The sequence below is a fragment of the Vicia villosa genome, linkage group LG1 (assembly GCF_029867415.1).
Source record: "Vicia villosa cultivar HV-30 ecotype Madison, WI linkage group LG1, Vvil1.0, whole genome shotgun sequence".
In the NCBI taxonomy this organism is placed as follows: domain Eukaryota; kingdom Viridiplantae; phylum Streptophyta; class Magnoliopsida; order Fabales; family Fabaceae; genus Vicia; species Vicia villosa.
The window spans coordinates 33956302-34028390 of NC_081180.1; the positions used below are offsets into that span (position 1 = coordinate 33956302).

Genomic DNA, 72089 nt, shown 5'->3' on the forward strand with positions numbered 1-72089 from the left:
TTTTTTTATGGAGATATCAAAAACAGAGATCGTGAGCAAACTTGTCTTTCATATTTTTCAAGTTTTCCTGCTACTTCTATTTCATTGCATTCAAGCCTAGGACATTAATCAACCTCTACTTTACTCCATTCAATAGAAAGTTGTTGACTTCTCACATTAGATAAGTTTTTTCGTTTTCTTTCTTTTTGTTTTTGATTTTTGATGCATTAGTTTGAAGTTGAATGCTATGGTACATTAGGATCAGGGACGGTCCTGACTTTTTAGAGGCCCTGGGCACACAAATAAATGGACCACTAACAAAAAATTAATGTTTTACTCTCCTCTAAACTAAAGAGAAGTCTCGAAGACAAAAAGAATTTCAATACAGATAAGTAGTCATCTGCAAATCATTAAAGCATTCAAAATTGAAATTTGACTAACTGGATTAAGAATGAGAATTTTTTAAGTGTCTTAATTGCTCCAATTTTTAGGCAACATCCACCATCTCAAAGAAATAGAAGTGGTGTTTTCTTTTGTTTTAATTGCGGCAAACTAAGTCGCTAAAAAATGTAGGAGTAGCCGTAAATCATGTTCTTGCCCAAATACTCGGGTTTATCGAATTGATAAGAAGTTTATTTCTATTATAAAAAAAAATAATAAATCAAAGCACAAGTAATAATAAATCTGATTTCATCATAAAAATTTGATAATAAATGAGATAATTGATGGTAAATTTTTAAATATTTGATTATAACATGTAAATAGTCTTTATAATTTACACTAAAACAAATTAAAATAAAATTATAAGGGTTACAATAAATAACCATTAAAAATAAAATTTAATTTAAAATTTAATTATAAATTTTAATTGATTATATATAAATTATTTTATAATTAAAATTTGAAAGATGTTAATCGTCACATAATAACTGTAGAGAGAGCTGAACAATTTATTTCTAAATGTATTATAATAAATTAAAAGATAAAAATACATTTAAATGAGAATTGACATTATCTAATTTGTGAAAAGATTTCACGTACAAGTTATGAAAGAGAGTGTTTCTGTGTAAAAAATTAATAATTAAAAATAATTTGTGAACCATTTAAGGATCAAACTGATTACACAAGCTTTCTAATGCACTTGCTAAGCCAATGGGCTACAAATAAGGTAATGTTAAACAATTTCGCTAACAGTTACCTAATTTATGCTTGCCCGGCCCTGATTAGGATGTATAATAGGTTGTTTATTGAGACATTGTATATTCTTTGAAGGTTAAAGTTAAGTTGCAAAACCCAGGATTTAAATCCAGGTTACTAAGGCAACATTACTATAAACTTACCAGCAAACCATGCATATTTAATTGTTTATAATTGTAAAGGAGTTCTATATATTATAAATTGATTACATTTTAAAAAGTTAATTAAAATAAAAACGTTGAGTATATTTTAGGTGTATTCCAAAATTATTGTATAAACTGTACAATATATCCAAAATTTTCAAAATTATACGTTTATATAAAACATAAATTATGTAAATTATTTAAAACATATATACTGTATAATTTATAACGTTGAGTATAAATTACTTTATAAAGCATATATACATATTAATTTATAATTTTGTTTGTTTTATGTAATACATATTAGAATCATTATAAAAAAATATATAAAAATGATTTATAACACAATTAATTTAATACAATTAACTTTTATTTATAACTGAATTTTTAAAAAAGATTTTTTTATTGTATATATTAACTAAATAAAATAAATATAGATAATGCAATAATTATAAAACTAATTATAACTTTCAATTATAAAACTGAGCAATAATTAATAATTAAAAAAATTGAACCATAATTATATATAGATAATGCAATAATTTAAAAAATTGAGCAATAATTATATATAGAAAATGCAATAATTAAAAAAAAGAGCAAATTCCTAACAAATATTAAAAAAGTTAATTAAAAAAATAAATAAATAACGTTAATTAAATGTTATATAAACGTTTTTTTAATAATTTTATTTAAATTTTTTATTTAATAAACGTTAATATTTATAAATATTAATATTTGTAAAATGTTAAAAAATTAATATTTATAAAATGTTAAAAATGTTAAAAAATTTATAAAACATTTTTTTAACGTTTTTATTTACGTTTTTATTAACGTTTTTATTTTATTAACATTTTTATAATTATTAACGTTTTTATTTTATTAATGTTTTTATTTTATTAACATTTTTATAAATTAATACATTTATAATTAATACATTTTATTAATGTTTTTATTTTATTAACGTTTTTATGTTAAAAATGTTAAAATCGTTTATTAAAATTATTAAAAAAATGTTTATATAATTATTAAAAAAACGTTAATTAAAAAAATTATTAAATAAAACATTTAAATAAAATTATTAAAAAAAAGGTTTATATAAATTATTAAAACTGAATAAAAAAGTTTATTAAAATTATTAAAAAAAATGTTTATATAAATTATTAAATAATACATTTATATAATTATTAAAAAAACGTTAATTAAAAAAACATGCATGGTTTAGTAATCACATAACATATTAAGAATTAATATTTATATAAATTATGTACAGCTTGTTTATAAAAATTATTCCCTAAACTTATTAATTTGAAATTATATACAACATTTTAGTAACTTATTAATATATAGAACTCCTTTGCAGATATATACAACAAAATATGAATGGTTTGGTTGTAAGCTTGCATCATTGTTGCCTTTTGACCTGTGTTCGAATCTTGGGTGTGACAATATTTTTAATTGTGTTTTGCTTAATAAAATAGTATATTGTGTTTTGCTTAATAAAATAGTATACAATAAGTCCAGTCAGCCAAACAAGGAAATCAAATGCCCAGTCAGCAAAATTCTCTACGCCCAGTCAGCCAAACATGGAATAGGGGGTGTCTGAAAACCGAATCTTATTTTCTAAGGGGCAAAGACTAAATTTTTTTTAATAGGGGGAAAATCAAATCTCGCTACTATTGCAGGGGGATGAAAGCCATTTAACCCTTTTTATTATTATGACAATGCATAGAGATTGAAGCACGATAGAGTGGTCCAATATGCCTTCGTTCAAAGAGAAAGAGCTAGACCCTTTCTTCCTGACGTTAGTGCCACTTCATTTGATGCTGAAACACCGTCTTCGAGAGTTCATGTGTCTCCCACATAGTCCTCCCAGAGACACGAGTCCCCTGCTACAGCCCCTGATGCCTTAGAAGTCCAACATGTTGTAGTTCCTGATGTTTATCCATGAGTCTCCTCAGGCACCTCATTATTTGTTTGTATGCATACTATGTTGCCATACACGTGTGGGATAGAGAGGTAAAATAAATATGTATTTATTCTTTTAAATATATGTGTTATAAGATTTGAAGTTTCTCATGTTGATGTATTTTTTGACAGTACAATGAGTCTTTGAAATGTATCAACCACAATAGGAAGATTGCGAAGCTGCCGCAGCCTGATGAATCATGGTTTCAGGATGTCATGCAACTATCTGCCCTGAAAGATTTATCCAAGACTAAGCATACATTTATTAACTATGGTTTATTATCTGCTTTCATCAAGAGATTGTAACACATTGAATAATATGTGTCTAGAATCATATTACTTGTCTGGTACTTAAACATAAACAATAGTATACGATATTACATGAGTATACATTTTTCTCATATTTATACATCCAGTACGCTAAAAATAAAACATGTAATAAATGTTGCCGATAAAAAATACACAACATACTACAAGACAAGAAAAGATAATCTTCTACCGCTTCTTTCATCATTCGATACCTCCTTATCTAAAAAATAAACAATGATAATGGGGTGAGATGCTACATCTTAATGAAGCTCCTACTAAAACCATAAGTCCACTCGGCTCTACATAATTTACTATTCTTATTCTCGTTTCACTAGCACTACTTTCACGTGTTATTTTCGCAAAACTAAGGAACAAATTTATACCAGCTGTTGCACCCCAAAATTTGCCCTCTTTATCCGTGCCATAAGTTATCAACGACGTTTATTTCATCGTTCAAAAATTGAGAAAAATAATAAAGAGTTTCTTATACAAGGTGCCTGCAATTGTTAATTCAACGGAGGTTCATTGGATTTCATTTCGAGATGTTTTTATGTGCTTTAGTTTCTATCTTCTTCGAAGATTCCTCAATGCGTTACCGTTATGTTGGATTGAAGCTCAAGTGTGAATCGTGGCGTAAAGAAATAAAATGGTGATCAAGGCAATTGTTTGCTCTCTCCGTCGCTTATGACTTGTTGCTTATAAATGCGAGTTGATTTGAGACTGAAGTTAGGAGTTCCTTAAGAATGCAAGTTGATTTTAGGTTTGAAGTTGATTAAGTGATTCCATAAGTTCAAATTTGTGTTCGAGATTAATTGATGGGATTCAAGTTCTTAAGCTCATGATTTATCGAAAATTAATTCAAGCTTGCTAAATTGGAAGATTTACTCATATGAATTTTATCATACAAGTCTCAAGATTCAAATTCATTCAAGTTGCTTGCAAGAGTCATTTATCAAAAAAGTCTAAATTTACATATTCAAACTCATTCAATTATCACAAAATCCTTTCCAAATTCACTACAAAAAATTCAAATGTCCAAAGGTTACAAAAATAGGCCAAGTCATTCAAAAGGCCCAAGTCATAATCCAAAGATCTATCTTCACATCACGTGCCACTTCTAGCTTCAAGTCTGTGTTCTACAATCTTCAAATTTTTGTTCACGATCCATATGAACTTCAGACTTCACTTCAAAATAAACAGGTTCAACAATTCCTCAAATGGAACCAAAACCGGGCCCTTCATAAAAGCGGCATATCAGAAACATACATGATAGAAATCGGGGGTGAGAGACTCAGATAACAGAAGAGAGAATTGTAACAAACTCACAAAAAACGTAACAAACTTTCTTGGCTCTCGAAACCTTGATTCATCACCTTCAACACTCTCGACACTTCAATCTCTCGCCAATCTTCACTCATCTCAACCTGCTTCTCATCACACGAAAATTCACAAGAAAAGATAACAGAAAAAAATCAGAAAATGGATGGATAACTGAACCTGTAACAAACTTTCTTGAAGAACGAGAGTCAATTTTCTTCTCGACTCCGTAACCGTTTTCTCCCAATCTTCAAATCTTCATCTCCTCTTCATTAAATCTTCATCCATTTTCTTCGTCATCGATTCAATCACCATAACCAGAACTTCAACACCTTCATCATCTTCCATCTCTAACCTCTCTTCATTGCTCTCCATTCAACTGACGCAAATCTGCCAAAAGAAAACCAGAAAATCAATAACAGAATAAAAACGCAAGAGAAAAGAGCCATAACAGAACGGAGCAAACTTCGTCACTTTCGAAAACCATTTCCAATAACGTCATAGCCGCATCAATTTCATCAATCTGCAGTTCCTCGGATCGTGACCAATTCAACGCGTATCAGTTCCGCTCTTCATTGCAACACGGCAACAAAACTCTGTCAACGCGTCTTCATCGCGCTGCACGCATCAACATCATCTTCGTGATGAAATCTCGACGCAACAATCAACCTTCGATCTTCACCGCAAATTTCCAATTGGCAGAAAATCTGAGTCGCAACCGGTCCAACATTCTCCAGTCTCCAATCCTCTCCACCTCTCTGAATCATTGAAGTACAAGAACACAGAATCATCATCTTGACCGAAGAAACCTTCAAGCAACAACAATCAATCACCGCTTCGTCACGCATCTACAATCATCGATCTAATCGACGACAACAATGCAACATCGAGAGAGATGAGAAGGAGAAACTGAGAGAGTAGAGGACAAGATCGAAAGAAGGTGTGATGCTGACTCACGGTGGCGTTTATAACGATCACCGGAGAAGACCATGTCCGCCGCAGGTTGAGAAGACGGAGAGCCACCGTTGACTGAGAGGGAGAAGACTTGCTCAGAAATCGGAATGGCCACAAGTAATTTCAACCCTAATCCCTTTTGTTAATCTTTTCTCTTAATTGACATTAATTGGATAATCTGAGTTTTTAATTGAATCTTAATGGAAATTGAAAAGGAATAATATGTATTATTGATTTTAATTGATAAGATTCATTTGAAATTGGTGATGGATCAAATACCCTTGGGCTCAACGCACAAATACTGCACTATACCCCCTTTTGCCCATGATTCTCCATTTTTTGTGGCCAGCAAAAAAAAACGTATAAACAAAAACCATCTGTTTGGGCTTAATCCCTGGGCCCTGCGCCCTCTTCCCTATCTACACCATGATTTTCACACTTAAACACCTCTGTTTCATTTTAATTCATGTTAGAATTAGTTGTTTTAACTAGTTTTGTTTCCTCTTTCTTTCATGTAATAAAAACATATAAAATCAATTGTTTTGTTAGCTTTTTGCTTGATAAAAGATAATATAAAAACATGTAATCTTTTGCTTGTTAGACTTTAATTATTTTCTTACATAGTTTTGTTCTTATTCTTAGATAAAAATGTCATAAAAAACAAATTAATCTTGTTAGGTTTTGTTTTAGAATTTAATCTTGTTAGACTTTTGTTTAGGATTTACTTAGAATTTAATTGCTAGTATTTTCTATGGTCGGTGCATGCTTCCTTGTTATTACTGATGCGTTTGCTGAGATGTGCGAGGTACTTCGAGAGAGCCTTCGATTGAGCTTTGACTTGCTTCGTGTTCCACTTTATTTGTGGGACACGAGTTCGCTTCCAGTGCGATTGATTTGAGTCGTGTTCCACTTTAGTTGTGGAACACGAACTTATTCCCGATGCGATTCACCTGATCTCTCATTCATTGAGATGTATATTCCTGTATTGTCTGGCTTATGTTTCTCTTGCAGGTTGCTTGTGTGGTGGTGTTTGATACGCACCACATAGCGGTTGTGATTTATTTTCACACCGCATCGCTTTGATGCTTATGCTGGACTTCTGGCTTTGATGGATGTTAGATTACGTGAAGTATCTTAGTTCTGCTTGCGTTGCTAGCTCACTGCGGATTTGCTATCCGCTCGGTATCATCTCCTTGTCTCTTTTACCGCTTTCCGCATCATCCTATAACATGAGAAGTAGGATTTAGGCATGCATCTGGCCAAGCCCTCGAAAGAGGCTCTGTTTTTGTTGGTGTGTTTACATTTGTGCTTTGCGGCAGGGAGTCACGGTGTAATAAGTCCTATATGGCACTCCGTTAAGTCCTCATGGAAGGCACGCGGAAAGGGTTAGCAATCAACCCCCGCCTAGTCTCATCGAGTCTGTTCATTATGCGCACGCCTCGCGTCGCTTGCTTTTGAACCTGCACAAGATCTTGTTATCGAGTATGTCAGGAAAAGGGTTCATGTAGCCGGACCCCCGCATTTCCTATAGCTCGCGTTGCTCGACGTTGATGCTCGGTGTACGCACGCACCGTTTTCCTTTACGATCCGTGACGGCTTGGTTGCTGAGAGGGGTTCGCCCTCTTGTCTATGGCCCGATCATTTTCGCGAGGTCTAATGCTTGGTTGACTTGGGTTGAGCTGCTCCCCTTGGCTATGGCGGGACCGCTTTTCTACCACTCGGTCAGTACCGTTGGTTTGTTTGCTTTACGAGCGGATGCTCGTTTGTGTGCTCATTGTTTGCTTCCCTTTTCCCCGTAGGTTGATAGGCTAGCTTAGACTTGTACCCTTTGTATGATAACATTAGGTAGCAAGCTTCCCCCCTTAGCTTAGGTTTTCCTCATGCATTCTTTAAAACACAAACCACACTCTTTGATTTTCTTTTCTTAAGAGCTTGTTATTTCCGCTCCATTCCCAGCATAAGTCTCCAAAGGTCGAGTAGCGGAGTGTGAATGTAACTCGTTCACCTAAAAAATACAAAACAAACAAAAATTAGTTAGCCGAGCTACGGTAGCTCTGATTCTGCAAAACAGATACGTAGGCAGCGGGGTAGGGCCCGTGCGAGCACAATCCTTTCTTTTCCCTACATTCTGCATTCATTTTAGTCCAGATTAGCGTAGTTTGCTTACACACCCATAGATTTAGACACTAGCGTGGATACCATCGAGTACGATGGGCGCGAGGGGTGCTAATACCTTCCCCTCGCGTAACCGACTCCCTTACCCTTTTTCTCTGGTCGTGAGACCGTTGTTTTGTTTTGTGGTTTGCTGGCATTCCCTTCCTTTTCAGGATAAATATGTTAGTGGCGACTCTGTTAATTTTCGCGGTAGCGACACCAGCTTCATACAATACGTGAAAGTTGATGTCCTAAATACACTTCACATATAGAACAATAGAAAGAGCTCGAATTTTCATGTCAAATTCTTTGACGAACCTATAACCCACCTAACGTTTCAAACCTCCTTGACGAACGACTAATCTGTTATCTACTAAGGTAAGGTTTTATAGATTAACTTGCCTCACCTCTGCATGGATGTTTCCATAAGGTAAGGTCTTATGAGTTTACATGTCTTCCTTATGCATGAATTACATCCATTAAGGTAAGATCTTCCGAGTTTACCTGTAACACCCTGGATTTCCGCTTACTCCGCGGGGCTGGTCAAGTGGTAGCAGGAATTGCTATGAATACGTACTTAACCCCTAGGTACGTGGTTCGATTCTTGCGGGAGGCAAAAACAATATTTCCTGGGCAGCCGATAAGCGGACCTAGGGGGATTATTGATTAAGTTGGTGACATGCTTGGTAGGCCGGAAGCCCCGCGGGGTAAGCGGAAATCCAGGGTGTTACATTAAAAAGGCGCCTTTTTATGTAACACCCCGATATCCGCTGCACGCATCAACCGTGTCGGCCAACCGAGCATGTTACCGGCTTAATCAATAATCCCCCCTAGGTCCGCTTATCGGCTGCCCAGGAAATATTGTTTTTGCCTCCCGCAGGAATCGAACCATGTACCTAGGGGTTAAGTACATATTCATAGCAATTCCTGCTACCAATTGAGCTAGCTCAATTGGTAGCAGGAATTGCTATGAATATGTACTTAACCCCTAGGTACATGGTTCGATTCCTGTGGGAGGCAAAAACAATATTTCCTGGGCAGCCGGTAAGCGGACCTAGGGGGATTATTGATTAAGCTGGTGACATGCTTGGTAGGCCGGAAGCCCTGCGGGGTAAGCGGAAATCCAGGGTGTTACATTACCTACCTCTCATCTACATGGACTATATCCATTAGGTAAGGTCATTTGGGTTTACCTGCATTCCTTCTCTTAGGGTTTTACCCTCCTACGCTTTGAACTACATTCCCGACAAGACATAGGAATAAAAAATTTGACATAAGATTCCCATTCTCTATGAATCATTATATTGATTCGTATCGAGGATAGAAGTTTTATACGACTTCCTAAGTTTTCTTTACTTTCGAATTCTATATTTGTTCCTAGGGTTTCCTTAATTAACAGATATTTTCCTTTAGATAAATATATACACATCATTAGGATTTCACATCTTTATCCTAAATGACTTATCTAAAGACTAGCTATATTACCATCGTCAATCGAATGATCGACTTTCCATACACCTAACTTAATGATCAATATCACTTATGCATATGAGTATCAAGAGTTTTTGGTGTGATGGCCACACTTAACCACACATATACTGTCACGGGGGTGACCATATTGACTAAACCAACTAGGGTTTCAATCTCGTACTTACAGTTGATGAGTTTACAAGTGGTTTTCTTGTTTCAAATTATTATACTACACTCATATAAATTTAAGTAAGACAAGTATTACAATTCAAATGCATAAAGTTCATTATCATAAGGTAGCTGATTGGACTAGATTTCCAACACAACTAATTGCGTCTCAATCCGAGTTACAGAACTCAAGATATGATGTGAACATTGATTTATACACAATCTGCCTCATGATTCAAATAACAAAACTTATGATTCGTACCATAGCAACCAAAACTAAATTTTTTGCCTAGTTTTATCCTATGATTCAAATCACATGTCTCTTTACTTGAATCACGCTAGAAATGGAATTGTGCTTATACTTTAGCATGTGTCTCGAATCATAGACCCCCTGTTTCGAATCAAATCTCACATACTTCATATTTTCACTTGTTTCCCATGATTTTCTCAATCCATACACATGGTAATCATATACTATCACACCCTAATGATGCTACGATGTTAGAAATAAGGTATAGATCAACATGCATAATCACAATCATATCATTCATGATTATCACATATCAAGCACGTGAACACACAAGATCATTTTCATGAATCAATTTCCAATCCCCATCATGCATTAGCTTAATTGGATCTAAATCTCAAATTGAAGCCTATAAAGGGAACCCCACCTTTGAATAAAACCTCAAACTTTCTGGATTTTGAGATGAAGATGTTGAAATGATGATGCTTGAGAATTCACTCTTTAACCTTGTTTCAGTTTCCTTCTTCTCATGATAATGAATCCTGAACATGGTAGAGTGAAGAAGAGATGATGATGATAATCCTACTACCTTGCTCTTATTAGTCATGAATCCTCTTAAAGTTCCAACTTTACACATGCTAAGATTTCTTACAAGACGAGTCCATCAAGAGCTTTTCCTTTCTCTAACCCTCCAAATCCTATGGTTAATGTTCATCATATCTTCTTTGAAGGATAGAAAAACACTTAGAAAGGGGGGGGGGTTGAATAAGTGTAGCTTTTAAAACTCGTAAGATAAAAACAATTTGCACAATGATTTTTATCCTGGTTCGTTGTTAACTAAACTACTCCAGTCCACCCCCTTGGAGTGATTTACCTCACCTGAGGATTTAATCCACTAATCACACAAGATTACAATGGTTTTCCACTTAGACAACTTCTAAGTCTTCTAGAGTATACTGATCACAACCTGATCACTCTAGGAACAAACTGCTTAGATACCCTCTAAGACTTTCTAGAGTATACAGATCAACAACCTGATCACTCTAGTTCTTAGAACTTAATGTAAAACAAATTCTTTTAAGAGTTACAATGTTTCTTATAAAGCTATTATCACAACTGTGATTTTCTCTTAAGTTTAAGCTTAATCTCACTAATATATTACAATAGCAATGTAGTGAGGTTGAAGATGAAGTTTGAGAGCTTTTTAAATTTGACAGCGTTTCTGTATATTTGCGCAAGTGTTCTTATTCAGCTTCTCATCAGAACTTCTATTTATAGGCGTTTGAGAAGATGACCGTTGGGAGCATTTAATGCTTTGCGTGATCCGTACAGCATTGCATTTAATGTTTCACTCTTTTGTCAACTACCTCGAGCCTTGCTTTCGCTGTGTCTACTGACGTTGCCTTTAATAGCTACTAACGTTCCTTTTGTCAGACAGCGTAGCCTGCCATCTTGTACTTGCTTCTGATCTGATGTTTGTGTAAACAACGTTTGAATATCATCAGAGTCAAACAGCTTGGTGCAGAGCATCTTCTTGTCTTCTGACCTTGAAGTGCTTCTTAGCGTGATACCATGAGAACTTCAGTGCTTCTGCTTCTGATCTCAAGTCCTTCTGATGCTTCCATAGACCATGTTCTGATTCTGCTTGACCATCTTCTGATGTCTTGCTAGACCATGTTCTAATGTTGCATGCTGAACCTTCTGAGTCAGTGCTTCTTGCGCTGATTTTGTGCATACTCTTTATATAATTCCTGAAATGGAAATTGCATAGTATTAGAGTACTACATTATCTCATACAAAATTCATATACATTGTTATCATCAAAACTAAGAATATTGATCAGAACAAATCTTGTTCTAACAATCTCCCCCTTTTTGATGATGACAAAAACATATATAAATGATATGAAATTGCATCAGAATATCAGACGGCTAAAGACAATTACACAGTTATAGCATAAGCATATAAACATAGTGTGTGAATATGTCTCCCCCTGAGATTAACAATCTCCCCCTGAGATAAATAATCTCCCCTGAAATAAATACTGGAAGAAATTTATAAATAAAGGACTTCCCTGAGTATTTTCCATTTCAGTTGAGATGATCACATATGCTTAGATCTTTCAGAACATTCATAGCTTCTGATTCTTGCTTCCATAGGACAGCTTCAGAACTTGAATTTCTTCTTGAATCATTGCATGCTAGATTGTACCAGAACATTGTTGAATGTACCAGAGCATCATCATAGCATCTCTACATCCTGAAATATTACATAACAAACTAAACGACAAAAGTCTGAGCATGAATGAATCAGAACATAATATATGTATCAGAACATATAATACGTATCAGAGCAAAAACAATAATGTTTCAGAGCATATTTAGAACTAAAACATGCATCAGAACATATAAGGAATAAGAATGAGTTAGAGCATATTCTATCATCAGAATATCATAACATTCTTCCTTCTTGCTTCTGATCTTGAAGCATCATAGCACTCAGCTTGCTTCAATTTCCATGAGCTTGATTCCATACAGAATTGCTTTTCCTCATGTCTTTGCTTCTCATGTTGAGCTTTTAAGAATATCTTCACTTCCTGCAAAACACTCAAAGACATAGAACTTGCACATTCTGTTAGAAATACGGAGACTTTCTCCCAGCGACTGATAAAATAAATCAGATCATTTATCACATTTTCTCCCCCTTTTTGTCATAACATCAAAAACACAAAAGATTCAGATGAAAAACAAAACAATATGAGAGAAAAGAAGATAATTTTCATTGATAGCAAAAGAGAATTATCAGAAGGTACAAGGAAGATGCATAGAAGATAGATGCAAGAAATAAAGAAACAACTAAGACACAAAGGACTAAGACGACCCTAGCTTAGACATAATCTTGGCCAGCATGTCATGAATCCCAGCATTGCTCTCAGTCTGCCTCTCCATGAAAGAGAGGAACTCATCATTGGTGTCTTCTTGCTTGTCCATACGAGAAGCTAGCTCAGCTTGGTTCTTCTGAATAACCTCTAGAGTCTTCACCAGAAGAGAGGGTTCTCCAGAAGAAGCTTCACAACTTCTGTTCAGAGGGACAACAATCTCAGCAGCAACTTCCATTGTTAGATCATCATCATGATTTTCCTCAACAGGAATAGTCTCAGCAAGATGATCTTCAGCAGCAGCTTCTTCCATATAAGCATCTTCTTCATACTCAGGAGCAGGAAGATCACAATCTCCATTCTCAAGAGCTTGAAGAATGGCAGCAAGATTCCTTGGAGCAGAAGGACCTTCAACTTCTGGCGGGTCAACAACTTCTGGAATGACCAAATTGGGGTCCTCCTCAGAAGGATTTTCCCTCAGAAAGTCAAACAGTGACTTGAAGTCTCCAGTCAGAACTGGATACTTAGGTCTCCAGACCACAATTTCCCTACAAGGATTGTCTTCCATTTCCGCAGAAATTCGCGCTTCTACAAGTTCATCAATGAATTTCTTCTCTTCAAAGCAATATCTCCCTCCAAGACGACTGAACCAGAAGTCTTCATAGTTCCTCAGAATTTCACAAGGTCGTGGAACAAGTTCTACACAAATTTCCTGAAGTTCTTCAAAATAAGCATCTGCTTTTCTTCGGAAGATTCTCCAGAATTTTCGCATAGCAACATCATTTAATCCAGCATGTTCAACTATTCTGAGAGTATCAAAGACTCTTCTGATATTCCTCTTTACCATTTCATAGATTACACCAATAGGGTATGCTCGGCGGGATTTGATTTTGGTTATGGGAGAGTCTGGTTTTAGAACAAGGTAGGGTTGAGGTTCTCTATCCAAACGAAAAGATGATTCTGCTTCATTCTCAGAATCTAACACTACCAGATCAGATTCAGGACGAGGCTTGGTAGTGTAACTACAGTCACGGAGCAATTGCTCATGTGATGCAGAATTTGGAAGATCAGATACTAAGGGATTGTTTTGAGAGGTGGAAGGAATGGGTTCATAGTGTGCATGAGGTGGGGGTTGAGAAGTGGATATATTTGTGTGAGGTGGAAAGAGAGTTTGAATGGGTTGGATATCAAGAACAGAGATTTCAAGGGCCTGGTCAGAAACAATGTTGGTTGTGGATGGAGATGGAGGAATGAGAGCATTTGTGATGGGTGAATGAGAAGGGGTAAGAGTATTGGTTACAGGAGAAGAAGGAGGTGTGAGAACATGGATATTTATGGGTGATTCTGATGGGGCTTTTTCTGGTTGATTTACTGGTTCAGGGGTTTGAGCAAAATTTATTGGTGCAACTTCTAAACATAAAGCAGGAACAGAATCAGGTTCAGAGAGATGTATACCTTTGGACACCTTCTGAATAGCCTCAAACATAACCTCCAGTTTCCTCTGCTTCTTACTCTTCTGCTCTTCCACAATCTTTTCTTTCCCAAGAGAAATTTCTCTTCTTCTGGCAGATTCCAGTTTCTCCTTCTCATTATCAACAGCCTTCTGACTTTCAACTACTTGAGTTGTTGGTCCTTGAATCATTCCTTCTGGCTGATTCATAGCTTCTTGAGTTTCTTCTTCTTCATCCGAATCTTCAATGATCAATTTTCTTTTTCTTGTCTTCTTCTTTTCAACAGCCTTTTCATTTTCCACATTCTTATTTTTCATTTTTCTCTTCTTCTTTTTCTTCTTCTCAACAGTCTCTTTTTCACTATCTTTATTTTCAACTACAACTTTCTAAACTTCTTCAGCAACAACTTCTTCTTGAGCAGCTTTCTCAACAACAACAGTAGCAACAACTACACTTTGGACTACCTTCTCCTGGTTAACAGAAGGATGATCAATTCGCGTTGTCCTTCTTTCCTTCTTGACAACAGCATCAGGTGCAGCTTCTGAAACATCTTCTAAAGCAGCAGGACTGGAAGTGGAAACCTTCTTGCGACCACCTTTAGCAGGAGCAACTTTGTCTTTTTCTTCCTTGAGTGAGTTCAGGTCTTTAGTTCTGACTCCTGGCAGCTCACTTCTGAAGAAGGACTCAAAGTCAGCAAGAACAAGATCTCTTCTGCTTCTTGCTCCAGGAAGAGGTTGAGGGGTTTGTATGATAACATCAATAACACTCATCTTTCTCAAGGTGACAGCATTCAAGCAACTTCCAGTATCAACAAAAAGATCTTTGATGATCCCTTGAGCTTCCAGGTCTTCAAAAATCTTGGAATGAACCAGAAGATTTGTAATAATTCTTCCAAAAGGAATAATAGTACACTTCTTTGTTCTGAAGGCATTTCTGGAATCCCTCACAGCATTCCACATGTGGTTGAAGATTATGTAGATAACATCAACCTTCTTCTGAGTGGCAATGCAATACAGAATGTATTTCTGCTCATTGTTGACAAAATCTGCAGAATGGGTTGCTTTCCTGTGATAGAAACATCCTAGAAGAATCTTGGTCCAGATTTTGCAGAGATCCTTCATGCCCTTGACGCGATCGGTTTTCTTCACGTCTTTATAGAGAGTAGCCAACACCTCATCCCAATCAGCCCTTAGATTAATTTCATGAGCACCTTCAGGATTTCTTAAATCAAACATCATTCTCAGGATGTTTTCAGTAACGACCACAAACTTCCCATGAACAAAAGACAGAATAGATTTAGGAGCTACAACAGCGTGCACCCAAAATTCTTTTACAAGATCTGGGTAAACCGGTCCACAGAACTCAGCAAATAATGAAGTCCATCCTTGAAATATGATATCTTCTTTAAGATGAAACTCATGTTCTTCAAGACTGTCAAAGTCTACCATAAGTTCACAGATAACTTCCAACTCCTTTTTGGGAATAGAGTAGGAGATAACCGGAACTATTTGCTGATCTTCTTCTTGAAGATGGAGAGGAGCAGATGAACCAGCGTTGAGAGATGATGAAGCAGCCATTGAAACAGTATTGAGATTGCAAGAAATATTTCTAGGGCGGCGTCCCATCAGATTCACTCACGCTTTTACCATCCGCGCAAACACGTGTTCACCATCAGAAGACACTTGATGACAGCTGTGTTGCATTGCATTTGCTTCTGATGATGAATAGAGCTTTTCATCTTCTGATTCTGGTCACTGATTCTGACTACCATTCTTTAGAAATGATCTAGTTCTGATAGGATCATCTTTCTTTCCAAGAATCACATCTTCTGAGTGAGCTGAGGTGAGTCTAGAAGATCTTCTGACTGTTGGCTCTTCAGAAATTCTGAGATTCTCTAAAGATGCAGCAACTTGATCTTCTGATTCTTTGCTTCTGAGATTTTCAGCTTCTGAAACTTTGCTTCTTGGTTCTACTGCTTCTGATATATCAATATCTATATCTGCAAAATTCTCAAACTGCTTTGGCTATTCAAGACCAAGCTTATCATCAAATCTGATATTGATTGATTCTTCTACAACCAATGTTTCAGTGTTGTATACTCTGTAGCCTTTAGAGCGTTCAAAATATCCAAGAAGGAAACATTTTTGTGCCTTAGAATCAAACTTACCAAGATGATCTTTAGTATTCAGAATGAAACAAACACATCCAAAAGGATGAAAATATGAAATGTTGGGCTTTCTGTTCTTCCACAATTCATAAGGAGTCTTATTTAGAATAGGTCTTATAGAGATTCTATTCTGAATATATCATGCAGTGTTTATTGCTTCTGCCCAGAAGTGCTTAGCCATATTGGTTTCATTGATCATGGTTCTGGCCATTTCTTGTAGAGTCCTATTCTTTCGCTCTACAACTCCATTTTGCTGTGGAGTTCTAGGGCAAGAGAAATCATGGGCAATACCATTTTCTTTGAAGAACTCCTCAAAGAATCTGTTCTCAAATTCACCACCATGATCACTTCTGACCTTTATGATTTTGCACTCCTTCTCAAATTGAATCTGAGTGCAGAATTCAAAGAACACTGAATGAGACTCATCCTTGTGTTTTAAAAACTTTACCCATGTCCAGCGGCTATAATCATCTACGATGACTAATCCATATTTCTTCCCTCTGACAGATGCTGTTTTGACTGGTCCAAACAGATCAATGTGCAGAAGTTCTAACGGCCTTGAGGAAGAGACAACATTCTTAGATTTGAAAGCAGGTTTGGAGAACTTGCCTTCTGACATGCTTCACAAAGAGCATCTGATTTGTATTTCAGATTTGGGAGTCCTCTGACCAGATTTAGTTTGTTAATCTGAGAAATCTTTCTCAAACTAGCATGTCCTAATCTTCTGTGCCAGACCCATTGCTCTTCAGAAACAGACATAAGGCAAGTCACCTCCTGCTTCTCAAGATCAGAAAGATCAATCTTATAAATGTTGTTCTTTCTCTTGCCTGTAAATAGGATTGAGCCATCCTTTTGACTTACAGCCTTGCAAGACTTTTGATTGAAGATAATGTCATAACCATTGTCACTTAATTGACTTATGGATAATAAGTTATGCGCTAATCCTTCTACAAGAAGTACATTAGTTATGGAAGGAGAGTTACCAATACTTATGGTTCTAGAGCCAATAATCTTGCCCTTCTGATCTCCTCCAAACTTGACTTCTCCACCAGATTTAAGCACTAGGTCTTGGAACATAGACCTTCTTCCCGTCATGTGTCGCGAGCAACCAGAGTCCAGGTACCATGACATTTTGTGCTTTGTTTTCTTTGCTACTAAGGATATCTGCAACAGAAATTATCTTCTCCTTAGGTACCCACAGTTTCTTGGGTCCTTTCTTGTTAGTTTTCCTCAAGTTCTAGTTGAACTTGGGTTTAGCATGATAAGTAACAGGAGGAACAACATGATATTCTTTAGGTTTGGCAGCCTGATATTTTTTAGGTTGTGTCACATGCTTCTTGGTGTGTGTAGTGTTAAAGCTTTTGGCATTTGAAGTGAGCCTAATATCATGTGAGTGGCCATATTTGAACGGATCATACAATGGCTTGTATGTGATTTTCAAATCATCTACAGGTTCAAATTTATGTGGCATATCACCCTCATAGCCAACGCCAATCCTTTTGTTTCCAGAAACATCATATATCATAGAAGCAAGGTGACTTCTGCCAATACTTCTAGATAGAAACTTCCTGAAGCTCGAGTCATATTCTTTCAGAATATGATTGAGGCTAGGAATGGATTTTTCTGATTCAGAAGGAGATCCAATGTCTTTGGATAATTTTAAAACTTTTTCCTTCAGTTCAGAATTTTCCACTTCCAGCTTCTTAGTTTCAAATTCAAATAGCTTTTTCAGCTTTTTGTATTTGATACTAAGATGAGCCTTGAGTTCCAGAAGTTCAGTTAAACTGGAAACTAACTCTTCTCTAGATAGTTCAGAAAATACCTCTTCAGAATCTAATTCTGATGTAGATTCTGTTCCGTCATCCACTGTGGCCATCAGTGCAAGGTTTGCCTGCTCGCCTTCAGAGTCTGATTCTGATTCTGATTCTGAATCATCCCATGTTGCCATAAGACCTTTCTTCTTATGAAACTTCTTCTTGGGATTCTCCTTCTGAAGTTTTGGACATTCATTCTTGAAGTGTCCAGGCTCATTGCACTCATAGCAGATGACCTTCTTCTTGTCAGATCTTCTGCCTCCAGAAGATTCTCCTCTTTCAGGCTTCTTTGAATTTCTAAAGCTCTTGAACTTCCTTTGCTTGCTCTTCCAGAGATGGTTTACCCTTCTGGAGATCATGGACAGTTCATCTTCTTCTTCTGATTCTGATTCTTCAGAATCTACTTCTTCAGCCTGAAAAGCGTTAGTGCATTTTTTATAATTAGATTTTAACACAATAGACTTACCTTTCTTCTGAGGTTCATTAGCATCCAGCTCAATTTCATGACTCCTCAGAGCACTGATCAATTCTTCAAGAGAGACTTCATTCAGATTCTTGGCAATTTTGAAAGTAGTCACCATAGGACCCCATCTTCTTGGCAAGCTTCTGATGATCTTCTTGACATGATCAACCCTTGTGTATCCCTTGTCAAGAACTCTCAATCCAGCAGTTAGCGTTTGAAATCTTGAGAACATCTTCTCAATATTTTAATCATCCTCCATCTTGAAGGCTTCATATTTCTGGATCAAGGCAAGAGCTTTAGTCTCCTTGTCTTGGGCATTTCCTTCATGGGTCATTTTCAATGACTCATATATATCATAGGCAGTTTCCCTGTTAAATATCTTCTCATATTCAGCATGAGAGATAGCACTCAGCAAAACAGTCCTACACTTATGATGATTTTTGAATTGCTTCTTTTGATCATCATTCAAGTGTAGCTTTTAAAACTTGTAAGATAAAAACAATTTGCACAATGATTTTTATCCTGGTTCGTTGTTAACTAAACTACTCCAGTCCACCCCCTTGGAGTGATTTACCTCACCTGAGGATTTAATCCACTAATCACACAAGATTACAATGGTCTTCCACTTAGACAACTTCTAAGTCTTCTAGAGTATATTGATCACAACCTGATCACTCTAGGAACAAACTGCTTAGATACCCTCTAAGACTTTCTAGAGTATACTGATCAACAACCTGATCACTCTAGTTCTTACAACTTAATGTAAAACAAATTCTTTTAAGAGTTACAATGCTTCTTATAAAGCTATTATCACAACTGTGATTTTCTCTTAAGTTTAAGCTTAATCTCACTAATATATTACAACAGCAATGTAGTGAGGTTGAAGATGAAGTTTGAGAGCTTTTTGAATTTGACAGCGTTTCTGTATATTTGCGCAAGTGTTCTTATTCAGCTTCTCATCAGAACTTCTATTTATAGGCGTTTGAGAAGATGACCGTTGGGAGCATTTAATGCTTTGCGTGATACGTACATCATTGCATTTAATGTTTCACTCTTTTGTCAACTACCTCGAGCCTTGCTTTCGCTGTGTCTACTGACGTTGCCTTTAATAGCTACTAACGTTCCTTTTGTCAGACAGCATAGCCTGCCATCTTGTACTTGCTTCTGATCTGATGTTTGTGTAAACAACGTTTGAATATCATCAGAGTCAAACAGCTTGGTGCAGAGCATCTTCTTGTCTTCTGACCTTGAAGTGCTTCTTAGCGTGATACCATGAGAACTTCAGTGCTTCTGCTTCTGATCTCAAGTCCTTCTGATGCTTCCATAGACCATGTTCTGATTCTGCTTGACCATCTTCTGATGTCTTGCCAGACCATGTTCTGATGTCGCATGTTGAACCTTCTGAGTCAGTGCTTCTTGCGCTGATTTTGTGCATACTCTTTATATAATTCCTGAAATGGAAATTGCATAGTATTAGAGTACCACATTATCTCATACAAAATTCATATACATTATTATCATCAAAACTAAGAATATTGATCAGAACAAATCTTGTTCTAACATTCTTGTCTTCCCTTGATCTCGAGCTCGATCAAGTACCCTGATACTTCCAATTTATTCCTTCGTTTATCGCTACTCCTTTAACAAAACCCCTGTTCTTCAAAGCCTTCACTCGGATGAATCCAAATTGCGAACGTATCGTGACCCAAGATTACCAAAGTGATCCTCTGGTTACTGTTATTCCTCTGACAGAACTCCCGTTCTTCAAAGCTTTCACTCGGCTGAATCCAAATTGCGTAATATTGTGAAAAAACTCCCAAATTAATCCTCGATCTTAGAAGAAAACCCCAAATGGATTTATCTTGAAATCCCCAAAGAATTTTCAACCCAATTGATTACACCAAATCCTAATTAGACCTTATTAAACTATCTATTGATCACAAAACAAAAATGATTATGTGTAGTTGTTGTATGTATGCAATGAGAGGGGATGAAATTTTTTGTATATTTTTGGTGTCAATGATGAGAAAGGATGCATGAATGACTATATATATATATATATATATATATATATATATATATATATATATATATATATATATATATATATACGACTCAAGTGAGAACACTTGATTATTATGAGAAATGAGAACAATGAATCACAACCATTAAATTTTGATTTTGTTGATTTTAATGGACTAGATTGGTTTCTCTTTCTATGATCATTAGTATTTATTTTAAATCAACATAGAAAGAGAAACCAATCTAGTCCATTAAAATCAACAAAATCAAAATTTAATGGTTGTGATTATATATATATATATATATATATATATATATATATATATTGTGTGTGTGTGAGAAAGAATGAAATAGAAAAAGTAGGTTTGCAAAATTATAAAATTAGACATTTTGAACCTTGGGAGCTGACCTATTCGAGGTGAGAGTCGACTCCTAAGAGCAAGGGAGTCGATCTATACTGCTTGGGAGTCGACTCCAAGTGGATAGAGAAGTTTTTGAAAAATTCTGCTTCAGTAGGAGTCGAGACATACCACGTGGAACTCGACTCCTTCGTGTTATGTATCGATTCCAAATGGCTGGAAGTCGACTCATCCTTAATAGAGATTTAAAATTCAAAATAGCTTTCAATGGAAGTTGATCCACAACCCGAGTGAGTCGACTCCTTAGTGCTATGTGTCGACTCCAAGGCCCCTATGTATCGACTCATTTTTTTAGAGTTTTCTTTTAAAAGGCTGTCAGTGGAGTCAACTCTTAACACAAATGAAATAAAACGTGAGATTGTTGCATTTGCATTATCATATTTTCAAAAATATTATTTCATAAAAATTAAAATGTAAATTTTTTGGTACTCAAGAGTTTTAGTTGTGTACTTTTTAGTCGAAATCAATTTAAAATTTTATTTATATTTAAATAAAATAATTTTAAAAATTGACATGATATTAAATAATATTATTCGATCGGATGATAACTAAATTCATTCAAAATGGACAGCAAACACGTTTTCTATTTGGGGCGGTACATGGACGAAAATTTATATTGAAGGATACCGTCTCAGCTTTGTATATTTTGAGGGAAATTAGAAGAAATATCGTAGAAAATCTCAGTTCTGGAATAAGTAACTTGCTGTATCACGTTGAGGTAAGTGCATGAAGTTGGATGATTATTTTCCCCTTTTTGTTTTCTAAATTGGATGTATATGTTAAGCATGACTTAGTTACTATACTAAATGTTATAGGTTTCAAGTTTTTAATTAAGATTACCAGAATAAAATTGAGAAAAGAAATGTTAAACCCTAAACTACTACAATTAACTTCTATTTTAGTCCTAGGAACTTATAAGCTATAAGTTAGGTATAACATGAATTAACATGAGAAATAACAACATTGTTTTGACTTGTTACCTTATTTCATCTCAAGACAACTTATATTAGAGGCAACCATAACAATGGAAAGAACAACAAAAATGCATAACATGACTCAAATACACACACTGAAAGCTACATGAGAAATAGCAGCAACATTTTCTTCATGCGGAACTGGAATCTGGACAAGGAGGAACTGCTACATCAGTGATCCCTTCTAACATCAACACCACACCCTTCATTGTTGGCCGGAGAAGAGGATCATCTTGGATACACCACAGTGCCACCTTAATCATATTTTCCATCACATTGTTATCAATGACTTCCCAAGGTACAAGCTTATTTACCTCTCCTGAAACAAAGCATTTATAGGCCCAACCCGAAAGAAGAACCTCCTCAGGTTCCAAGACATTAACATCTATGTTTCTTCTGCAACATAAGATTTCCAACAGCATTATTCCGTAGCTATAAACATCTGTTTTCACTGATATTGGCACGTTCTTGTTCCATTCCGGGGCCATATATCCTCTTGTACCTCTGGCCATCGTGAATGTTCTGGTTTGGTCCGGCATTAAAAGTTTTGCTAGCCCAAAATCCGATATCTTGGCGGTCCAAAACTCATCCATCAAAATGTTTTGAGGCTTTAAGTCGCAATGAATGATTGGAGCGTCACACTCTTCATGGAGATACAAAATTCCTCTCGCAATATCCAGTGCTATTCTAACTCTCTCATTCCAATCCGGACGTCTTTGATCACCAAAGAGAAGCTTTCCAAGCGAACTGTTGCTCATGTACTCATAAACCAGAAGCCTTTTCGAACCCTCAACACAAAAACCCAGCAATCTAACTAGGTTCCTGTGGTGGGTTTTCCCAATGGATCTCACCTCTGCTTGAAACTCCCTTTCCCCTTCTTCCACCAGCTTCTCTAGTCTCTTCACTGCAATCAATCTCTTACCTCTGTTTAAGGTCCCTTTGTAAACAGATCCAAAAGATCCCTTACCCAATTCTTCCTTGAACTGATTTGTTGCTCTTTTCAGCTCGTTGTATGAAAACCTTCTCAAAGCCACATCGTCATTCAGCCCAATGTTCACAGTGTCCGATAACCTTTTGTAGCTCAATACCCGAATCTTGTAAATGTAATGGCAGGATATAACAACTGCTGAAACCAGAAGCACAGTAAATATTGATGTAACAACAATAATATGCACCACCGCATCGTTACTGGTAGTCTTGATTGGAGGTGGTGATGGTTGTAGGGGGGACTGTGTATCATTCAACTTCCAGTTTTCCATGCTGTTTTTCCCCACCTTTAAGAATGCTGTGGTCGACTCGTCATCTTCATGTGTTCTTCTGACATATCTCAAAGGCAACCCTTGTTTCTTGCATGATCTTGCTCCATCATCATACAGTGCAGCCCAACAGTTGCAATCAACCAAACAAGCAGATGAGCAATCTTGTTCCGAAGACATATCTTTAGTCTCAAAATAAGGATGGTCCTCCCATAAAATATTGTTCATCGGGACTATGTTATAAAAGGCCACACCATCATTATTACCTCTACACTCTACTTTCGAATAGTTCCTTTCGCAACCAAGAGTCTTTTCATTTTCATCTATAAATTTGTATCCCTTGAGGCAGTTGCATAATGGTTTGTCGTCATCGAATGTGCAGTAACTGTTGAAGCTACAAAACCCCTTTACTTCACATGGGTTATTCCCGGGCCAACTTGTGATCATTTTGTTACTTGCACTATTATTTGGATGAGCATATAGGCGAAAAACCCCATCAAAATCCAAGGTCGCACGATAAATAGTCTGGTTTCCTCCAGTCTTCTGCTGGTGTTTTTCCGCATCAAACAAAGTGGTAATAAGACTAGAATCACGGTTACTATCCAAGATCTGTAGTAGACCTGTATTGTTGAGGTAAAGATGATAGTTGACATTGACACTAGCAGTATTAGAGGACCAATAAGCATCCCAACCTGATTGTGTAGTGTATGCTGGATACAAAACAAGATTTCCATCAACCTGCATGTTAAGACGAAACCTCCCAGTTGAGCTGTTGGCATCTGATAAACTAGAGGAAAGTTGGCCTCCGCTAGGTAGAGATTGACTCCCCAACAAAGTATCCGTGGGGTGATCGAAACTCTGCCATATGATTCTGGAAATATTATTGTAGTCATATAGTACAAAGTTGCCAGAATCAAGCATGGATGCAGAGGAAGCTCTTGCATTAGCATTAACAATAAGCTTCTCTTGTCCATGTTGATCAGTTAGTATTATCCCGTTCGTGGTAAATTGTAGCTTTGAAGTTGAGGATACCGGAGGGTCATCACGGTTTGCAGTCCATACTATCGTCCTACTCATCTTACCAACCAACCAAATTCCAACCACAAAGCCATTGTTGTCTTGTGTATAAAAGCCAAAAGCAAATAGGCCAGAACGGGAAAGCCATAAAGAGTTGTAATCACTGCCAGTAGGGGAAAGTGAGGAACCTGGTGCTATCCGCTCTGGTAGTTTTTGATGTGTTTGAGCTCCATTATTTGGTACTGATAAGTACATGATCAGCAGGATGGTGGCAGTTGCAGTATAGGCATCCATAGTTAATGGGTTTTGAAGTATATGGAAACAGATCCCCTTGTGTCAGTATTGGTATTCTATATTACTATGTATTATTTAAGTTGACTGTGTCAATGTTTTTGAATCCGTGCTATGGAAGATGTCTGTAATTGTCCCTGTCATGCATAGTATGCTGAATAGTAGTCGTCCATTGCCTTGCATACTGGCTCGATTCCAAGGACATATTTTTCTTGGTCAAAACCTCACATTAAATACTTGTGGAAAATTAGCACAGCAAGAGTAGGAGAACTTGACAAACAAATCCAATCACAAAAGTGTTCAAAGTATCTCATTTTGTTTGAAAATTTGTAGGGGATGAGAGGGAAATATTACCCTATACCCCTATATGGCTATATAGTTATCCCTCACCCCAAATTTTTTGTAAGGTTGGCCGCATGGCTGGGTCAAACGGTTATGTCAAGACCGTAACTAAAAATCATGCATCAAGTGATACCATAAAGAATTAAAAATCTAATGGGCTGAAAATTTTTAATGGATGTTTAGTTCATTATGTTTATTATTGTAAAAGGCGGGTTGTTGTCTATGCTGTTTGTAAAATACCTGTTTAGAATTTACTTGAAAATGTGTGTTGCGCTTTTCCCCTACGTGGGCACGAAGCACCCTTCCTTTTAATTTAATTTTGTAGAAGTTAGTCCGGATGCCCACGCAATGTCGAAAGAGCCTATTGAAAATGTTGAACTCTCAATAAAAGGCCGGTGTGCACTAAGATCAAAAGAAACTAGGATGTCTTACAAATTAGACAGATTGGAAATCAAAAATGACAAAATTGGTTCATCTCATCCGAGAAAGAATCTGACACAAAACGGGACAACATCTTTAAATTACTACTATCTGATTGAATTCTCTTAGTTTTTATATTCGTTTTGCAGGAAAAGAGGTGGGTTTGTTCCATAAGAGAAAACAAGCCAACCCGGAATCACCGAGGTCTGCCAGAAGGGAGGGGGGAGACTGATGAATAACGTAAAAAGGAATGAGAACAGGGAGATCAGAGATCAGTCCAACAGTGGCTGCCACTCCTTGCATCCCTTAAGAAACACCTCAAATACCCAATAAACACAGTACAATTGTGGTCTCACCTGGTTCACACCAGAGAGATTATTCAAATAATGTTCTTTGTAGCAACTAAAAGAAATCCTCATGCCATACCAATTTTTGATATTTAGATGTCAGCCAAACACAACTATTTTTTTATCAAGTTAATCGCAACACAGGCTGAATTCAAGCTAAAACTGAAACTCCAGAAATACATGTTACAAAGAAGTTATACAAGCAAATATCATACAAATATTTAATATTACACAACTTCCATGAGTAAACAATATGAACAACAAATTTAAGATAAAAATGAAACTGCAGACGCAGAAATAATAAATCACACCAGCAAACCATAATATCCCTACCAGACTATTCAACCAAACGAGTTGGAGATGGAGGAACTGGAATCTCTTTCAAAGCTTCCAACATCAATATTACATTCTTCATTGTAGGGCGGAGAGATTGGTGGTTTTGCACACACCACAACCCCACCTTCACCATTGTTTCCAATATCTTCCAGTCCACATCTTTTTCACCATGTCTGATAAGTTTGTTTAATTGTCCGGCTGCAAAACATTGATATACCCAGCTGGATAGAAGGATTTCATCAGATGAGGAAATATTATTCATCTCTTTACTTCTTCTCAGACAGATAATCTCCAACAATATCACCCCAAAACTGTAAATGTCAGATTTTACTGATACTGATGCATCCTCCTTCTGCCACTCAGGGGCCAAGTACCTGCTTGCGCCATCATCCCCTATTTTAGTTCTTGAATGTCCCCTCTTTGATAGTCTTGCCAATCCAAAATCAGATATTTTTGCAGTCCATGCTTCATCCATAAGAATATTTCGAGGATTTATATTGCAATGGATGATTCGGACTTCACACTCTTCATGTAGATACAGTAGTCCTCTAGCCACGTCCAATGCAAGTTTCATTCTCTCTTTCCAAGTTATTCTTGTTTCCTGTTCAAAGAGGAGATTTGCAAGAGAACCTTTGCTGACAAATTCATAAACAAGTAGCTTCTTGGACCCTTCTATGCAGAAACCAATAAGCTTTACTAAATTCCTGTGATGAGTTCGAGCAATGGCCGTAATTTCAGCTTGGAATTCCCTCTCCCCTTCCTCAGCAATTCTCTCATCCAGTCTCTTCACTGCAATACTTCTGTTATTCTCGTCTATTTTACCTTTATAAACAGTTCCAAATGATCCTCTCCCTATCTCTTCTGAAAATTGCCCCGTTGATTTTACGAGTTCGTCAAAAGAAAACGAACGCAAGGAACATTCTTCAGTAAATTCAAGTTTTTCGCTTTCAGACAACATTGCATACCTTATAACTTGACGCCTGTAAGTGAAGAAAATGGACACCGCCATGACCAAACAAATCAATGAAACGACGCCCAAAGTAAGCGCTAAGATCATTATCAGGTTTTTCTTGTTGTCAATAATAACCTTAGGCTTAGATTCGTTGGTGTGGTTTGAGGTTGGAGGTGAAATAGTATTGGAAATTTTTGGAGTCTTTACTAAGGCCACAGGCACAGTGGAAGAAGAATCATTTTGAGTCCTTCCCCATATAAGTGGAAGCCTATATATATTGCAGTTGCCTTTGGTATATATTGCTCCCCCGCAACCACAATCTTGTGCACAAGTCTTCTCACAAGTTTCCATCTTCATCATGGGTATAACAGAATATGGAACATCACCCCAAAGCATATTCTCAAAGCGAGTAAAATTATACAACAGCGTTCGGTCTTTACTGCTTTCACAATCGTCTTTGCTATGCGTCTGTATGCAGTCCATAGGCACACTTTTAGTATTGGAAGGGATGAAACCAGGATAACATTTGCAGACAACATCACCTCTTAAGTCGGAGGTACAATAACTGTTCAACCCGCAAAGCCCCTTCACTGTACATGTATCGTTTAGTGCTTGCCACAACATTACCACTCCAGAGCTATTGTTGCCCTCAAAGTGAAATTGGTGCTCATACAATCTCAAATTTCCATCTACATCTAGTGTTGCACGGTAGATTGAAGTTGTGTTGTTGTGTGATGACTTCTTTCTAGGCTTATTGCTATCATTGAAACATAGCCTATTACTACTACCACTACCTTCATTTAGGCAAAGAAAGCCTTGATTGCTAAGACCGAGTTTTTGGTATTGGTACATTTGATTCTGAGTATTTGAAGCCCAGTAAGCATCGAGCTCGCTGGATCCGCTGTACAAGGGGTAAGCGACGATGTTTCCATCAGCTTGTATGGTGAGATAGAAACATCCACTTGAATGGTCTGATTTGGAAATACTTGAGACTAAATCATATTCATCACCACCACTAGTCAAATTCTGACCTCCTAATATTGTGTCAGTTGGGTGATCAAAGCTTTGCCATATAACATTAAAATCATCATCATAGAGCACAAAGTTTCCAGAATCGAGCATAGATGCCCATGAGACTAACCCCGTATTTGAATCTCTTGTGTCTATATTGTTAGGTGAATCTCCCCTTCCATTTTGAATTAGCAGGCCTTGCTCTGTCAAATTCAACATAGATTTGGAGGAGACTTTTGGCGCATCACGGTTAGCGGTCCACACAACAGTTTTGTTTTCAGATGGACTAACTAGCCATATCCCAACAGCAAAGCCACTACTTTGTGGATAAAATCCGAAAGCAAAATGGCCAGAACTTGATGGCCATGAACTATTTTTGCCTTTTGGAGAGAGTGAAGACCCTAACCGAATGATACTGCTGGAGACATTTTTTTCAGTTGTTGTGTATGTGGCTTCTATTATTGTCAATATCATGAAGAACTGTAGAAACATAACAAGGGTGGAAGCCGTAGTAGGATTCGAAAACTATTGTAAGTCTGTAACTTTCACAGGTCGCAAAAGAAAATTATGATTCTTACTTGTCCATCAAGTCTCTCACCAAACAAGAACAGAACATGCTTTATTGAATAATTGATTATCGCTTTGAAGACTTGACTAACTCTCATGCATTGTTTCAAGTCATCCTGGATTTGAAAGTTCAACATATTGACTCAATAACTAGTGGTTTATATGCATTGTTGATTCACTGTTCCAGGTACAACAATGAGGGGAAAATCAAGAATAGGTAAGACATGTTGACTATTCATGGATAATTTGTCTTGGTAAAAATAAATTACTAGATCGAGATTAATTAACCAATTTTAATTATATTTATAAAATTAGAGGTTTTGTTCGAATCCCCTTTTTCATCACAACTTGTTGTTCGTTTTTCAATTACTATGATTGTTCATCTAAAATTACGATAAATTAGTAAAACAGACTAAAATTAATGTCTTGCCTCAAAGTCGTTTTTTCTCTAACATAACATCCTAGTGTTTTAGGCAAATTAATATTACAGAGAGTTGCTAATGATCATTTCTTGCAATATGTTGAGTAGGTGTGTTCGCGGTGCGGTTCAGATCGTTTTGACGAAAACAATCATCTGAATCGTAAGAGAAAAAATCATGCGGTTTGGTTTGATTCGATTGGCTTTTAAAAAAAACCAAATCAAACCAATGCGGTTTGATTTTGTTCGGTTTTTTACAAATATTTTATCGAGTCATATATATATATATATATATATATATATATATATATATATTTGTATTTAAACATTCATATATTATTAAATAACAATAAAACTCGTCATATTTTGACAATAACTTTTTAATTAATATGTAAAACTTAAATTACACTAATGAGTGAAATGGTCCTTAAAATTTGTATGGAGTAATAGTTGTTCGTCAATTTTTATTTTTTGGTGGACATTTGTTCCATTTATATCACGAATGCAATTGTGAGTTTTTTTTTTCTCTTGAAATCTTGAACTAATGAGTAAATACCAGTGACACTAACTCTGCTGTTCCATTCTTGTATGTATTCATGTATTTGCTTGATGTCTTCTGAGTTGAAGCTAATGGACTTAATAATTTGGAGTTATCCCTTTGATATAGGTGGATATCAAAAGCTGATATGACATAAAATTTTAGCATTTCAAAGAACTTCAGGACAGCGTCAATTCTAAAATATATATACAAAAAATATTTTCAAAATCAAAACAAATTGTTTGTTCTTTTAACTAACAAGATGTTTCTTACAGGAAGATTGTGTTAACAGTATACAATTAAACCATACAAATTGATGAGGAAATGAGAACGGCACAATCCTAGATAGTCGCGATGTTGAACTGGCAAGTGTTTAAAACCATCGTTACAAACGCACTCTTCCTTCATTCTTTCCCTCCTTCTTCTTCCATTAAAGATACACCTATTCATTAAAGTAGTAACTAACATTTACACATAGAACCTCAGAATCTTTCAACAACAAAAAGTATAACTGATAAATTTTTTCCAAACAATAACGTTTGAATCATATATAAGATATTTCTCTTTTAATTCATTGTCCTTTTTCAGATGCTTCTATTACTCGCCTTTTATTTGTATTTGTATTAATAAAAAATTTCTTTACTATATCCAAAGGGATGAAAAATGAAGCAATGCTGTTATATAGTTATGATATAGCATAATGGAATATATTATTTAGTACAAAATGTTATCAAAGTTCAAATATAGGGGCGATGGAGCATTATCAAAGTTCAAATATAGTGGAATATATTATTGAAGGTAATAAAATTTATTTTCTCCTATTAAAAAAAAATATAATCATTCATTTAACTATGTATCGCTATTATAAAACAATTATATTCTCTATTATAAAATAATTATATTATTTTAAAATTATATTATAATATAATTTTTTGTTTTTATTATATTTTGAAAATAATTATATTTTAAAAATAAAAGCGTGCGTACCACACTATTACTCGTGCAAACTAGGGGTGTTCGTGGTTCAAGAACTGCACTGAACTGAACCAAATTAGTGATTCAGTTCAGTTTTTAAAAACCACTTTAATAAAAAACCAATTAACAGTTAAAGCAATTTCAATTCAGTTTTAAATTGGTTTTGAACCAGATTGTATCTATAAACTGGTTTACAATCAATTTCTAGTTATAAATTGATTTAAAACCAGTTTATATTTAAAAGTCAAATTTATTTTATAAATTGTTTTTTAAAATTGTTTTTTTTTTAATTTATCTCCCTCTCTTTTTATCTTTATATATATATTACGGTATAAATAATTTGGTTTTTATCTGTATTGTCATATGCTTTGTTATAGTTTATGCGCTCCATTGGCTCTGTATTTATGGCATGGTTTTCGTTTTGAAACAAACAAGAGTCCCCTGTTCGAAACTTATCTTAAGAATATTTGTTTTTTATTTTATCAACCTATGCACTGAACATTAGGGGATACGTGAACAGCTACGCCAGTGATATGTCCATCTATACATTATTTTTCTTTTTTAACTAAATAATTAAAATTTATTATGGGTTCAAAAGGTAACCATTCTTTGTAGTAACCTTCAATTTTATTTCATATTTTAATAACTCGATTTTCATGTGTTTTCGAAAAAACTCATTTTTTTCATATTTACAAATAACTCGATTTTTATGTGTTTTCGAAAACTTAATTTTTCATTTTTTTTTTCAAAAAACTTAATTTTTTGTACTTCGGAAAAAACTGATTTTTTCGCATTTTCGAAAATTCAATTTTTTGTGTTTCAGAAAACTCGATTTTTCTTTTTTTTTTTTCCCGAAAAAATTTGATTTTTTGTATTTCCGAAAAATACGATTTTTTGTGTTTCCAAAAACTTGATTTTTCATTTTTTTCGAAAACACTCATTTTTTCATATTTCCGAAAAACTCGATTTTTTGGCAAAAAAATTCGATTATTAATTTTTTTGAAAAACTCAATTTTTTATATTTTCAAAAATATTTAAATGAATTTAAAGTTTTAAGTAAACATAATTTATTGAATCATAAAAATATTACATACAATGAATATATTTTTAGCGATTTTTTTTTTTATTTTTTAGGAAAAAATAATTTTTAGATTTTTTTTTAATTTTCAGGAAAATAAATATTTTTTAATTTTTTAGAAAAAATTTTTTTTTTGATTTTTTTAATTTTCAGGAAGATAAATATTTTTTAATTTTCCAGGAAAAAATTATTTTTTTATTTTTTTAATTTTCAGGAAAATAAATATTTTTTTAAATAATTTTTTTTGCTAAATTATTATTTTTAGTTTTAGGAAAAAACAAATATTTTTGAACCAGTTTATAAAACGAAATTGGTTCTAAACCAGTTTTAAACTGAAATTGAATTGTTTAAATTAAATGGTTCAATTCATTAACCATTTAAGTGATTCAGTTTTTTAATGGTGCAAAATAATTCAGCTCTAGTATACAATTCAGTTAACCATATTTTTGAACACCCCTTAGTGCAAACACACAGGTAACACATCAGTACTGTGTAAACGCACGGGTAATCCAGCCAAAATTTGTGTGAACGCACGGGTAACACAACAATATCATGTGAGCGCACGGTAACCATATTAAAATTTGTGCAAACAAACGGGTAACACACCAGTACTGTGGAAACTCACGGGTTACCATATCAAAATCTTTACAAACCCTCAACTTATTATATTTTTAATACAATTAAAGAAAATAAACATCACTACTAAAAAATTCGCTTTTAGTGACCGAATTTTTTCGGGAACTGTAGCCATCGAATTAGCCACCAAATTTTAAGACTATATACGTAAATTTTAGCGGTCCCTAAATCGGTCACTAATTAAATTTAACCACCGAATTAGAGACCCCCATTGTGTGATCGCTAGTTCGGTCTCCAAAAACGGGCACTAAATATTTACATTTTTCAAAATTTCGAATTCCTAATTCTTAAATCTGTCGCAAGAGGTTAGCGACTAGCACTTTTCCAACCGAGAAATGATGATCGCTTTTTCGGTCTCTAAACCATTTAGTGAATGATTTTGATATTTTTTTGGTCTCCAAATCGGTCACTAAAAGCGTTTTTTCTAGTAGTGCATAAAAATCATGTATATTTTTTAATAGTGCAAAAAAGTGTTTCACTGCTAGATCACACACATAAAAATCATGTAATGATCCAAACACATGTTTTGTTTTTTAATTATTTATGTATCTAATATTTTTATTTTGAAATTACTTTTAATTGAAGATACAATTATTGTACAACTCTATTGAGAACAATATTTCATTTTTATCTATTTTGTACAATTTATTTCTTAGTTTGTCTTTAATATTTTTTTGATTTAATTAACTTATATTTTCTTACAATTAAATTTAAATATTTTTATTTTATTTAAATTTCAAAATTAAATTGGTGACAATTCCACGTTCCACACCAGAACAGGTGCGGACGCACGGGTTCTCCAGTAGTACATTTAAATAAAAATTATTTTCTGCAAAAAAAAAAATATTCATCTTGATTGAGAGATATTTCTTTCCTATAGAATAATTGCTAAGGGATGATTTGTAAGTTGGTCAAGGTCTTGCACTATTGCTTTCCTAATTTCCCAGAAATGTTTAATGTGAAGCATTGACCATGAAAAGCAAGTCTTCGGGAATTTAGGCAATTTGCTTTTATTTAAAGTATGAAAGGCAGCGAGTGACACTTACATTAGCAAACACCAACAACTCTGCTTCACTTATTTCTAAGAAAATCAAAACTCATTAGTTATGGATGCATATGCTGCAACTATCACCTTATCTCTATTCATGTCCTTACTATTACCAAGTACTACAGCTGAAACACAACCACCACGAATATCTCCCGGTTCCTCTCTTTTCATTAGCAGTGGTTATCTCTCTTCATGGACTTCCAATTCTAGCCTATTTTCTTTTGGCTTTTATCCACAAGGCAGTGGCTTTCTAGTTGGAATTTGGTTGGTTGGAAAGAAGAACAACACAATTGTATGGACTGCAAACCGTGATGACCCTCCGGTATCCTCAACTTCAAAGCTACAATTTACCATAAACGGTACAATAATACTAACGGATCAACATGGACAAGAGAAGCTTATTGTTAATGCTAATGCAAGAGCTTCATCTGCCTCCATGCTTGATTCTGGAAACTTTGTATTATATGACTACAATAATATTTCCAAAATCATATGGCAGAGTTTCGATCATCCAACTGATACTTTGTTGGAGGGTCAATCTCTACCGTCTGGAAGCCAACTTTTCTCTAGTACATCGGGGGCCAACAGCTCAACTGGAAAGTTTCGTCTCCACATGCAGATTGACGGTAATCTTGTTCTGTATCCAGTATACACAACAGAAACGGGTTGGGATGCTTATTGGAGCACTCACACTAATAGGGTCATTTGGCCAACTGTCCAATATCATCTTTACCTCAACTATACAGGTTTACTGCTGATCTGGAATAGAAGCAGTGATGATAACCTTATTCATATTGTGAATGATAATGATAGAGCGGACAAGCAGAACACTGGAGACAAGACTATATATCGTGCAACCCTTGATTTTGATGGGGTTTTTCGGCTGTATGCATATCATGTTAACAATAGAAGTAACGGTATTATGGATAGTTGGCCGGAGAAGAATACATGTGAGGTGAACGGGTATTGTGGCTACAACAGTTTCTGCACATTCAATGACGACAAACCAGTGTGCAATTGCTTCACCGGTTATAAATTTATAGATGTAAATGATTATACTCTTGGATGTGAAAGGAACTATTCAAAATCAGAGTGTAGAAGTGACAAAGATGGTGTGGCCTTTTATAACATGGTCCCAATGGACAATCTTTATTGGAATGACCATCCTTATTTCATAGATGAACACATGTCATCAGATCAGTGCTCATATGCTTGCTTGGTTGATTGCGACTGTTGGGCTGCAATTTATGACACTGGAGATGGCTGCAAGAAACAAGGAATGCCTTTGAGATATGTCAAACGATCGCATGATTCTGAAGGTTCTACCTTGACTTTCTTAAAGGTTGGAAAAACCAGCACTCCAAGCTCAAAGAGGTATGAAAAACCTATTACTTTTCCAATCAAGATTACAAATAACAAAGCAATAGTGAATATTATTGTTGTTACATCCGTATTTAGTATTGTTTTGTGTTCGGTGATTGTTATATCCATTCATTATATATACAAGATTCGGGTATTGAAATACAAAAGGATAACAGAGACTTGGAAATTCGGAGGGAGGAATGATGAGGTGTCTTTGAGAAGGTTTACATACAATGAGCTTAGAAGAGCAACAAATCATTTCAAGGAAGAGTTGGGTAAAGGCTCTTTTGGAGCAGTTTACAAAGGAGAATTAAACAAAGGTAAGAAATTGATTGCAGTGAAGAGACTAGAGAAGTTGGTGGAAGATGGAGAAAGAGAGTTCCAAGCAGAAGTGAGAGCCATTGGAAAAACCCACCACAGGAACCTAGTTAGATTGCTTGGATTTTGTGCTGAGGGAACTAAAAGGCTTCTGGTTTATGAATACATGAGCAATGGCTCACTTGGAAAGCTTCTGTTTGGTGATCAAAGACGCCCGAATTGGGATGAGAGAGTGAGAATAGCACTGGATATTGCTAGAGGGATGTTGTATCTCCACGAAGAGTGTGAGGCACCAATCATTCATTGCGACATAAAGCCTCAAAACATTTTGATGGATGAGTTTTGGAATGCCAAGATATCTGATTTTGGTCTTGCAAAACTTCTAATGCCGGACCAAACCAGAACTTTCACGGTGGTTAGAGGAACAAGAGGCTATATGGCTCCGGAATGGAACAGGAACGTGCCAATTTCACTGAAGGCGGATGTTTATAGCTATGGAATAATGCTGTTGGAAATTTTGTGCTGCAGAAGAAACCTAGATGTTAATATGTTGGAACCTGAGGAGATTCTTCTCTCTGGTTGGGCTTATAAGCGCTTTGTTGCAGGAGAGGCGAATATGCTTGTACCTTGGGAAGTCGTTGATAACAATGTCTTGGAAAATATGATTAAGGTGGCACTTTGGTGTATCCAAGATGACCCTTTTCATAGGCCAACAATGAAGGGTGTGGTGTTGATGTTAGAAGGAGTTACTGATATAACAATTCCTCCCTGTCCAGATTCCAATCCTGCATGAAGAAACTGATGATGCAGATGTTCCTCATGTGTCTTTCAGTTTGTTTATTTGTGTCATGTTATGTATTCATGTTTTTGTTTTAGTTGTTAAGGTTGTCTATGTCTTGTGCGGAGCAAAAATAAGGTAACAAGCCAATGACCAATGTAGTAGTTATTCTTCTTCTCCAGGTTGATGTTAAAATTTAGCAAGCACATGTTTCTTGCCATATCTTAATCTATTTTTCTTTTCTACAACCTCATTTGTTGTGGAGTTTATCATTTGTTTCACAAGCTTTCAAATGATTTGTTTTCAAATATAATTATGATCACTTCTGTGAGATATTGGATCGAACTCTAGTATGGTCGAAGGGTAGTTTCTTGGTTCGACAAGATTAAGCATGAAGTCGAAGGTTGTTCACATGCTTGTGTCGAATATGGTAGGGTTGTTAGCATGTTAAATTAGGTTTAGTGTTTAAACCCTAATTTGTTAAGTTAGCTTGTTTATTAAGTTGGCTTGTGTAATGGGTCTTGTGAAAAAAGCCCATTAGTTAGTATGTTATGTTTTATTATAAATAGCATACTACTCTCTCATCATTGCAACACAGCAAATCCTAATTTAGGGTGAGAGATTATTTGTTATTCTTGTAAACTTATAATCTTGTTTTCTAAGAGAAAGTAAAAAAAATAGCAGTTATAATTAAATTCTTGTGTTCTTCTTCATTGTTCTTTATTCTTCCCCTGTATTATACTTTGTTTTGGCATTGAATTCACAACAACTTCTAAATGTTTTTTTTTTCTTTTCATTTTGGATTTGTTTGCAGAATACAGAAAATACGGAAGTACTAAAAGTTTTTCTAGACTCTCAAGTACAAAAAGTTATTCAACAAAATATTAATGAAAATATGGATAAACGGCCACACACACAAAAGTTTATGTTGATTCACTCGTAAACGAGAGGATAATTCAATCCCTTCACATTTGAAAAAGTTCCACTATAACTCCAGATGATTACAGACAACACAAAAGACAATCTAGTCTTAGATTTTTTTTCCTCACACTAGATTACTTCATTTCCTTACCTCGTGTAAGCGCTTCCATACCTCAAAACTTAAAAGACTAGATTTTCTATGGAAAAATTACAAAAGTGATTGGTTTATACAACAACTCTCATAGAGATGTAAACAAATACAACTTGATTACAAGTCATTTAACTTTTCTAAAACGTGTAATGAATAAATAACACATGTTATTGAGTGTTTATATTTTATGTTCCATTTGAAAATCCAAATTAGATGTAGTTGGTGAACAGACGATCTTGAACCGACGGTGTTGATCTTCGATACGCCGGCGTAGGGTTGACCTAGAAGGTTAACACTACAACATTCAAGTCAGTTCAAGATTCAAGATGAGGGTAGTGAAAAATGAAGTTAGAGAATGTATAGTGCTTTCAGTGTTAACTAACTTTTATACTTTGGGTTAAATGGAGTGATTATGAGATGAACTAGGGCTCAACTATTTGAGCCTTTGCCCGACTTTAAGCAATTTTTCCCAAAGCTTTGTTGGGCACTAAAGAAGTCAAGGAAGCCTTTACTGACTTTGGTCGGCCTCCACTGATGTTGTCCAATGTAACACCTAAAACTCCCCACGCATCAATTTTTAAATTAAAGCAAGTATTCATCACATATGTACATTTAGGATGTCATTCATTAACATACAACATATGCTCCGTAACACTTATCATTTAAAATAAAAACATTTAAATACACCTGTCATGGCTTGCTCACCTTCGCTTAGGGTTTCATCGCATCGAAACTCATCAAATAAGCATGCTTCACACTTATTAAGTCTCATAAAAAATACTTTATTTGGAATTAAAACAAATAAGGAAAAAGTCTCCACAATCAACATAAATGCAAACATCAAGACTATAACATTCAACGCTCGATTAAAGAAAACATAAAAATAGAGAAACATCATTCGTCCACCTAGTGTTAAAGAATCAAAGCATTAAACCACTAAAATGCGATAAATTAACAAAAATAACTCCAAGGGCTATCTTCCACTTACAACAATAACTTCTAATCCTTGTTATCTGCAAGATGTCCATGGTGGACAACATCAAAGCAAAGGGGGTGAAAATTCACTTTAATAAATTAAATGGTATAAGTTGCAAGGTAGAATATAAACTTCTGCACATTTTCTTCATCAATCACATAATCATATTCTCACACCCAATTCAACATCATACATAATTAGAGTCAAGCATACAACTCATATATGCAATGAAACTCAGGATAACAACCCGGCTCATATGCATGTGGTACCACTTATGAACAAATAGGTTCATCTTGCTCCCCGATCCCCACCATAGGATCAAATTTCCTCTTGAATCCAAAGCACAAAATCGCTACCATCTCCACAGGTAAAAATTCATTAATCCTTCAAAGAATTTAGCTTTTTACACTAGATCGCCACCATATCATCTGAGCTTACCAAAATGAACTGAAGTTCAGACAACATGATGCATGATATACGACATTAAGATGCAATTAAACACAAACACACACACACACACACACACACACACACACACACACACACCGACCCATCTTCTGACCGTGTATGCTACCATAGGATGTAGAACAACACTTTCTGAACCTTCTTCCTCGTTTCTCGTTGCACGTTTCTTTACGTTTCTGTTGCATCCGCAACAACTGCCATGTAACTGTCATTGACGAGATCAAGCACATCTTGAGCGCCAAACAACACACGCATGTGAATCATCCACTGATTCCAATTCTTTCCATCAAACACCAAAAATTTTGTACTCAAACTACTATTTCCACCGTTCATCTTTGATATTGTGCAAGAAAAATCAATGAGATCTTACCAAACACTTGTGTTTCCCGATCCTCGAAATCAAGAAATGTGATTTTGATGTGATTTCGATTATCAATTCACTATGAATTAAATGCATTTGAAATAAAAAACAATCACACACCTCACGTACACTTGTGTTTCTCTTCCCGTGGTTTCGAATCGGAGCTCTAGATACCAATTGTTGGAGCACAATGAACAAGATGAAGATGGAAGAAGAGAGAGGAAATTGTAACTAACTTTTACTCAATTGAAAAACGGTTACAATGAATGATTCTACTCACTTTTCATTACAAAGCAATGCAATATATACTAAACTCTTATTAGGCCAAACTAATCAAAGCCCAACACAGGGTCCAAAATAACCTAATAACAAACACTCTGAATGTGCAATTACACTTTAATAAAATAGAGTATTGATATCACTCCTCATAAGCCCGTTGGAGGATAAATGTAGGCGAGTTATTTTTATTTTATGAAATCAAATTAATTATGTTTAATCATTTATGGGAAAAAATTTATATATTACATCATTTCCATAATTATCTTAAACTAATTCAAAGGATAACTCATATCATGAAATTAATTTATGCTTTAACCAGGGCGGAAAATGAGTCGAGTCGAGTCGATTTGAACTCGTCTCAACTCGGTTAGACTCGCTAATAATTGGTTAAGCTCAAACATTCGTTCGTGTTCATGAAAAACTTTTTTCAGCTCAAACTCGACTCGTTAAAAGTTCACGAACAACTCAGTTCAACTCGTTAGATTTATCGTGTTAGGTTCAACTCGCTTGATTCACGGACTTAAAAGTCATCTTTTAAAGTCTATTTTTTTTAAATATTTGACATTTAAATTAATATTTTTAAAATAAAAATATAGAAATAAAATAAATTTATAAGACTAAAATTTAAACGATGTTGATTTTATTTGTATAACTATTTTTAGAAATATTTTGTTCACTTTTGAATATTAATTAGGGTTAAATATGTTTTTGATCCTTATAAATAACTTAAATTTTATTTTTAGTCCTATTAAAAAGGTATAGTTTTATTTATAAATATAGTTTTATTTCCTACTATTTTCTAAATTTTGAAAACTGTTTAATTATTTTTTAACTTTTAAAATTTTAAATAATATTTTTCACACATGTTTAGAATACTACGTGTTTAGAATATTGTAATTTTTAAATTGTTTTATTTACTAAATTTTATAATTTTTTAAAATGAGAAGAATTAATATAAATTTTTTAAATTTTAAAAAATAATGATAAAATAATGAAAATTTCGATTTAGAAATGAAATTTTGAGTTTTTCCTTTCAAGAAATTTTTTATAACGTTCTAAACATGTTTGTAAAACAATTATTCAAAAATACACATTAATTTAATAGCATGAATTAAAACTTTATGCATAATAATTTTATACGAACTAAAACATTTTATTTCTTTATAGAGATCAAAAGAAAAATTTAATAATTTTATACGGATCAAAAATATATTAAACCCTATAAATTATTAATTAAACCGTTAGACTAAAACTATAGTCTCGAATTTAGAGCAAATTTTTAAATCTATTTTTAAATCTATTTTTAAAGACAATAAAATTCATCATCTCATATAATTGAGTTAATTCATAAATCTAACGAGTCGAATTATGTATACTTTAAGTTCAACTCATTTAGTTAAAAAAAACTTAATTTTTAATTCATATTTAGCTCATTTGGCTCATGAACGGTTTGGATTAACTTAGGTTCCATTGTTTGGATTGATTAAAAATGCGTGGAATTGAGCGGAACCGGATGGAATGCATTCCATCTCATTCCATCACTTTTCATTATTTTTTATACCCTCCGATTTGGGCGGAATGACAAAATATTTATATTCCGTCATGAAATACTCAAACAATGGAACGCCATCTTTATTCCATTTCGCTCCATTCCGCTCTATTCTACTTCACTCCATTCCGCTCCGTTCATTTTAGTCTATCCAAACATAGCCTAAATTCCAAACTATTTTTGAGTTGGTGGAGGTTAGCCCTAGTTGCAACATCTTTTAAATACGGACACAAGCAAAGTGAAGAGTCTTCAAAAAGGATAATTAGTCATAGAATAAAGTTTGGTCGTTCAAGCTTAAGAGTTCTTGTTTAACTGAGTGATTTTGTAGTCCTACTATGGCCTCCACCTTTGTTCTTTTATTATTACTGTTCTTGTTCATGCTATTTACAATTGAAGCCACAAACACTAAAACTCAAAAACATGACTCCAGCAGTATCATACCGTTGGGGTCTTCACTCTCTCCTAAAGGCGAAAATAGTTCATGGTCATCAAGTTCTGGCCATTTTGCTTTCGGGTTTTACCCACAAGGCAGTGGCTTTGCGGTTGGGATATGGTTAGTTAGTCCTTCTGCAAACACAACCACTGTTGTGTGGACTGCTAACCGTGATGAACCAATAGTTTCCTCTGAATCTATGTTGAATTTCACAGAGCATGGTCTGCTTCTTCAAAATGGAAACAGAGACTCGCTTACGAATATAGACTCAGAATATTTAAAGACAGGGATAGTCTCATGGGCATCTATGCTTGATTCTGGCAACTTTGTAATTTATGATGAAGATTCGAATGTTATTTGGCAAAGCTTTGATTATCCAACAGACACCTTATTAGGAGGTCAGAATTTTACTGATTCTGTTTATTTACTCTCCAGTATTTCCTCATTTGACCATTCAAGTGGACGCTACTATCTCAAACTGCGAAGTGATGGAAAGGTTGCTGCTTACCCGATTTACAGTAGCAGAAGTTCACAGGATGTTTATTTTGAGCAACAAGGCTGTCTTTGCTCAGATGGAGGGCCTAATTATAGAATATGTTACAAAAGTAGCAATAAGCCTGGAAAGAAGACACACAGCAATACAACTTCAATCTACCGTGCAACACTTGACATTGATGGAAACCTGAGATTGTATGAGCACCAGTTTCACTTTGAGGGCTACAACAGCTATCATGTGGTAATGTTGTGGCAAGCACTTAATGATACATGTCTAGTGAAGGGGATATGTGGGTTGAACAGTTATTGCTCCTCCAACATGAGCGGTGATGCTGTCTGCAAATGTTATTCTGGTTTCATCCCATCCAAGACTAAAAGCAGTCCTAACATGCCTATAGACTGCGTACAGATGAATAACAGAGATAATTGTGAAAGCAGTGAAGGACCAATGTTGTTATATAACTTTACTCGCTACAAGAATATTTCTTGGAGCGATTTTCCTTATTCTATTATTCCCATGATGAAGGTGGAAACTTGTGAGAAGGCTTGCCAACAAGATTGTGTTTGCGGGGGAGCAATCTATGTATATACAGACGGCAGTTGCAATAAATATAGGCTTCCACTTAAATATGGCAGGGTTCAAAATGATTCTTCCAATGTATCTATGGCCCTATTAAAAATTCCTTCTTCACCAACTGCCAGTAATTCATCTCCGAACTCAGACGACTCCAATGTGCCAAAGCCAGATGTTGTTGTTGACAACAAGAGAAAACTGATAATGATTCTATCCCTTACTTTGGGTTTCGTTTCATTGATTTGTTTGGTCTTTGCAATATCTATTTTCTTCACTTACAGGCGTCAAGTTAATAGGTATGCAATGTTGTCCGAAAGTGAAAAACTTGAATATACTGAAGAATGCTCCTTGCGTTCATTCTCTTTTGACGAACTTGTAAAGTCAACAACGGAATTTTCAGAAGAGATAGGGAGAGGATCATTTGGAGCTGTTTATAAAGGTAAAATAGGTGATACTAACAGAAGTATTGCGGTGAAGAGACTGGATGAGAGAATTGATGATGAAGGGGAAAGGGAATTCCAAGCTGAAATTACTGCTATTGCTCGAACTCATCACAGAAATTTGGTTAAGCTTATTGGTTTTTGCATAGAAGGATCAAAGAAGCTCCTTGTTTATGAATTTGTTAGCAAAGGCTCTCTTGCAAATCTCCTCTTTGAAAGCGAAACAAGAATATCATGGAAAGAGAGAATGAAACTTGCATTGGACGTTGCTAGAGGACTGCTGTATTTACATGAAGAATGTGAAGTCCGAATCATCCATTGCAAAATAAATCCTCGAAATATACTTATGGATGAAGCATGGACCGCAAAAATATCTGATTTTGGATTGGCAAGGCTATTAAAGAGGGGTCATTCAAGAATTAATATGGAGGATGGTCATGGTACAAGCAGGTACTTGGCTCCAGAATGGCAGAAAGAGGATACATCTATCTCAGTAAAAGCTGACATTTACAGTTTTGGGGTGGTCTTGTTGGAGATTATCTGCCGCAGAAGAAGTATAGAGATGAATAATATTTCTTCAGCTGACGAAATTCTTCTCTCCAGCTGGGTATATCAATGTTTGGCAGCAGAGGAGTTAAACAAGCTTATCAGACAAGAAAAAGATGTGGATTGGAAGATATTGGAAAGAATGGTGAAGGTGGGGCTGTGGTGTGTGCAAGACCACCAATCTCTCCGTCCTACAATGAAGAATGTAATACTGATGCTGGAAGGTTTGAAAGATATTCCAGTTCCTCCATCTCCATCTGGCTCAGTTGGATAGTCTTGTAGGAACATTATGTGTTGCTTGTGTGATTTATAATTTGTGCTGTCACAGTTTGATCATTTTAATTTATGTTGAATTTGTGCCGATGGTATAAGTCATATGTAACATAAATATTTGTTTAGTATTTTCATGTATGGTTTGTTTATTTCATGTACTTCTGGGGCTTCATTTGTTTTTCTTTTATTGTTGTTTGAGCTGTGTTCTTGCGATGAAATTTATCAAAATCTAGCTTCTGTGTTTGTTACTAATGGAAGACGTGTAATAATATTAAATATAGGCACTATCATATATGAGTATTTCTTTCTGTTGTGATACAAATCTCCTAAAAGAAACTACCACACAACCAGATCAAATGCATGATCCCTTCCTCCAAGATCCAGTCTCTTTGTTTCTTCATATATGTGTGAATAGTTTGAAATTGACAACAGACCTTTCATTGACTCTACGAGCAAATTTTGAAGCATTTAATATTGGTACGGGACACTGCACAATAGGAATTTGATTACAAAAAATGATCCGAGTGTTTTTAGCATATATATCATAATGCATGCATGCATATAACGCAGTATGGGCGACATCCAGCTAGATTCGGGAACAACTTCAAGAGAGTATATCTCGCTCGATTCAATATCGGGGGAGGCGAGAGTCTCCTGGATTACTGTTGTATTAAACCCATCTTTAAGGTGGAAAGCTTGGATAGAAAATCTGCTCTGTTTTTTTTTTCCGGGAAATATGTTCTATTTCAAAAGAAGCAATGCGAGAGCATAGACTTTATACCTTTTGCAAATATTTTATCAGTTGAGGCTCTTTTGTCTGGTACTGCCCAGAGACTTGGTTGACGACGAACTGAGAGTTGCTTTTAGCCTTTAGTCTAGAGGCTTCTATCTCTAAGACGAGAACCATGCCAACAATAAAGGCCTCTTATTTTGTCTGATTGTCACTGGCGGTGAACTCAAACTTCAGGGCTTTCTCAATGAGTATGTTGCTTGGTCCCTCTAATACTATTTGAGCACCATTTTCTTTCACTTTCGATGTGCCATTTACAGATGGCGTCCACTCCGAGGGTGTTTCCTTGTTTACAGGCAACCTAAATTTGGCCAGGATATCTGCCTAAACTTGTGATTTGATGCTTCTCATTGGGATATACTTGATATCATATTCTGAGGATTACACTACCTAAGATACCATCCTTCCTACCAAATCCAACTTCTTTAAGACTTGTCGAACAAGATAATTGATTTTAACAAAGATCTTATGACCTTGAAAGTAAGGTCTCAGCTTTCTCGTCGTGACTATGACAGCTAGTGCTAGCCTTTTAATCTTCTAATAACGCACTTCAACGCCTCTGAACACCTTGAGTATGAAATACACGACCTTTTCCGCCTTTTCTATCTTCTGAACGAGGTCTGAACTCATCGCCTGATATAAGACCGAGAGATAAAGGAGTAACAGAGATTCCTCCATCGGGCGGGTGAGAAGGGAGGCAACACGAGGAAGTCCTTCACCTTTGAGAAAGCCTCTTCGCACTCAAAAGCCCATTCAAATCTCTCTTTCTTCTTCAGAGTGGCGAAGAAAAGGAAAGTCTTACCACCTGCACGCGAGACGAAGTGAGATAGAGCGACAAGCCGACTAGTAAGTTGTTGCACTTCCTTGATATTAGTGGGGCTTCTAATTGTGATGAATGTCTGACATTTATTTAGAGTGGCTTCAATTTCTCTTCTTATAAGCATGAACCCTAAGAATTTTTCATCCTGAACTCCAAAAGAGCACTTGACAATACCGGCTCCGACTCAGACACCGGAGATTTGGGCGTAGAGGTACTAGTGGCGGCTTGTTAGCGACACTTAAGCATGTAGCCATGACACGCAATTGGGCTACTCGCTGAGTTATATGGTGGCCGGCTTTCGACCAGCTAGTGGCGGCTTGTCAGTGGTTATTTCACTTAGTGTGAAGTGTTGAAATACTTGGTGAAAGTCAAAAAGTTGCAATACTTAGTATGAAGTGTTGCTATACTTGGTGAAATAATGTGATTCATCAAGAATCGCAATCTTATAAAACAACACCACTTAACTTATAAATAGGTTATTTCAGATTTAGAAAAATATAAAATAAAACTCTCATCTCATCTTCGGTGTAAATTTCAAATTCTCTTTTAATTACATTTGATTTTTAATCTATTTTATGTCATTCAAAAATAGATTAAATTATCTTAGATACTGCTGCGTATAAATTTTAAAACGCATGTAGACTTCAAAACGATTTAAAATTATTTGAGATAATATTTCAAAAAATATTGCTAGGCACGATTGTAGTCTTAATTCATTTAACCTACATTATTATTTAACAAAAGGAAGTGTTTCTAAGTTTCTAAAACTTTTCTAATACTTTTACGAAGACCTTGACCAACAAGTCTTCTCTTGAAGCATTCTACAAGGAAAGAAATGTCTTCTAATAAAAACAAAAGTAAAATGGAAAAAGTAGAGGAATGTGACATACATGTCTGTAGCAGTAGCACCACACATTACTTTATCCCGACCGAGTTAAGTCCGTCAAATAAGGGACTCATGTCTGTCATTGTTTCACAAGTTGAGACGGCTAATATAACTTTTATTCCCGGTGGAAAATAGAACTATCATCGTCATACTAAAATATAACTTATTCTCATCAAAATTCCTATAACTTCTTTTCTCAAAAATTTCCTGTTTAATCTTTTAAACAATTAATAAAAATCAAAATTAATTAATTATTATAAATGAGAAAATGGGTGATGCACTAGTTTTACACTGTCAACCAATCACAACCATGTATCATATTAAAACACTCTTTTATTTTAAAAAAAATTTAATGACATGGCAAAATGGTGGTTGTTTATTGGATGACAGTGTAAAACTATTTTACACTGTCAGTGCATATCCATTAAACTCATTATAAATCTGCCCACTACTAAATTATAAACCACCTTTTCAAGTAATTTCACATAATCTCCTCAATTAATTAAATAATTATAATAGTAATTAATTAATTAATTAATTAATTCTTTATAAATTCATAATTTTATTATAATTCTATAACTTCTTTACATCAAAATTTCTGTCCAATTTTTCCAACAATTAATAAAATTCATACTTTATTATAATTTTATAACTTCTTTTCATTAAAATTTTTCGACCTTTCAACAATTAATAAAAAGAATGATTAATTATAATAAATCCGCCCACTTCTAAATTATAATAATATTTTATAATAAAACTAATTAATTAATTATTATAAATCCACCCACTTCTTTATTTAATTAATAATAATAATAATAATAATAATAATAATAATAATAATAATAATAATAAGCCCATCTTTTCAAGTAATTCCACATAATCTCTTCAATTAATGAAATAATTATAATAATAATTAATTAGTTAATTCTTTATAAATCCATATTTTAAAGTAACATCCACGTAATTTTTATTATGGTGTATTTGTTTAAAGGATTGCAAATATATTTATGTGATATTGAAAATACAACAATCTCATGTTTATTTCAAGTTAAAAAAAAAATGTTTCAAGACATTTTTTATTTTCAGAAATGATGTCAGTATTACATATGAACTTTTTAAAATTTATTTCCATGTTTTGAAGGCGGAAATCGTTCCCCTAGAAATAATGCTCAACTAACAAAACTTCACACTAATTTTCACTTTTTTTTTTAAATTAAATAAAATTTATAACGTTCCTGACATATATAATTTTTTGCATAACACATAGATAGAAATATTATACCTAAGAATAATAATTTTGAGAATATATTTTCAAGAAAAGTTAATTTTTAAATTGAAACAAACATACATGTTTATAACTTCCTCCCAAATACACCACTCCAATCAATTAAATACTTCAAATAAATAATAATCTTATTCTCTTTTATCATCATTCTCACGTATTAAATCCATTTCATTTTTCATAACCTATTTTCAAAAAGTATAAATTCATCATTTTATAATCTCTTTTAAAATAATATAAAAGGTTAAATATGTTTTTGATCTTATAAATATTAAAAAAAAATAGTCCTATAAAAAAATGACATGTTTTGATACTTACAAATTTTTTATTTATTTTCTAAAAATTTAAAAATTATTTAATTTTCGTTAAACTTTTAAATCTTTTAATAATTTTTTCGTAAATATTCAGAATACTTTTTTTTGTGTGAACAAGATATTATATAAATTTAGAATACTATACTAGGTTTCTTTACCAAATTTTATAACTTTTTAAAATGAGAAGAATTAAATATAAGTTTTTAAATTTTTAAAATATAATGATAAAAGTAAAGTAAATCTCGATTTAGAAATTAAATTTTATTTTAATTTTTTAAATTTTTTATAACATTGTAAATATGTTTGTAAAATAATCATTCAAAAATACACATTGCTTTAACGGTAGGAACTAAAACTGTGTGAATAATAATTATATAAGGATTAAAACATGTTCGTTTTTTATAAGGATCAAAAATAAAAGTTAATAATTTTATAGAAACAAAAAATATATTTAACCCTAATATAATTGAACCTTCCCAATTTAAAAATGTCCGGTCCAGACAAAATTTATAATTTATTAATTTTTTGGAAATTCAATTTCTGATTAAATTGATGTACTTGATTATTTTTGTAAGATCGGTAGAATAAGGAACGAATGGGCTCGGTGTTTACTACCTCTGGTGTGGGATAATAGAGAAGTTAGCCGGTCACCCCACACTTATACTTATACCTGACATCCAGAGTGTATGAAAAGACTAAAATAACCTTGTTCAAATTTTTCACCACAAAATTTTTTTTTTTTTGGGCGATACCGGAAATTTCAAGCACTTACTAGAAATTCTTTTAAAAAGTAAGATTTTTATTGAAAATTTTGAAATTTCCAGGATATTTTACTAGAAATTTTGAAATTTTCAGTAGATTTTATCAGAAATTTTGAAATTTTAGGGAGATTTTACCAGCAATTACGAAATTTCCAAAATTTTACCAAAAATTTCAAAATTTACAAGATTTTACCATAAATTTTAAAATTTTCGAAATTAACTGCAATTTATCGGAAATTTCAAATGAACTACTAAAAAATTCAATATTGTATTAGAAATTTCATTCGGGGAAAATTATTCTCATTTCACCAAGGACATTTCTAGAATAATGAAAAATAAGAGGTGTTAGGTATAATTTGGGAGTGACAAGTAAAATAATAAGGTTAATTTGCACCTAATGCTTCAGGCATCATGAATAATATTATTTGAAAATTTTACCATGTATCCCAACAGTTATCCCTATACACCTACAATTTTGAAAATATTCCAAATTTGTCATTTTCTATTTTTACTATTCATCCGAGTTATTCGAAGTTGACAGGTGTGTACCCTACGCATGCCAATCAGATAACACAACATGCAAAAATCCGGTTTGTAATATTTCCAATAACCAGATAACTTTAGCTTAAGAAATCCGGTTAAATGTAATCACATCGAATAATGTAATAACCTGTTTTCTGGTTATGCTTTTTGCACAAGCCGGAAATCACAGATGTGTGTTTTCCAATTTTGTTTCTTTCCAACCGGATTTCCCTTTTGTTGGTATTCCGATGCGCACTTTTGTTTATTTTTTAAATTATTAATTTTATTTAATTTTAACTCACAGGTGTGGATCCTCCTTTGATGATATGCGATGTAAATCAAACATGCGCAGATACCACATATGCTTTTGTAACTGCTCAAAAATTTGCTATAAGAGAAGAGGCGACAAGTTGGATCAAAGAGGTTGGAATCAGGAATAAAGTAACGGTTATAATAACTCGTTCAGATACCACAATAGACAAGAGAGGAAGAAGTGACAAATTAATATTTGGTTGTGGTAGAGGTAGAAAATACAAAGAAGGAGATAGTAAAACACAAAGTGCCTATATTCCCATCTCATCGCAAGGGGAAATAGATCTAACACATCTCGAATCACATCAACTTTTTGTGTCCCTTGCCTATATTCTCATCTCGTCGCCCTCGGAAGTGGACTACCCATACCACCAATCTCAAAAGTACCTCTCTTGCCAACAGTTGAAAAATATTCATGAATCCAACACAGTAACAAAACAAGAATATTATAAATTAAACTAAATCACAATTAAATATAACTAAAATTTAAATAAATCATTTTGTACCTGAAGAAGAGAGGCATAACGGTCAAGCTGCTTGCAAGAATAGAAGGAAGCATCTCATAAGTATCTGTATAGGTTGACTAGTGCACATGCCCCCCCAATAATATCTACCACATCCATTCAAATTCATCAATAATGGTAAATACTTTGCCTCTACAAGAGTAAAAGTCTTGTCGACAAGAATAGTACAACCTAACAACAACATGATGTAGGCTCTAGCAGCGTCGTAAAAATTATTAGCAACTCTCTATTGCTCAAATATTTGCTTCAACCAATCTAACCTATAATAAGGACCCCTAACGGCAGTAGCCTCCTTAGATGGATCCCTCAATAAAACACCAAACAATTCAACAGATAGAGTGATAGCATTGGTATCAGTGACAACATACTTAGGGCCAACCAACGAACCCCTAATCGGTATATGTAGGAGACATGAAGCATCATCCAACGTAATGGTCATCTCGCCGAATGACATATGAAATGATGATGTTTCAGCATGCCATCTCTCAACAAAGACAAATAATAGATTTGTATCTACGCTGGACAAACTAGTATGCTGAAGAGAGGACATACTAGAGTCAACTAACCAGCGCTCCATCACCGGTGGGAGACTGTACAGAACCTATCCTTTAATTTGCTGCCATGTGCAACAACCTTTAGGGAATTATTTGGTATTCTCTCCTGAAAACAATTTATAATATATATATATATATGTGATAACATATATGTACATAAAATTCAAAATTATTCAACATAAAACGAGATATTAACTTACCTCGTTGAACCATAAATGGCGAGCAACGTGATCCCGATACCTTGTCAGAAGAGGAGTATCACTCGGTCCTTCGGGTTCTGCGGACCAGCCTCGGGTGCCTCACCATCATCCACTGTATGCCGACATTGTCTTCCTTCTCGGCGCATTCCGTCGTCCAAACCTCCTCTTCTGTGAACCACTAAAAAATTAAACAAAATTAAGAAAAATGATAAGCTGTATTACCAAGAGAAGTGTTATCCGAAAAATAGTAAAAAGAACCGGATAACAGGCAAATGGGTTATCCGTTTGGTTTTTTGAAAATCGAAATACACATGTTTGTATTATTCGGTTGGTTGCTTTGTAAAACTGAATACCGAAATACTCATTGATGGGTTGTCTGGTTGTTGAAACTAGAGAACTGAAATACTGCTTCTCAAATTATCCAGTTTGTACTTGTATGGTATGTTCTCTCGATAACTTTATAGCAAACGAGTGAAAAGTGAAAATTTTTTATAGTTTAAATATTTATACTGAGGTAAATCCGTCCAAATACATATTGTGTAGGTAGAAGTATAATTGATGAGGTATAGAATAAAATTTTCCTATTATTTTTTTTTTGTCAATGAGATACACGCACATTGCAAACCCCATTTTCTCAATCCTTTTAAATATTATTTATATTTTTTTCCCATAAACCACTTTCATATTCTTTTGATTCAATCAAAAGAATTTTTTTTTACTCAATTAACATTTTTTTCTTTAACCTAACCCATTTATAAGTGGTTTTCTTTGATTGTCTAAAAATTGACATTCAATCAATTCATTATTATTAATTGATTAATAAATAAATTATTTATCTTATTGATTTATAATTAATTGACTAAATTAAAATTATTCACCACAAATTTTGTTTTGCAGGTGTCATTATTTCACACAAAATTAAGGTATTATTGAATTATATTGTGTATCTTTTATTTTATAAACTATATGATATTATTAAAAAAAATATATTTGTTTTTGAGGTACCACCACCAGAACTTCTGGCTCGGTTGGATAGTCTCGTAGGAACTAAGGCCGTCACAATTTTTTGGAGGCCCTGTGTAGGTTAGTCATGGTTCAACCATGACAAAATAATTAGAGGTCCTATTTAACCCCATTTTAATAGTGACAGCAATTTATGAGACTCTATTTAATAATAGCTTAACTGTAAAAAAATTGAGGCCCTGTGCGGTAGCCCGTTTTGCACGCCATCAAAGACGACCCTAGGAACATTATGTGTTGCTTGTGTTGTTTATGATTTGTGCTATTGCAGTTTGATCATTTTAATTTATGTTGAATTTGTGCCGCTCGTATAAGTCATATGTAATATAAATATTTGTTTAGTATTTTCATGTATGGTTTGTTTATTTCATGTACTTCTGTAGTTACATTTGTTTTTCCATTATTGTTGTTTGAGTTGTGTTCTTGCGATGAAATTTATCAAAATCTAGCTTCTGTGTTTGTTACTAATGGATGACGAGTAATAATATTAAATATAGGCTCTATCATATATGAGTATTTCTTTGTGTTGTGATACAAATCTCCTAAAAGGAACTACCACACAACCAGATCAAATGCATGATCCCTTCCTCCAAGATCCAGTCTCTTTGTTTCTTCATATATGTGTGAATAGTCTGAAATTGACAACAGACCTTACATTGACTCTACGAGCAAATTTTGAAGTATTTAATGTTGGTACGGGACACTGCACAATAGGAATTTGATTAGAAAATGATCCGAGTCTTTATGGCATATATATCATAATGCATGTATGCACCTAACGCAGTATGGGCGACATCCAGCTAGATTCGGGGACAACTTTAAGGGAGTATATCTCGCTCGATTCAATGTCGGGGGAGGCGAGAGTTTCTTGAATTACTGTTATATTAAATTCATCTTTGAGTTGGAAACCTTAGATAGAAGATCTGCTCTGAATTTATTTTTGTGGGAAATATATTCTATTTTAAAAGAAGCAATGCGAGAGGATTGACTTTGTACCTTTTGCAGATATTTTATCAGCTGAAGCTCGTTTGTCTGGTATAGCCTAGAGACTTTATTGACGTCTAACTAAGAGTGGCTTTTGGCCTTTAGTCTGGAGGCTCCCATATCTAAGGCGAGAACTATGCCAACAATAAGGGCCTCTTATTTTGTCTGATTATTATTGGCGGCAAACTCAAACTTTAGGGTTTTCTCAATGAGTATGTTGTCCGGTCCCTCTAATACTATTTGAGCACTGTTTTCTTTCACTATCGAGGTGCCATTTACTAATAGCGTCCATTCCGAGGGTGTCTCCTTGTTTACTTGCAAACTAAATTTGGCCACGGTATCAGCCAGAACATGTGATTTGATGCTTCTCATTGGGATATACTTGATATCGTATTCTAAGGATTACACTGCCTAAGATACCATCCTTCCTACCAAATCTGACTTCTTTAAGACTTGCTGAACATGATAATTGATTTTAACAAAGATCTTGTGACCTTGAAAGTAAGGTTTCAACTTACTCGTCGTGACGATGACAACTAGTGCTAGCTTTTTAATCTTCTAATAACGCATTTCAACGCCTCTGAACACCTTGAGTATGAAATACACAAAATTTTCCGCATTGTCTATCTCCTGGACGAGGACTGAACTCATCGCCTGATATAAGACTGAGAGATAGAGGAGTAACGAAGATTCCTCCAACGGGCGGGTGAGAATGGGAGGCAACACGAGGAAGTCCTTCACCTTGGAGAAAGCGTATTCGCACTCAGAAGTCCATTCAAATCTCTCTTTCTTCTTCAGGGTGGCGAAGAAAAGGAAAGCCTTGCCACCTGCACGCGAGAGGAAGTGAGATAGAGAGACAAGACGACCTGTAGGTTGTTGCACTTCCTTGATATTAGTGGGGTTTCTCATTGTGATGATTATCTGACTATTATCTAGACTAGCTTCAATTCCTCTTCTTGTCAGCATGAACCCTAGGAGTTTTCCATCTTGAACTCGAAAAGGGCACTTGACAACACTGGCTCTGACTCCGACACCGGACGCTTGGGCGTAGAGGCGCTAGTGGCGGCTTGTTGGCGACACTTAAGCATTTATTCTTGACACATCGAAGCAATTGGGATACTCGTTGAGTGATATGGTGGCCGACCTTCAACCAGCTAATGGCGGCAAGCCGCCGCTCATGGCAGTGGTCATTTCTCTTAGTGTGAAGTGTTGCAATACTTGGTGAAAGTCAAAAAGTTGCAATACTTAGTATGAAGTGTTACTATACTTGGTGAAATGATGTGTTTCATAATGAGTCACAACCTTGTGAAATAACACCACTTAGTCTATAAATAGTGGTCTGGTCTGGGATGACTAGACCCCTAGACGGGCAGGCCCAACTCAAGGTCTATGCCCAATCGAGCGCGCGCCCCTTCATGATCTTTGGAGCGTTTGCCCCACATGCCTCATGAAGAGCACGTGGCCAACCCACTAACGGGAAGTTCGGTCATCCACCTCCGAACCCTACGGTCGGATCATCCAAGACATGAGTCACTTGCTGACTCTGCCCTACCCTGTAGGATTCTATAAGTTTCCTATTTCTAGGACTCCAATGGTCGAGCCCAAAATAGGGAATCTTGGCCCAGCACTGAAAGTTATAAATACCCTCTTTCACTAGAGAGTCAAATATTCATTCTCTTTCACTCTTACCTTAGTACTTGCACTCCTTTGCTCTTCTTACTTTGGCACTAGAGTACATTGCAGGTACAACCCCCCATCTCAGACGGTCATCCATTGCTGACAAGGACGATCCATTATGATCATGTACGATCAAATAGGTTATTTTGGATTCAGAAAAATATAAAATAAAACTCTCATCTTCGGTGGAAATTTCAAATTTCTCTCTTACTTACATTCGATTTTTTATGTGTCTTATACAATTCAAAGATATACAATTCGAAGATATACAATTCGAAGATAGAATGAATTATCTTAGATAATGCTAGGTGTAGATTTTAAAACTGCATTTAGACTTTAAAACAATTTAAAAAGTATTTGAAATAATATTTAAAAAAAAAATTCATGGGCACGATTGTAGCCTTAATTCATTTAACCTACATTATTGCTATTTAACACAAATGGAAGTTTTTTTAAGTTTCTAAAACTTCTCTAATATTTTCACGAAGTCCTTAACCAACAAGTCTTCTCTTAAACCATTCTACAAAAGAAAGAAATGTCTTCTAATGAAAACAAAAGTAAAAAAAAGGAAAAAGTAGAGTGATGTGACATAAATATCTAATCAATAAAACACGCCTTCTTAAAAATACAACTTCGAAATGAAGAATTAAAAATAGAAAAAAAAAAAAAGTAGTATTCATTTAACCTCCATTATTGTCTAACACATGGAAGTGTTTTTAAGTTTCTAAAACTTCTCTAACACTTTTACGAAGACCTTGACCAACAAGTCTTCTCTTAAACCATTCTACAAGGAAAGAAATCTCTTCCAATGAAAACAAAAGTAAAAAGGAAAAAGTAGAGTAATATGACATACATGTCTCTAGCACCACACATCACTTCATTGTTTCTTTTCCCGACCGAGTTAAGTCCGTCAAACATGAATGTCATTCTTTCACAAGTAGGGATGGCTAGCATAACTTTTATTCCCGTAGAACTACCATCGTCATACAAAATTATAATTATATAATTTCTTTTCATCAAAATTCCTATAACTTCTTTCCACAAAAATTACGTGTTTATTTTTTTAAACGATTAATAAAAATCAAAATTAATTATAAATCCCCCCACTACTTTATTTAATTAATAATAATAATAATAATAATAATAATAATAATAATAATAATAAACCCACCTCTTCAAATAATTTCACATAATCTCTTCAATTAATTATATGATAATAATAATAATTATTAATTAATTACTTCCTTATAAATTCATATTCTTGTTATAATCCTATAACTTTTTCTACCAAAATTTTCCACCAATTTTTTCAACAATTAATAAAAATAAAAATGCATATCTTATTATTATAATTCTATAACTTTTTTCTATTAAAATTTTTCATCAATCTTTTCAACAAATAATAAAAATAATAATTAATTATAATAAATCCACCCACTTCTAAATTATAATGATATTTTATAATAAAATAATTAATAATTATTATTATTAAATTATTATGAACTCACCCACTTCTTTAGTTAATTAATAATAATAATAAACTCATCTCTTCAAGTAATTCCACATAAATCTCTTCAACTAATGAAATAATTATAATAATAATAAATTAATTCCTTATAAATCCTAACATCCACGTAGTTTTTACAACTTTTTATAACTTCCTCCCAAAATCCAAATACACCACTCCAATCAATTAAATACTTCAAATAAATAATAACTAGGCGTACACCCGCACGATGTGCGGATAAGTTTTATTAAATTTTTAATAATAAATAATATAATTTAAATTAATAATTTAAAATATAATAATATAAATTAGCAATAATTTAATAGTTTGTATGTCACAAATAATAACAATGTATATTAACTAAAATGAGAAATAAATCATAGAGTAAAAATAGTGAAAATTAATTGAGTAAGAATAGTAAAATTAATAGAGTAAAAAATAATAAAAATGTTGTCATTATTATTATTGGTATAGAAAAATATTCATATGCTAATTAACAATCAATAATTTTAAAAACAAATGTAGATGTTATAGGTGGTATATCATAGTAAATTATGAGTTTTTAAAAATAATAACTATTAGTTTTTATTTTTACTTTGCATTTTATTAATTTTAAATCATTTCAATTAATATTTGATTTATGATCCGACAAAAATTTATATTATTTTAAGTTAATTCATAGATAAAAAAATTAAAAATAGCAATAATTTAATTGAATTAAAAGAGCCACTGGATTGATGAAATTTTGATCAGAATATATGGAAAAATTTAGACTACAATTATTTGATAAAAGCCTATTTATGATAAAATTAAAATGTAAGATTTGTACCCCTTTATTTTTCAAAAGACTGAATACAAAAAAGAAAAAAATAATAAAATTGGATATGAAAATTCAGAAAAAGTGAATGAGTAGGAGTCCAATTAATTTTAATTAAAAAAAAAAGAAGGAGAAAGAAGTGATCTATATAGACTTGTAAATAGAAAGAAAAAAAATTAAATAATAAGTTTGAATAAGAAAATTGAGGAAAGGTGAATAATTAAGAGTTCAATCAATTTTGATTAAAAAAGAAGGAGAAAGAAGTGATCTATGCGAGTGAAACAAGTTGATTTTTTTTGTTTGTAATAAAGAGGTGCAATGGAAGTTAATGAAGTGAGTGAAAATTTAATACAAATATAAATATGAATTAAGAGAAATTTTAATTTAATTGTTAATCAAATAATAAATAAATTCCTAAAAATAGAAGTTGGAGAGAAATTTTGAAAAAGAACGTATAGAATTATAAATAAATAAATAATTAAATTCTTGAGCACAAAGATATGGTTTAATTAATAAATTATAATTTAATGGAATTAGTAGGGTTATGCAAGTGATAGAAGTTGATTTTTTTTGTTTGTAATAAACAGTTAGTAATTATTATTATTATTATTTATTTTATTTTTTTGAAATAAAGACATTTGATTAATTTCAAAAAAGCGGTAATTACATGCGATCCAATGGGGATCCAGCTACTAAATAATCAAAAAGACTAGCAAAACAAAGGATCAAAACTATCATCCTTCAATCATAAGGATAGCTATGTTATTTCCTCAATTTCCTATTATTCCAGCCACTATAAACAATGTGATATTATTAAAAAAATTATATTTGTTTTTGAGGTACCACCACCAGAACTTCTGGCTCGGTTGGATAGTCTTGTAGGAACATTATGTGTTGCTTGTGTTGTTTATGATTTGTGCTATTGCAGTTTGATCATTTTAATTTATGTTGAATTTGTGCCGCTCGTATAAGTCATATGTAATATAAATATTTGTTTAGTATTTTCATTATGGTTTGTTTATTTCATGTACTTCTGGAGTTACATTTGTTTTTCCATTATTGTTGTTTGAGTTGTGTTCTTGCGATGAAATTTATCAAAATCTAGCTTCTGTGTTTGTTACTAATGGAAGACGTGTAATAATATTAAATATAGGCACTATCATATAAGAGTATTTCTTTCTGTTGTGATACAAATCTCCTAAAAGAAACTACCACACAACCAGATCAAATGCATGATCCCTTCCTCCAAGATCCAGTCTCTTAGTTTCTTCATATATGTGTGAATAGTCTGAAATTGACAACAGACCTTGCATTGACTCTACGAGCAAATTTTGAAGCACTTAATATTGGTACGGGAAACTGCACAATAGGAATTTGATTACAAAAAATGATCTGAGTGTTTTTGACACATATCATTGTCGCACCCCAATTTTTGACCAACATATTTCATTCATTTGATATTATCGCAATCGTATTTCATTTGCATTATATCGTCGCATTTCTTGCATATTTCTCGATTTTTGTTTACCTTTTCATTTTAGTCATTAGTTTTATTTGTAATATTATTATAAGTTTTATTGTTATTGTTATTATTATTTTTTTAGATTTAGTTAAGTTTAGAGTTATTAATAAAAGAATGAATAGATAAAAAAAAATATAGAAACTTAAGTCTTTTTAATTGTTTAGGCCCATTCTCTGTTTTACTAAAGTCCATTACAACAAAACAAAATAGTCAAACAAAAAAAATGTCCTTCTTCATCTTTCTCTTTCCCACGCATCACGCATCACCATCATCTCATAACCTGCTGTCCAAAAGAATGTGTCCAAAATCCTGCTCTGCTCCACCAAAGATCTGCCAAGCAACAAACGGTCAAAAAATTGCATCAGTCCAAACATTGCATTGAAGTAGACCAAGCCAAACCTGTACCAAGAAAACAACAAGCTCAGTTAACAAAATTGTTCAAATTCATCTCAAACTTTCCCCCCAATTTCCCTTCATTCCATCTATATAAACAAGCATTCAGCACAAGCAAGAGAAGAGGTGACACGAAAAACTCTGTAAATATCCAAAATAGCTTCCTCCAAATTTTACCGAAATCAATTCTCCATTCATAAACCACCAAAACAAACCTTCAATCCATTGCAACTATACTCACTGCAAAGTAACTTCACCCAAACTTTCTTCAATCGACCCCTCTGCCCAGAAACCATAACCTTATCATTAAACATCATCCTCTTCATTCATCACTTGCAAAACCGTAACAACCAAAAACCAATACCTCTCACAAAATCAAACAGTGGCTCACGACCTCAACAACAACGTAACTTCCATCGGTAGCAGCAACGACACACAAATCATAGTACTTTTAGAAGCAACAGTGCACAGAAGAAGGACGAGAGCATAAACGGAGGACTCAACGTACCTGGGCTCTATTCATCTTCTTCGATTTCCATTCCGAATCTGTTGTTGTAGCATACTGGTATCATCTTTTCTTTCTCTGTGTTTTAATCATGTAATCTTGTGACTCTGATGAACATAATGAAAATAATGTTTGGGGTTTAGGGATTTATGTTGGGATTAGGTTTTTTTATTATTTGATTGAATGCTGCTGTTTTATTCTTGATGATGTGAGTGTGAGAGATCGAGAGGGATGAGCGATATGTTGTTGAAGCTCCATCCATGGTGATTTGAGAGAGAGGCCATGAGAGCGAGAGAGATGAACAGATAGAGCGAAAGATTGAGAGAGGAAGAGATTCAGGTCGTTGTTTCATTTTCTTTTTCATGAAATCGTGAGAGAGGTAGAAAACGTGGAGAGGGTGACCTGAGATCGTGAAACGAACTTGAGAGGGTGAGGAGCGGTTAACAGGTGATTTGGGGCTAGGTTTTTTCTCTGAAACTCAATATCGTTCAAGATAAAAGAGTATCGGATCTCAATCCGACCCGGTTCGGCCTAGAGTACCAAGGGGCCAGTTATTTTGTTTGTTTTATTTATGGGCCATACCCCATCTTTCAACACGTCCCCAGCGCCCAGCTTTTATTCACACACCCATTTTATTTTATTTTTAGCTTATTTTTAATTTCTTCTTCCTTTATTATGTTTTGTTAATATTCATGTTAGAATTTCTATTTGATAACTAAAAAAATACAAAAAAACATTTCAGTAATTAGATTTTTATTTTATTTTATTATCAAAAATACAAAAACATGCCTCTAATTTAGATTTTATTTCCTTATTAAAAATCCAAAAATATATTTTATTTCTAGATTTTAGTTTTATTATTAAAATACCAAAAATATTAAATCAATCTCATTCCAAAAATCAATAAACCTTGGTCCAACGCCAAGTCGTCAAATAATTTCTCGATCCAACGTCGAGTTTCTTCTTTTAAAAACTTTCTTTAAACCATACCGAAAGATCGTGTGACAAGGGGTGTACACCTCTTGAATACCTCGATTCTTTTGGATTAACACTTTTTTTAAAAACCTTACATTAACCAAAACAAGAGATTAAGTGACAAGGGGTGAACACCTCTTGAATACCTTGATCTTTTGAATAAAAACACATTAATCAAACCAAGAGATTAAGTGACAAGGGGTGAACACCTCTTGAATACCTTGATCTTTTGAATCTAAAACATATTAATAAAATCGAAAGATCCTATGACAAGGGGTGAACACCTCTTGAATACCTTGGTCTTTTGAATCTAAAACACATTAATCAAACCGAAAGATCCTGTAACAAGGGGTGAACACCTCTTGAATACCTTGATCTTTTGAATCAAAACTCTTTAATCAAACCAAGAGGTTAAGTGACAAGGGGTGGACACCTCTTGAATACCTTGATCTTTTGAATTAAAATACATTAACTAACAAGGACAACAAGTGACAATGGGGCTCGCTCCTGTTAAATACCTTGGGTAAAGACGCGCTAGGTGCACACCTATGCACAATCCTTTGCTAAACGTCCCTTTAAAAAAAAAACAATCTTCAATTTCATTCAAACCTTTTTTGCCTTATGGCTTTTGAAACTCTTTTCATAAATGAGACACTTAGTCAATTTCGAATACGAACATACTTCCACATGTGAAGATCAAATATCTTCCACTCGAATTCGATGATGGCCAAAATCATGTCTTATCTTGATTTAGTCATCCATTCTTGTAGTGATCTCATATCCATGTGCGCGTAGTATTTCCATTTGAAAGCGATCGAGTACCTCTCGCCAAAATCAACCAACAAACTTTCGTGGTTCACCGCCCGAACTACGATTGCTCTGACTTTCCCATTGCACAAGGGAATACGTAGGCACAAGACACAAACGTCTTGGCGAGCATAATAATAAAAAATATTTTCCTTTTCTTCACAATAATAAAAAACCCTAAAAATCCTTTCTTTTATCTTTTCTCGATTAATAAGCAAAAGAACACAAACATTACGCTAACACTCAAACACGAAACTAACTAAATGGGTCCCATCGAGTACGATGGAGGTGAGGGGTGCTAATACCTTCCCCTTGCTTAACCGACTCCCGAACCCTAATTTGGTTGCGATGACCATCTTATCCTTTCCTTTTTTATTCGTGGGTTTTATCGATATTTTCCCTTTCCTTCTTGGAATAAATAAAGTTCGGTGGCGACTCTGTTGTACTTCGAACACGCAAAAATGCGTCGAGTAATTTTTTTGCCGCTACAATCATAATGCATGCATGCATGCATGTAACGCAGTATGGGCGACATCCAACTAGATTCGGAGACAACTTCAAGGAAGTATATCTCGCTCGATTCAATGTCGGGGGAGGTGAGAGTCTCCTAAATTACTGTTATATTAAACCCATCTATGAGGTGGAAAGCTTAGATAGAAGATCTGCTCTGGATTTTTTTTTTTTTTGCGGGGAATATGTTCTATTTCAAAAGAAGCAATGCGAGAACATAGACTTTATACCTTTTGCAAATATTTTATCAGCTGGGGCTCTTTTGTCTGGTACTTCCCAGAGACTTGGTTGACGACGAACTGAGAGTTGCTTTTAGCCTTCAGTCTAGAGGCTTCCATCTCTAAGACGAGAACCATGCCAACAATAAAGGCCTCTTATTCTGTCTGATTGTCACTGGCGGTGAACTCGAACTTCAGGGCTTTCTCAATGAGTATGTTGCTTGGTCCCTCTAATACTATTTCAACACCATTTTCTTTCACTTTCGAGGTGCCATTTACAGATAGCGTCCACTCCGAGGGTGTCTCCTTGTTTACAGGCAAGCTAAATTTGGCCATGATATCTGTCCGAACTTGTGATTTGATGCTTCTCATTGGGATATACTTGATATCATATTTTGAGGATTACACTACCTAAGATACCATCCTACCAAATCCGACTTCTTTAAGACTTGCCGAACAAGATAATTGATTTTAGCAAAGATCTTGTGACCTTGAAAGTAAGGTTTCAGCTTTCTCGCCGTGACTATGACAGCTAGTGCTAGCTTTTTAATTTTCTAATAACGCACTTCAACGCCTCTCAACACCTTGAGTATGAAATACACGGGCTTTTCCGCCTTTTCTATCTTCTGAACGAGGTCTAAACTCATCGCCTTATATAAGACTGAGAGATAGAGGAGTAACAGAGATTCCTCCAACGAGCGGGTGAGAATGGGAGGCAACGCGAGGAAGTCCTTCACCTTTAAGAAAGCCTTTTCGCACTCAAAAGTCCATTCAAATCTCTCTTTCTTCTTCAGAGTGGCGAAAAAAAGGAAAGCCTTGCCACCTGCACGCAAGACGAAGTGAGATAGAGCGACAAGCCAACCTGTAAGTTGTTGCACTTTCTTGATATTATAGTGGGGCTTCTCATTGTGATGAATGTCTGACATTTATTTAGACTGGCTTCAATTCCTCTTCTCGTTAGCATGAACCCTAAGAATTTTTCATCCTGAACTCCAAAAGGGCACTTGACAATACCGGCTCCAACTCAGACACCGGAGGCTTGGGCGTAGAGGTGCTAGTAGCGACTTGTTGGTGACACTTAAAGCATTTAGCCATGACACGCAATTGAGCTACTCGCTGAGTTATATGGTAGCTAGCCTTCGACCAGCTAGTGGCGGCTTGTCAGTGGTTATTTCACTTAGTGTGAAGTGTTGAAATACTTGGTGAAAGTCAAAAAAAGTTGCAATACTTAGTATGAAGTGTTGCTATACTTGGCGAAATGATGTGTTTCATCAAGAGTCGCAACCTTGTAAAACAACACCACTTAACCTATAAATAAGTTATTTCAGATTTAGAAAAACATAAAATAAAACTCTCATCTTCGGTGTAAATTTCAAATTTCTCTCTTAATTACATTTGATTTTCAATTTATTTTATGCCATTCGAAAATAGATTAAATTATCTTAGATATTGCTGCCTATAAATTTTAAAAATGTATGTAGACTTTAAAACGATTTAAAATTATTTGAAATACTATTTCAAAAAATATTGCTAGGCACGATTGCATTGTTTTAAAAACCAGACCGGACCGGTCGGCCAGACCGGTCGAACCGGAAATCGGCCAGGTAATCGGTCTGGTTTAATAGATGGATTGGGAATGTCATTGAACCGGTGTGAACCGTTATAAACTGCTAAAACCGAAAAAATCAGCGGTTTTTGTGAACCGGCGATTTAAATGCATTTTTTAATTTTTCTAATTTCTTTTATTTTAAAAAATTAAAACAACGTCGTTTTGACTATTTTAATGAAAAATTAAAATAAATAAAAAATAAAAAAAAAATATGTTGCAGATTGATTTTGTTACCGATAATTTTGATATTGAAGAAGGAGATCCCAACATTGAAACAATTTTTTTTTAAAAATTAAATTTAGTAGACAATGGAATTATTTTGTTATAAATTATTCGATTAGATTATGTTGAGATTAAACTTTTGTTTGCAATTATATTTTAGGTTAAATTACTCCTAAGGTCCTTTAAGTTATTTAATTGTAACAGTTTGGTCCTTCAAATTTTTTTTTTTAACAACTTGGTCCTTTTGGGTAATATCTGCCTCATTTTTCTCTCATTTTAATCATTTAGAAATGTCGATTGTTGTGTTTTTGGAAACACTTCATCATTTTTATATCCCTCGAAATAATTGCATCCATAATTAACACATTTTCTCGGTTAAAAAAGGATAATGGTGCACACATTTGATAACATAAAGGACCTAGTTGTAGCAAAAATAACATGAAGGACTAACATGTTACAATTAAATAACTTAAAGGACTTTGAGAGTAATTTAACCTATATTTTATAATTATGTACTATTTTATTGTGTGTGATACCTATGTGTAAAATTTGAATTTAAATTATGAAATATGAATTTTTTTTATAATATAATATTTTCAAAAAATTTAAGTGCTAGTTACATTTTGTAGAGACTGAATCATCTGGTTCGACAGATTTTATACCTATATAATTTTGTTATAACGACCGGTCTATTCAACCGAGTTATCCGGTTTAACCCGATTTAGTCATGCAGTTCGACCAGTGACTCAGTAGTTCGACCAATAAACCAATAACTCAGTACCCTCACCAGTTTGATGTCCGTACCGTTTTTAAAACACGATTGTATCTATGTCTTAATTCATTTAGACTACATTATTATATAACAAATGGAAGTGTTTCTAAGTTGATTTTTTCTTTACCCACCTCCCTATGGGGTCACCCCAGCGAAAACCCCATTTTACCCTGCTTCGGAAATGCATTTTCGAAATTTTTTTTTTCTAAATTTTCCCAGACTTCGGAAGTGCATTTCCGAAAAAATCCCAAAAATTGGGATTTTGATTAATTCGGAGATGCATCTCCGAAAAAACAAAAAAAAATCTAAAAATCCAAAAAATTAATTTTAGGATATTAATTAATTCATATATCATAAATTTGATATAATTTATGAGTAATGAATAATAATAATAATTATATATTGATATAATTTATGAGTTATAAATAATAATTATTATATATTTATATTCTGATTCATATTTTAAAATTTAAAATAATTTTAATTAAAAAAATTAAAATAATTTCACTTATAAAATAAGTTATAATTTTTTATTTATATATTTATAATAATTATTATATATTTACAAAAAAAATTAAAAAAATGAGTGTTTTAATTTATATATTTATATAATAATTATTATATATTTATAAAAATTATTATATATTTATATTTATAAATTTATATAATAGTTATTATATATTAATTATAAATATATTTATATATTTATATAATAATTATAAAAATTAAAAAAATAGTGTTTTAATTTATAATAATTATTATATATTTATATATTATATATTTATATATTTCACTTACAAAATTAATAATTATTGTATATTTATATATTTCTATTCTGATTCATAATTAAAAATGAGTTATAATTTTTTATTTAGTTTAAAAAAATTAAAAAAAGATTTTGTCTTAATTTTATTTAATGAATAAATTTTATATTTAACTCTATATAATTCAAAATTTACTTATGAAATTAAAATGTTTTTGATTTATATAAGTTAGTAAAATAATTTTTAACTTTAAAATTATTTAGGAAATTTTGATTCACCTTGATTTTATTGATTCACCTTCATTTTATTGATTCACCTTGATTTTATACCTATTAATTGTATTGATTCACCTTGATTTTAATTTTTTAATAATTATTGAATTCTTTCGGATGTGTATATCCAAAACATTCCAAGACCAATTTGGTCTTGGAATATTTCGGAAATGCATCTCCGAAAACTCAGAAAACTCAAAAAACGGGTGTTTTCGGAAATGTATCTCCGAAAACTCAAAAAGGGGAGTGTTTTCGGAAATGCATCTCCGAAAACACCTTTTTTTCGTGTTTTCGGAAGTGCATTTCCGAAAACACCTTTTTTTTCAATAAAAAGTACGTTTTCGGAAATTCATTTCCGAAACAAGGGGTATTTTGGTAAATTCGCCAGAGATGTTTAAGAAGGGTAGGAGGTGGGTAAAGAAATTTCCTTCTAAGTTTCTAAAACTTTTCTAATACTTTTACGAAGACCTTGACCAACAAGTCTTCTCTTAAAGCATTCTACAAGGAAAGAAATGTCTTCTAATAAAAACAAAAGTAAAATGGAAAAACTAGAGGAATGTGACATACATGTCTGTAGCACCACACATTATCCCGACCGAGTTAAGTCCGTCAAACAAGGGACTCATGTCTGTCATTGTTTCACAAGTTGGGATGGCTAATATGGCTTTGGCTAATATGCATAAGGATTTTCCTTATGCACCGTGCATAAATCTACGTAAGCCATTGTATCATGTTTTTAATTCAGTATTGAGTATTGAGTATTAAATATTGAGTGGTGAGTATTGGGTATTGAGTAATAACAATTGATATCTAGAATTTGATCCAATGATCTAAGGGTCCATAATAATCTATGCACGGTGCATAGATTTTTATCTATGCACGATAACTGCACCCGGCTAATATGACTTTTATTCCCAGTGGAAAATAGAACTATCATCGTCATACTAAAATATAACTTATTCTCATCAAAATTAACTTCTTTCCATAAAAATTTTCTGTTTAATCTTTTAAACAATTAATAAAAATAAAAATTAATTAATTATTATAAATCTGCCCACTTCTAAATTATAATAATATTTTATAATCAAAATAATTTATAATAGTAATTAATTAATTAATTCTTTATAAATTCATATTTTTATTATAATCCTATAACTTCTTTACATTAAAATTTTCTGCCCAATTTTTCCAACAATTAAGAAAAATAAAAATTAATAAAATTCATACTTTATGAGTATAATTGTATAACTTCTTCTCATTAAAATTTTTCCACCTTTCAACAATTAATAACAATAATAATTAATTATAATAAATCCACCCACTTCTAAATTATAATAATATTTTATAATAAAACTAATTAATTAGTTATTATAAATCCACCCACTTCTCTATTTAATTAATAATAATAAGCCCATATCTTTTCAATTAATTCCACATAATCTCTTCAATTAATGAAATAATTATAAAAATAATTAATTAGTTAATTCTTTATAAATCCACATTTTGAAGTAACATCCACGTGATTTTTATGGTATATTTGTTTTAAGGATTGCAAATATATTTACGTGACATTGAAAATACAACAATCTCGTGTTTGTTTCAAGTTAACAAAAAAAAGTTTCAAGTCACTTTTTATTTTCAGGAATGATGTTAGTATTACATATGAAATTTTTAAAATTTATTTCCATGCTTTAAGGCTGAAATCGTTCCCATAGAAATAATGCTCAACTAAGTACAACTTCACACTAGTCTTCACATTTATTTTTATTTTATTTTTATTTTATTTTTTTAAATTAAATAAAATTTATAATGTTCCTGAAATATATAATTTTTTGCCAAACACATAGATAGAAATATTATACATAAGAATAATAATCCTGAAAATATATTTTCAAGAAAATTTAATATTTAAATTGAAACAAACACACATTTTTATAACTTCCTCCCAAATACACCACTCCAATCAATTAAATACTTCAAGGGTGTGTTTGTTTCAAGGTTGTAAAAAAGTTTTCCAGGAATATGGCCATGGGAATGCAACATTCTCATCATGTTTGATTCAAGTTTTAAAAAATTATTTCAAGGCATTTTTTATTTTCAGAATTCTTATTTACACATGACTTTTTTATTTTTATTCCAAGGCTTAAAGGGTGAGAATATAATATTCCCATGGGAATAAGTTCAACCAACTTTAACTTCCCCACTATCACTCACATTTATTATTATTTTTTATTTTTTAATATTTTTAAATTAAACAAATTTTATCATTATTCCTAGGAAACAAAATTCTTACCAAACACATAAGTTGGAATAATATTCCAAGGAATACTAATTCTGGGAATATCATTCCAAGGAATAATTTTTCTAACCTTGAAACAAACACACCCCAAATGAATAATAATCTTATTCTCTATTATCATCATTCTCACGTTTTAAATTCACTTAATTTTTCATAACCTGTTTTCAAATAGTATAAATGCATCTTTTTATAAACCTCTTTTAAAATAACATAAAAGGTTAAATATGTTTTTTATCTTATAAATATTTAAAAAAATTTAGTCCTATAAAAAAATGACATGTTTTGATACTTACGAATTTTTTATTTATTTTCTAAAAATTTAAAAATTATTTAATTTTCGTTAAACTTTTAAATCTTTTAATAATTTTTTCATAAATATTCATATTACTTTTTTTTTTTGTAAACAAGATATTATATAAGTTTAGAATAGTATACTAAGTTTCTTTACCAAATTTTATAATTTTTTAAAATGAGAAGAATTAAATATGAGTTTTTAAATTTTCAAAAGATAATGATAAAAAGTAATGTAAATCTCGACTTATAAATTAAATTTTAATTATTTTTTTAGAAATTTTTTATAACGTTCTAAACATTTATGTAAAATAATCATTCAAAAATACACATTGCTTTAACGGTGGGAACTAAAATTATGTAAATAATAATTATATAAGGATCAAAACATGTTTGTTTTTTATAAGGATCAAAAATAAAAGTTAACAATTTTATAGAAAAAAATATATATTTAACCCTAATATAATTGAACCTTTCCAATTTAAAAATGCCCCCATCGAGACAGAATTTAGAATTTATTAATTAGCGGTTCATTGGCTCCGGTGAAGTGCCTGGTTTGTACACGGTTCAATTGATGCCGTAATTTTCAAATTTTCATCCAGAAAGGTTTTTGATTTTGGAAATTCAATTTGTGATTAAATTGATGTACTAGATTATTTTTGTATGATCGGTAGAATAAGGAACGAATGAGCTCGGTGTTTACTGCCTCTGGTGTGGGATAATAGACAAGTTAGCCGGTCACCCCACACTTATACTTATACCTAACATCTAGAGTGTATGAAAAGACTAAAATAAACTTGTTCAAATTTTGCACCACAAAATTTAAATTTTTTTGGGTGATACCGAAAATTTCAAGCACATATTAGAAATTCTTTTAAAAAGTGAGATTTTTATTGAAAATTTTGAAATTTCCAAGATATTTTACTAGAAATTTTGAAATTTCCAAGAGATTTTACCGAAAATTTTGAAATTTCCAATAGATTTTACCAGAAATTTTAAAATTTCCAGTAGATTTTATCGGAAATTTTGAAATTTTAGGGAGATTTTACCAGCAATTTCGAAATTTCTAAAATTTTACCAAAGATTTCAAAATTTACAAGATTTTACCATAAATTTTAAAATTTTCGAAATTAACTGCAATTTATCGAAAAATTTCAAATGAACTACTGGAAAATTCAATATTGTATTAGAAATTTCATTGGAAAAAAATTATTCTCATTTCACCAAGGACATTTCTAGAATAATGAAAAACAAGAGGTGTTAGGTATAATTTGGGAGTGGCAAGTAAAATAATAAGGTTAATTTGCACCTAATGTTTCAGGCATTATTTTGAAAATTTTACCATGTACCCCAACAGTTATCCCTATACCCCTACAATTTTGAAAATATTCCAAATTTGTCCTTTTCTCTTTTTACTTTAACTTTCTTACTATTCATCCAAGTTATTCGAAGTTGACAAGTGTGTATCCTACGCATGCCAATCGGATAACACAACATGCAAAAATCCGGTTAGTAATATTTCCAATAACAGTATAACTTTAGCTTAAGATCCAGTTAAATGTAATCACACCGGATAATGTAATAACCTATTTTCTGGTTATGCTTTTTGCACAAACCGGAAATCACAGATGCGTGTTTTCCACTTTTGTTTTTTTCCAACCGGATTTCCCTTTCGTTGGTATTCCGATGCACACTTTTGTTTATTTTTTAAATTATTAATTTTATTTAATTTTAACTCACAGGTGTGGACAGGGACGGATCTAGGATTTTTGATTAGTGGGGTCAAAATTTTTATTTTAAATATTTATATAAAAGTATATGAATAAGGATGTATAGTAATCGCATCGTTACAATTATATGTAAGACATAATTCAATTGACAATTATTATTAATGTTTTCTTAACATTTTATATCAATTTAAATTTGAGAATTTTTAACTGTATACATGAAATTTCGATGATTATTATCATTTTATCATAGATCCAAAAAAATAACATTATTATAAATAGGAAAATAAAACTGAAAATTACAAATTAAAATCATTGAATTTCCAAAAGTTGAAGACTTTTTTTTATAGTAATATATAACACAAATAATTGTGAGATCTCAAATATAAGTATGAATTCATATCTAAATTTTATTTACCTAAGTTGTAAGGATAAAATCTAAGACACTTTTAACATCTAATATATATATATATATATATATATATATATATATATATATATATATATATATATATATATATATATATATATATATATATATATATATATATATATATATATAGGGAGCGTATCCGGTGAGAACTGATATTTTTATGAGAAATGAGAACTATTGATATCAGTCATCAGATATAATTAACGTTTAAGATTTATTGATTCCATATTAAGAGCACCTTACTGAATTTTTATCAATTATGATCAATATTTAAAAATTCCATAAATAAATTATCTTTTCAAAAGAATATTTTTATTTCTTTAATTATTAGAGTATTATCAAAATAAGAGAATTTTTTCGGAATTATAACACTTAATATTTAAATGTTATCACAATATTTTTTATTTTCACTAATTCTAACTCCATTTTAATTTGATCTATAATTTATTTTGAATGAAGTAAATTATTTTATTTATAATATATTATTTTATTCTTCATAATTGATTTTGAATTGTTCATTATTTAACTTTGAATAATACTATGAATATAAAATTTAATTTATACTTAAGAATTCATAAACTTTTATTCTTCACATAATTATAAATATAACTTGTTATTAATTTGTCACTTTTAACTAAAAAACTTAAGAATGTAAATTTATTACTGATATTTTGATTTGGATGATTTATTTATTTTTAAATTAATTTTTTTTTGCATGCCATACTATTTTATCCATTTTAAATATTTTTTTAAAAATCTATTATTTATATTTGTATTTGATTAAAAATGTTGAAGAAAATGAAATTATTACTTATATTTAAATTTGATTTATTTATTTATTTGAAAGTTTGAAATATTTTGTTTTTGCAAGTTATTATTGCGGCTATTTTAAATTAAAACACATTATTGATTTACTAGATATATTTTAATTTGATTAAAAGTTTTAAGAATGTAAAATTATTAAATATATATAGATTTGGTTGAATTATTAACTTGCAAGTTTGGTAATTTTTCTTTTAATAAAATTTCAACGATCATCACCATTTAAAATAAATTATACTTGTGTTAAAATTTTAATAATTAAAACAAGTAAAAACAATTGGAAATAATATCTTTTTATGAAAAATTTAAATACTGAGCATACTAGATAAAAAGACAATAATATACTATTTGTATGGAATTAATAAATCTTAAAAGTGATAAATATGATTAAAATATTATTTATTCAATCATAAGATTAAATTATATTTATCACCGATGTTCTAATCTTATTTGATCAAATAATAGCACATTAGTATAAAAAAAATTGTGATAACATTAAAATATTAAGTGTAATAATTCTGAAAAGGATTCTCTTATTTTGATAATATTCTAATAATTAGAGAAGTAGAAATCTTCTTTTGAAAAGATAATTTATTTATGGAATTTTTAAATATTGATCATAATTGATAAAAATTCAGTAAGGTGCTCTTAATATGGAATCAATAAATCTTAAACGTTAATTATATCTGATGGCTGATATCAATAGTTCTCATTTCTCATAAAAATATCAGTTCTCACCAGATACGCTCCCTATATATATATATATATATATATATATATATATATATATATATATATAGGGGACGACTCAAGTGAGAACACTTGGTTATTATGAAAAATGAGAACAATGAATCACGACCGTTAAATTTTAATTTGTTGATTTTAATGAACTAGATTGGTTTCTCTTTCTATGTTGATTTAAAATAAATACTAAGGATCTTAGAAAGAGAAACCAATTCAATCCATTAAAATCGACAAATCAAAATTTAATGGTCGTGATTCATTGTTTTCAATTCTCATAATAACCAAGTGTTCTCACTTGAGTCGTCCCCATATATATATATATATATATATATATATATATATATATATATATATATATATATATATATATATATATATATATATATATATATATATATATATTTTGTGACAACTATTTATGGGTGAACGCTATTTTTTTTTTACAAAATTCATGGTTATAAAAAAAAATTAAAATTGAATACACCAATTAATAAACTATATATTTTTCAACTCCAACTAATTTTTCTAAAATTATTAACAATTTCATCTAAATTAAATTTTTTACTAAAATGGATATCAATGATATAATTTCTGAGTTGATTATAGAGCCAAATAAATCAAAAAAAAAAAAAAATCGAATAGATAAAATCGAATTAAATTAATTAAATTTTTATTGTTAATAAATCACTCTATCCATGATACTTTTCAAAACAAAAATAAAGAAAAAAAGAGAAGGGAGTAGAATATTTTTTTTATTTTTTATTTGAGAGAGTAGTGTGTAAAGAAATTTCGTTTTATTTTTATTTGGAGCACTAAAAAATTAATCAATAATCAGGGCAAGTTAATTATTTTCTTAACATATATATAACATGTCAATATTTATTAGTTAAAAACCAATTTGTTAAATGTAATATTAGTTGTTAAAAACTTAATTAGTTAAACATTATTAATGGCATGTCTGGGGACAAATCAACCCTTTCAAGTGGGGGC

At 32.9% G+C, this 72089-nt stretch overlaps 5 protein-coding genes across 5 annotated transcripts; 2 read left to right on the plus strand and 3 right to left on the minus strand.

Moving 5' to 3' along the window:
• Window positions 1-22092: 22092 nt before the first annotated feature.
• On the minus strand, window positions 22093-24796 carry LOC131633650 (G-type lectin S-receptor-like serine/threonine-protein kinase LECRK1). The gene has a single exon (XM_058904350.1). The coding sequence runs from the start codon at window positions 24656-24658 to the stop codon at window positions 22223-22225; it is 2436 nt and encodes an 811-aa protein (XP_058760333.1). The 5' UTR covers window positions 24659-24796; the 3' UTR covers window positions 22093-22222.
• Window positions 24797-25652: 856 nt separating this feature from the next.
• On the minus strand, window positions 25653-28740 carry LOC131633639 (G-type lectin S-receptor-like serine/threonine-protein kinase LECRK3). The gene has a single exon (XM_058904339.1). The coding sequence runs from the start codon at window positions 28553-28555 to the stop codon at window positions 26102-26104; it is 2454 nt and encodes an 817-aa protein (XP_058760322.1). The 5' UTR covers window positions 28556-28740; the 3' UTR covers window positions 25653-26101.
• Window positions 28741-33230: 4490 nt separating this feature from the next.
• LOC131604056 (G-type lectin S-receptor-like serine/threonine-protein kinase LECRK1) lies at window positions 33231-35962 on the plus strand. Its single transcript, XM_058876549.1, has one exon. It carries the CDS (start codon window positions 33382-33384, stop codon window positions 35794-35796), a length of 2415 nt encoding a protein of 804 aa, XP_058732532.1. The 5' UTR covers window positions 33231-33381; the 3' UTR covers window positions 35797-35962.
• A 4773-nt stretch (window positions 35963-40735) lies between these two features.
• LOC131604066 (G-type lectin S-receptor-like serine/threonine-protein kinase LECRK1) lies at window positions 40736-43393 on the plus strand. Its single transcript, XM_058876561.1, has one exon. It carries the CDS (start codon window positions 40819-40821, stop codon window positions 43243-43245), a length of 2427 nt encoding a protein of 808 aa, XP_058732544.1. The 5' UTR covers window positions 40736-40818; the 3' UTR covers window positions 43246-43393.
• A 6288-nt stretch (window positions 43394-49681) lies between these two features.
• On the minus strand, window positions 49682-50005 carry LOC131610509 (protein MAIN-LIKE 1-like). The gene has a single exon (XM_058882508.1). The coding sequence runs from the start codon at window positions 50003-50005 to the stop codon at window positions 49682-49684; it is 324 nt and encodes a 107-aa protein (XP_058738491.1).
• Window positions 50006-72089: the final 22084 nt, after the last annotated feature.

What these genes read in the sequence shown, in the direction of transcription:
- LOC131604056 (XM_058876549.1), top strand. Translation starts at nt 33,382, where the DNA reads ATGGATGCATATGCTGCAACTATCACCTTATCTCTATTCATGTCCTTA.
- LOC131610509 (XM_058882508.1), bottom strand. Translation starts at nt 50,005, where the DNA reads ATGTCCTCTCTTCAGCATACTAGTTTGTCCAGCGTAGATACAAATCTA.
- LOC131604066 (XM_058876561.1), top strand. Translation starts at nt 40,819, where the DNA reads ATGGCCTCCACCTTTGTTCTTTTATTATTACTGTTCTTGTTCATGCTA.
- LOC131633639 (XM_058904339.1), bottom strand. Translation starts at nt 28,555, where the DNA reads ATGTTTCTACAGTTCTTCATGATATTGACAATAATAGAAGCCACATAC.
- LOC131633650 (XM_058904350.1), bottom strand. Translation starts at nt 24,658, where the DNA reads ATGGATGCCTATACTGCAACTGCCACCATCCTGCTGATCATGTACTTA.